We start from the raw sequence: 72,089 nt of genomic DNA on the forward strand, positions 1-72,089 counted from the left end.
CATTTGGTTGATGAGTGGCAAGGAAATTGAACACGGTGCCCCTGTAAAGGACGTTCCATTTGCGTTCTAGCTTGGAGAGGACAGAAAGTCATTTGATCTCATGCAGTGAGAGTGCGAGTGAATCGTAGACATGTGTTTTACATCATTGATATGAGAAGTATGTGAAAATTGTGCCTTTAATATGAGTACAGTTTTAAGTTTTCCTCAAATTGTTGGTTTGTGAGAATAATTAAAAGAGGTTGTCAAAACTATCAAGAAGATAAATAAAATTGTATAACAATGTAACAAAGGTAAATTTTATCTGTTTTTCTTAAAATGAAATAACCTGCATACACTCATGATTATCCGCGAAAGGATGTCTCAGAAAAGCATTATTCAATCCGCCCGGGAGATACGACATGGGCCCGCGTCAAATCCGGTGCAAAACAAAGCGGAAAAGGAAAAACGTACGAAAACCTTTCGTCAGGCAAGCTCCTTCAAAAATTGCAAGATCCCGCGCGTCCCAGGCACGAAACTCGCGCTAGGCGATGAATATTTGATGCATTCATTTCGGTTTGACGGTGCGCTCGGAATTCACATGGCTTTGATGGGGTTTCGGAGTTTTCCTCCGACACAAGAAGTGCCCCCAGATGCTGCTGCTGCCTCTGGGTAGCTTTGGTCCTTCTTTTGGCGGCTGGCGTACGCCGTACCGTTATGTTCGCTTGTTTTGTGGACGCGGCCAACTATCGACATTCTTTCCACCTTGTGAGTACAGTGTGATGATGAAAAATGGCGGAATGGATTGGAGTTGACATAGTTTTATCATAGTGATGTGTTAATATTGGCTACTTTTAATTCTATAAAATATACATGTTATTTGTCATCACCTTTTTATGAGGATTAAAGCGTCCAAAGTAGACAGAAAGATCAGTTTTGACTGCTAACAGATGCCTAGAAATGATTCCACCTGTTGGTCGCTTGCTAAACTGGTCTACTTTACTATTTTTCAACTGTATTTTCTTATCTATTTTACCAAAGAATATAACCAACGCATGGAATTAACTTTCTTCTATCCATGCATTTATCCATCCATTTTTTATGTTACTTAAACTCAACTTCCAAACTTCCAAAATGTACTATTTGATGGAAATATCTATCTCTAGCTGATTGATTTCAGCTCAGAATAACTTCTTTCCTTTAATATATTATTTTGCAGATATTTTCAACTGTCTTCGCAAACATTTCTATTTTTGAATGAGCACTTTCCCATTGTGCATCAATTTTGGTAGGCTCTTGTGCGGATGGAATTCAGATCACGCGGCCAGGTACTCCGCCGGGAGCGTCGCCGGGAGTCGGTTGCAAAAATTGTCCTTTGTTTCCGCCATCTCGGAAGGAGGACAGCGATATTCATCTTCTTCCAGCGCCGCCGTGCGCTATATTTCAAGGAAGGTGTGCTGGTATGTGTCCGCGCCTTGAAGACCGGGCGGAGGGACTCGCCCGCGAACAGCGGGCCAAGGAAATAAATCAGCTGGCCGGGAATTTCCTGCATCGGCCTCGGTGTGTCTCGTGAGGCGCGCAAGACGACCCGTCGACGTTAATGCTTGCGTTTTGCGTTTCGAATGTGTTTCACCTCCACCATCGCCACCACCCGGCAACAATGGCCATCCATTGTGCGCTCGCTTGACAGAAATGATGGCGATATACATTTATATTAGCACGGCATGAATCCACCCCGGTGCATCGGCATGGGCCGCTGCACTGCGGACTGAACGGGCTACACATGCCCACGTCTCGTCGATGCCGGTGTGGGTTTTCCAGTAGCCAGTTTTCTGGTCACCCGAACCCAAGCCCCGTTGCTCCCCTTCCTCCCTCGAGTCCGACCGGTGGGATGTTTTGCATAATGAAATAAATTAAAATAATTTATAAGCCAGCGTGATACCTTCTCTGCAGTTACACAGCCATACACACACACACATACGCACATGGGTGGGATCCGAGTGGCCTGTTTACTGTTTGCATAATAGTAAATTATCATTATCGTGTTTCGGGTTCTTAATTTGACATGGCGTAAAATTTCGCCAGCACTTTGCGCACTCGTCGATGCAGCGTGACGATTTATAAGTTGTAATTAATTAACACGCGCTCGCCGACGACCCTTAATCATCGAAGGATGTGCATGGGCCAAGGCAAAAGGACGACACTCTTCCCGAAGGTGCAAAGTGTTGCAAAGAGCAAGCGACAGGTTTACCACGGAATCGAGCGGAGCTTTTAAAAGTGTCGGCCAATCGCGAGCTTTTAATCAGCAGTAACTTACACGATGCGATTAACGGATGGGTCTTAAGCTGAACATAAGGGCTTTAAATAAGGATTACAGACTCGTAACTAGTAATTTTTCGAATCTTTTTCAATAGTTATTTTGATTGTCTTCCAAAGGTTTTAAGTTAGCTTTTGGAAATATTCCTGGACGCTAAAAATGTTCGTTCATAGTTTTTTGTTAATCAAGGATCTCATCTCTCAAGTTTGATTTGATTATTTTTCTTTGATCAACTGAATAGTATTAAATACACTAACAAATTTCATTCCGCGGATAACAAGGACAATCGATTGTTGTGGTGTTGGAATTCGCAACTGCATTCTCTGCTTCTGGAACGATTGCTTTTTCCCGAGTTTTTCTTCGCACACATTCCACTCTTCCACCTCTCAACCGCTGACTGATTGCATCGAGGCCACTCCTGCTCCGATGGTAAATAATAACAGCTTTTGCTAACCATTCAGGCTAAATAATTCCGAAACAATTGACCCCGATGGAATTGGAACTTTTTCAATTCCGGGCGTGTTCAGTTGGGCGAGGGCCGAACCGCGGACCTCGCCACGAGAATTGGAAGCTGCGGAGCCGAGTGTTGGACGAGTGAAATTGGAAGCTTGAGGGACTGGTTCTATCGAAGAGGAAATTTAATACCAAAACCCCGCACTAGCTGTGCAGTGTTTGTCAGCGAAAAGTCCGCGCGAAGCAATAGCCAAAAGGCGGAGGACTCAAGCGCCACCGAGTGGAACAATTGGAAGCGGGAAAAAAGCGCAAAATTGGGCGAAAGTTTCGTATCGAAAATATGAAAAATTGCATTCACTGCAGCAGTTGCATTATGGTTCGAGGTTTTTTTTTTCCTCACACGGGGCTTCCACAAACCATATCGAACATTTGTGGATGAAAAGATGGTGCCACATTTTTCTCCTTCCAACTTCATCAATTCGATATTGTTTCGAAGGGCGCAGCGGGACTGCTGTGTGCTGAAAAGTCGTTGTGAGAAAAACAAAAACTGAACATCGTTTCCATCCAAGGAAAAACAGGAGAGAAAATTTCGATGCGGGATGAAACAGGGAAAATGTGTGCAGCAACTATTGTTTAATACCATCCGGTTTCGAGTATGTGGCATAGGAAGCCAGTTGTGCCGTGGAAAAGCAAAGGAAAAGTTGCGCCGAAAAGTGAAAAAGCAGCGAATGTGAAGAATGTTGCACAAAAGTTGACACGTGAAAGCACGCAAAAGTATGTGGAAAGACTGGGTGTTGTACGAGGCAGAACTCGTACACACGTCACCATGTAAGCCGTGGATGTGAGAATCCTGGAAAGGTTTTCCCGGTTCGACACACTTCTCACGGTGGTTCTACTATCTTCCGCTCGTAAAGTTGTCGAGAACGGATACAGTAGGAATTTTTGTTTAGCTGCTTTCGGTTCAACCGTGTCGAGTTCGTATTTTTCTATCACGGCTTCCCTATTTCCCTTTATTCGCTCGTCTCGAGGGCGCTAGGAAAATGTACAAATTGAAAATAGAGTCGACGGTTGTAAGAAGTACTCTCATGCCGTCGACTTTGCACGGTTTCTCTTCCAATGAGCACAGGGTAGAAACAAGATAACAAAACGCTGGGAAAAGTTTCCATTGAACTTCGCTTCTTACATTTTTGAAATTCTACGTATTCTCCCCAAACGTGGCGTTTCACTCCCCTTCCTCGTTCACTTTACCTTCAAAAAACCCTTTCGCTTGGCACACCAAGATTGTCTCGGATGTACTTAAGTTACTTTTGCCAACACTCCACCAAGTGATCCTTTTCCTTCATCCACCGTTTTGCCCCCCTGACCTATCCCCAACAGTTCCATTCGCCGGCAAACCCCTTTTTCCTTGAAGTGAGTGGCGAAAATCCGGAAAATGTAAAAGTGATACTCGCTTAGGGAGGGCAAGGAAAAAAATAAATAAATAACCTTACGACGCCAACCCTGGAGAATGTATTGGGAAAAGTTTTCTTCTCAAACTCATCCTTGATTGTTTAATAAACAATAAATCATTATTGTGCAACTTTTCGCGTTATTATCTCGTCCAAGGGGATGGGGATTGTCTTTTTTTTTATTTTGTTCAACCACTCGTTCGTTGGAAAGTCTTTATTATATCTTTCTCCGATATTGGGTGAAGTTTTTCCACTTGATGTGCCCCCTCCGGTTCGTTCATTACAGCATTCATTACATTGTTTGCTCGAGTGTGCGAAGTGAAACTTGTAACGTGGAAAGTGCGTCTAATTGGATCGTCACATTATCCAAATGAATAATCCCTTTTGGAGGGAAAAACTTGTCAAATGGAAATCGAACAACTTTTTTTTACTCTTTTAAACCGAAAGAAAATGTTACAAAGAAATGAGATTTGAAACTATGAAACATTATTTGAAACACTTTCAAATGAAAATTGGCCAGTTTCAGTTTCTTATTTGATTCTTGTTAGTAGTCTATATGAATAATTGTTTATTCTAGGCCTTTCATTTCGTTACCTACACACATGTTGTACAGAATTGACAAAATAATGAATCCATAGAAAGTCAGTTCAGGTGGAATATTAAACATTGCTGTATCAAACCATTCCAAAATACAACATTACACATTGTCAAACGAAATTCCAATCAGAAATAGAGTCTACATTGTGCAACAATGATGAAAATAATCATAGAACAAATACGTGCTGCTGGCAAAGGTATTGATTGACTTTGGCTTCAATGTTCCCACTGCGAGAAGAGAAAATTCCAGTGGGCTACGGTAATGCTCCGATGCGAACGAATGTATGCTAATGTGCCCTCCGGAGCACGGTCTATTGCATGTGCGATGGTGTTGCATGCGTGGCGAGGGCATCCGAGCTAATTAGGGACGCAATTTCGCAGTCGATATCATTCGCAAAGCGGATGAATGAGTGGGATTCTTTTTTCTTCTGTTTTGGTCCGCCCTCCAGATTGTCCCGGTGGACACGATGCACCGGAGGTATTTATAGGGCTTGGCAGATTTGAAATTCCCGTTCCGAATATGACCTCACTCGTACCAGCGTTGTAGAACACGGTGCGAATGTGGGGAAACACTGCGGGGTAAATCATCTTTCGAGACTTAATTAACTTATGAGCAGTGACTGTTATGATGAAAGCTGCTCTTGCTCCGTTCGAAGGCCATTTTGTAAAAGGACGGTGGTGCCGCGGCTGCGAGCTGCGATGGCCCATCGACAGCGGATGCACTCGATCATAATGACGCACTAAATAGCGCACAGTGCTGCTCCGTGCGTTCTGGGCACGCATCGAGATCGTCCGAAGGGGTTTCGCCTGGAGTGATAATTGTCAGGCGCCGGCAGAATGAACATTCACTTCGCATCGATTGCACAGATGTGGCTCTCCGGAGCACGGCCGGGCGGAAATAATTTCGCGCCCCATCGGCACGCCATGTGTTGTGTGACCCCGGGTTTTTCACGGGAAAGCGTTGCCATTTCATTTGGGTTTTTTATTCGCTGCCTACGCGTGGCCCTTCGCGATGTTGAGGATGTGAAAAATGGCAGCATTCGTGAGCGATAAAAAGAGGGAAAATATGACGACTGCCAACTGCCGGTTTCTTGCGGGCTGTGCTGCTGCTAATTGAGAGCAGTAAATTTTCATGTAAATTATTTTAACCCCAAATTGAAAATTACGGAATTACGGCTGATGACTCTGACGAGCAGAACCCGGGGGTCGATAATTTCCGAGAAAGCCCTATATAATAACATCTAATCCAATTATGAGTTCAAGGCTTTAGGACTAGGGTGTTGATTAGGGTTGGCCCAAAAAAATGAAGACAGTTGCTAAGTGAGTTTCCTTTTGCAGTAGGGCACGTTGCCTATAATTTTTTCGTTATGATAAACTCGTAAACTCATGTGTTTGAGTATCGTTTGGTTTTTGTAAAAGGTCTCTTCCATTTTATTGGAGAAATCCACTTAACATTACCGTTGGAAACAGGCATGATGAAAAAGGCTACGCTAAATACTTGATAGGCATTTATTACGAATCACGCATAAGAAAAATCTATACTTTATACCGTTGACGCCTTGGTCGCCGGGAGATTCCATCCAACTTGGCAGAACATTCTAGTAGAGCTTACAAAATAGTAACAAATGTTTATAAAAAACTTAATGATCCAAAATCATTACTATCAAACGAGAAATCTCCGAGTGAAAGCTATCGTTTCTTCTATACGATATCTGTACGGATAAGTTTCTGTAAAAGTTTAGGAGGAAGTTCAAAATTTAGCTGTAGATTCCTACCATTAAAAATTTGCATTGTTCAAATCATAAGTTGCAGCAAATATTTTTCAAAAAGAAGTATAGCAACCTCAAATCATTTTTCAACGGTTTTAAATTAACAAATTGTGAACAAACATGATGATATGGAAAATAACATAAACATTTGCAATCGGTTTTGACTACTCGATGAACATGAAAACAATATCTTTATTATAAAATAATTTCAAACAATAGGGAAATTGGCTGTAAACACTACAAAGAGAAGAACAAGGTTTAACAATTACAAATTCAAATCTAATAGGCAAAAGAACTATTGGCAGTTGTAATGTAGTTTACGAATTAAAACACTTGCAACTTCGTTTAGGGTATCTGGTTGGTATTTCTCAAATCAATTTAACTCCTTTTGGATAACTTGTTATGTTATGTTTTGTTCCAGGTATGTGTTTTAATCGCAAGAGTAGACCTTTTTTCAAGTCTATCTTGCGTCACTTCTTCATTTCGCATGTTGCTGACCAATGACCAACGACTTTTTCCAACAAGCCCAACATTAGACCAAAATCCAATTATTTAGATGATCCAACGTCTGCTACCTCTTGCTTGCTTGCGAGTTTTCTGAACTTTTTTTAGTATTCCACCCATCCCAGCGGTAAACAAGCAATTGACTGTGTCGGGCAACATCGTGCAGCCGTTGTGGTCCGCCCCCAAAGCCAAGCCAATAAATTCCAATCAAATAAACTAGTCTACACACTCCCCGAGTGCATTTCCCTGTGCATTGATTGATCATCAGCAGCTCTACCGGCGCCTTTTTCACCCCGTATCAACTCACTTTCGATGCACTCTCGGAGGCTGCTGGATGCACATTTCCCTTCTTTTGCCGTATGGAACTTGTTGCACCTTGTTGTCTGCACCGGACGAGCGAAAACCTGGGTGTTGGAGAACATCTGCTTTACATCATCTCACTCACGCACACACATACACTACCGGTTCGCACCTGCTGCTGCGAAGGATTTTACTCTTACAACGTTACGCCCTGGGCACATCAATCCGGAACCGGATAGACTTGGGGACCGTTCGAGCGTAAACGTTTCATGCAACGATTTCGTGCACGTGACGATCGATCGAGTCTTTTGCCACGATTCCGCCAGAGCCGTTGGGTCGGTCGCAACAATAAAAAAAAAACCCAGGGTGTGAAGAAATTCTTCAAGCCATCAGACACGTCGGAAGATAGCGCATGGGCATGTTTCGAATAGCATGTTCAGTACTCCCACCCCATGCCTGGGGGTTTATGAGAGAAACGTTTCGGAATGAAAAGAGGAAAAAATTGAAAAATGTCACCGATTCGGCGCCGGAAACAAAAGGCCACCCCGAAAGCGATCATCGTCAATTAGCATAAAGTTATTAAACCATAACACGGCCAAATGGGGAAAACCTTACGGCAACACATGTTCGCCGAAGTGTTATCGCCATTGTGCTGAGCGCGCGCGAAGTGCTCCGGATCCGTGCCGAAAAGTGCCGGACAAAAAGGCAACCGGAGGAGAAACAAAAGAGGACAGTCACAATAAAAAGCGCGAGCTCGAGAAAACAAAAAAAAAAAACTGAAACGAACGGAATTTAATGTAGACGCTCACACTCTGGCGGCAGTAAAATGTTATGTACCCCTGGGCAGGATGGAAACAAAATGGGAGCCGGTCTGTTCGGTGCAGACGATAAGATGGAGCTTGCAATAAACATAATAACAAATTTTGCGCTGCGTTGTATTTATTATTTTTATAGCATTTTTATAAACCATCACATGCCCGGGCCCGTTTAACAAGCATTTTTCCCGCTTTCCAACGGGAGCATGCCTAACGGCGCACGGAAAAGAGTCCGGTCCTGGTGGAAAATGGTCTCGCAAATGTCTCCACAATGGCATGAGGATGTTGCGAAAAATGAGTGAATGTGAATGGATGGTGCACATTATGGAAGCGTTGATAAAACTTTGGAACATCGGCAGATTGTTAGCTGAAGTTGAAATGTACGCAAAGCTCTGAGATGTGCCCACTATCATAAAGTAATATTTATCTTATTTATCTCAAATTTTTAAATTTGCGTTGTCATATAATGCAACATTAATGATGGAATTTAAGAAAGGTCAGAATAGTCAAACAGTGGCAAATAGCTATGAAATTGATTTATTGGAAGGAAATTATATTTATCTGAAACCAAAAACATTCTAATTTTTTTATTAGAACACCTCGGAATGCAGGAAAATATGGAATAATATTTTCCCAAACGAGAACACTTAAAAAGGCGTTAAGGCTGTTCTTTAATTTTTAGCTTGGATTAAAAAACAGTCTGCCGAATTATACAACCCTTCGCAGAGGTTTCAGTATTTCTAAACGGCGCATACTCCCATACCATACTATGAGTAAAAAAGAATTATGAGGATATGCATATGATGGTCATTATTTTATGTCTGCTGGCCCTCTCTCTTTGCTTTCTAGGACTTTCTCCTCGAACAGATTTTATCCTCAACCTCTTGGGAAGGACGATTCTCCAGTGAAGTGTTTCGTTAATGGTTATTTTGAAAGGAAGCTTTTGGGGTGTATTTTATACTAATTTGATTATTGCGGTAGATAAAGGACACAAGGCAAAATGGAGGTGTGCGTGAGAAATGGAATAAAACGGTCCGTTTGTTGTCTTGCTATCCTCTATTGCTCGATTTGGCGACATGGGGTGAAGTTATGACTTCATCGCTCCATTAAACACCAGAATCACACCAGCAACCGACCGAACAGAGGCTCGTTTGTGTGTTGATGATAGTTTTACGTTTGTTTTTTTTTGGCGGTGCACATAATGCCCTTTTGAACCATGTTAGAATGGTAAGCATTGCATAACCGCTACGCCGCTTCGCACCGGAAAACCGTTGCCGGCTCCGAGTCGTTTCACGCTAAATCTAACGCGCGGTGAAAGTGTTTCGAAATTTTGTGGGTGGAATTTCGGCGCAAGAAAACCACATTAAAGGCCATTTCCGTTCCGGTGGAATTTAGCCACTTTTCCGCGGCCAATGGGATTGTTTTTCAGCGTTTGATTTTGGTTTGGGTGGTAACTGGCTTTTACCCAGTTTACACTCTGTTGTTTTTGCACCCCCCGCGACCAAACCTACCCTTTCGTAGAACGGTTGGTCAAATGGAAACGGACCTACCTTTGGATTGCGTAAATCAAACCGAATCGGTGCCCCGGCTGGAGATGAAATTGATAAACGAACCTCGGGCGAGGTGGTTTTTCCCACCTTCCGCGCGCGATAAAAGGTAACACCCATGTAGTACCCTTTAACGCTTTAATTGTAATTAATTTGATTTTTATTATTAATGCCGAAACACGTACGCACGATTAAGCATAAATGACCGGCCGAATGGTCCCTGTTGCCGGAAATTATATTAATCGTCATGCATTCTGCCACTCCGAGCAAGTATTTGCATCCTTTTGTCGTCGGCATTCTTTCACCAGTTTTGTGCATTCAACTGGCTTCTGGCGATACGCGCGGAAAATTCGACAGACTTGATGACAAACCAAATGATGACTTCCTTAAGCCTCATTGCCAGTTTCCTGGAACCGTCGTCTAATTCGCAGCATTTGAACGCGTTTGTGCGTGACGTTCCGAATGAATTGCATTTTGAGTGCATTTGATTCAATGCACAATTTGCCTGGCCAAAGCCAACCCACCCGGAATGGAGAGATGGAAAGTCGATCGAGGGAACACACGCGCGTTTGGGGCGATTAGTACGCTCGATGAGGCCGAATGGCGTAAAATGGACGCATTACTTACGCCTACCAACGTGTTGTAACATGAATGGTGGCTTTCACTTGCACTTGAGCGGAGATAAACAAAGGCCAGCGCTGTCCAGCGTATGTCATGTCGATTGAAGAAAGCGATGCACGATTGCTGGAAATATCGTTAGGCTTTCTTTTCTATAGCCGGGCGGAATTTGCTTCGAATTTGTCGGTGTAAAAGTGTAACATACTAATTTGAATTTATATACCAGAAAAACACGATTTGTATTTTCATTCAAATGTCAAATGTCCTTCGCTCCTATTGTGTAGCGTTAAAAATATATATGAAAACACGAAATACTTCTCGTCTTTCGATTGAGTCACTTGAATTGAACCGCCAAGGGTGTTGTTGTTACAAATGATGTGATTTTGACGAAATAAATTATGTTAAAAATGTATCACTACAAAGGGGAACTGCTCAACTTACTGCGACATTTTTCTAGCGCACACATTTAATGGAACCATCGTTATCTCTAGACATTCTTCTCGTCGCGCACGTTGGGACACAACGATAGTGCAACAACGATAAATCAAAATCGTCTTCAAAGATATGTAAATGGCGGCTTGTTTGTATGCATAAATGGAACACTTTATGCGATTGCGAAGAAAAAGGGGCCGGGTTCCGGCTAGTTCCGGTGTGGGAAGAAGGACGAAGGGATGCCTAAATGCCGGAAAATCGGAAGGGCAGTGTGAATTCTCCCCTCCTCGGCCCCTGCAGTTGAGGACTCCATTAGGTAAATGATACATGCTTTTGAATAGTAATAATGCATGATACATTAGTGTCACCCCAAAAGAGGATATGGTTTTGGTAACTTAATTGCATTCGTGTGTCGAAAAGATGTGAATAAAGAAAAGTCCTTGTGACATTTTTTTGTAACAGCTAGCAAATATTCGAATTGCATTTAGTTTCAACCCGTCAAATGTTTTCAACCCGCTTGAAACGAAGGTCCAATTCAGCAGAAAAGAGTGTGATAAGAAAAAAAAACAAGACATTGAACGGTGAGGGAGCATTCGAAACTTTTGCTGATTCCAGTATCAAGATTCTGTAGTGGTTTTCGTGCTGTTCCCTTTTCTCGTTTAACCCAACCCGCGGCAACCCCTACGAACCGCAGCAATCGTCACCGGAAACAGTTTCGTAAAGAAAGTTGTTCGCACAACGGATGATGTACAAACCGATAAGACTTATGCAAAGTTCTTTTCCGACCAAAAGGAGGAGAGAAAAAAAGGCGAAGCAAGCGGACATCTTACCATTTGTGTTCGAAAGGGGAAAAGTTGCATCGTTGGCACCGGGTAGTTATTAGAATGTCAGTGGAAATCTTACTGCCATCTTCCAGTTCCGATGGTCCGGAAATTGAAGAGTTTCTGAAATGTAGACATGTTATGTCAGTTGCAGGATGTTCCTTTTTTATATTAATTTCCTACCTAAGACTTTTGGAGCGTTTATTAGATTGTATTTATATTTAAGCTAAATTTTGAAATTGGAGAGAATGTATTAGAAAAGCTATCTTTCTGATTTTTAGAAACGCACATGGCACATACTTTGTTCAATACTATTGTACTGCTCTTTAAATCCATGCTGTTAAACTTTTTGTTATTTGAAAAATAGGTATTAGGCGTAATATAAAATCAATCATAGAATTGCACTTTCTTTTCGTTTTTATTTTTTATTTTTACTTTAATTTAATTGCGACGTTAGGTATGGATTTCTTGATGTTCTTCTCATATTGTTATTCGCCCAAGATACCCATTGCTACATCTGTCAAGGAAATATTTTTCGTCCGTCCGCACCAGTTTGCCAAACCCCGTCCCAAGAGTTCGCATGTCATTTGGGCGGGCGAATGATTCATGTGACAGGTTATTTTTTTCTTTAATTTTCTCTAATGCAAGCATCAAAATTGCGTTTATGGTTCGCCCAGTGTGGACCCCTTCCCTTAATACCGGGTCGGGAGTAATATGTCGAAATTATGTTGTTCGGTTGCTCAAATATGAGCAAACAATACGCACCCAAGACACAAGTGCACCCTCCGTATGCCATGTTTACGTCAATCTCGATTCGTTCCTAGTTCACCCCAAGAGATGCCCGATTTTTCCGGGGTCGAGAAAGCAACGCGTCAGAAAGACACTTGCAACGATGGAGATAGCTATGCTTTGGGTTGCTTCCTTCGCATTTTCCCAGCTTGCCTCCATCCGGAACGATCGATTCCGCCGACTGACTCCCGCTGTTCGGGCCGTCACTTTTGACACGGTGACATCCGCACTCCGGTGCGCAAAAGAACCACATGGAAGGCCACACGGCATCGCGTCGGATGCTGCTCCGTGCAAGCATGCTTCGGAAAAGGATTTCTGGCTCACTTTTTAAACGATGGTTGTCGTTTTGCAACAGGAAATCATGTCCTGTAAGCTGGCAAACAACGAAATCCGAGTCTAAATCCTACCTAGCACCTCTTTACCCGCCCCAAAGAGCGACGGTTTACTGTTGTATAAAATGATATCAGCAAACCGATTACATGACAACGGTAACTCTGCAAAGTCTCGGTACATGCGAATTTTTCTATCCACTGTTCCATCCCTTATCCTCTCCCTTTTATTCCCGTAATCTGGCAAACGTTTGCTTACAAATAGACTGAAATGATATTCTTGTATGCGAGCAAATTGCTAGAGATTGTGCCATGTGTTACGGTGAAATATTTATTTAGCCGAGCAACGGTCACGAGTTGTCAATCAGTGTATGGTTTTTTCGAATGGTTGATATACATATGTAAAAAAATCAGATCAAAACTTTTCTTGAGAGAAATCTAGCTCAAGCCCTCTTTTCATAAGTTGTAAGGTAAATGGTAGATTACCATAGTTGTAGTATGATGATGGAAAAGTTCTTAATACAGATATTTACATTTTGTGAAACGAAATAAAAAACTTACCGTAGATACGAGCAAATTTGTATAACTTATTCAGTGAACTTTCTAATAAACGTGCGTAGTTGGAATAAAAATGTTCAGAAAGTTAGAGCTTTTCTCCTTATCCTTGAGTTAAACAAAAACCGCTCAGGAAAAAGTTTACCCTTTGATATTATCTTAAAAAACGAAAAAGATACTTAAATTAAAAACTTGCTACAAGATATGGAGAGAAACTTGAAGTAGAGAAAGAATCCCTTTTACAATTACCAAAGTTACTTACGTTTCAGATCAACGCACTTCAGGCTCCTTGCGTTCGTTGGACTGTTCATCAGAGCAAGGCTGCGCTTTTCCACTTTCCAAAGGACTTTCCACGCCCTATCAGTATCCTTCCATGTCACACACTAACTAGTTCGGTTATCGTTTTCCGGCGCCAAGCAAGCCAAATGCACACCGGGCACCAGTTATCGGTCGGGTTTTCCCGAGCGCAAGAATGCACTTTAGTTTGCTAAACCACTCGCAATCATCTGCCCCGGGAACTCCCTGTAAAGCGGGGAGCGGGCAAGCGAGCGGATGGGCGCGATATGAAGCGAGAAACCCAGAAGCTTTCCTCCCGTTTCGATCACAAAAGGATCCCTAGAGGACCTGACCACCGGGAACAAACACGCAGTCGAGCATCGGTTTCGGTTGGCTGGCTGCATTCAGAGGGTGCTTCAACCCGAAACGATAAGTTGGTCACATCTGACGTTCGCCGTTGGGTGGACGGATGCCGGGGATGCGTCCCCGATGGAAAGACTAGGAGAGGAAAAACCACGCAAGGGCCGGAGGGTTTGCCAAATCAAAAAACTTTCTCCATCTGTCCGCTGTGGCGACGTTTACCATTTGTCCGGAATATCTGTTTGTTCCATATCCGGTTTGTAATTGAAAATTCCATCCACTCCCGGGTTCCACTTCCCGTTTGTCTTCTCCGATGCGCCGTACCACGCGACCGAAGATACGTCGATTACGATAGTTGGAGTAACTTTTCTGCGGCAGGTTTTTCCTGGACCAAAACCGACGAATCCTTTCAACGACGGCTGTGCCTACTATGGTTTGAAAGAGGGAAGGATTCTTTTTGCTTCGATCGGTACCATTTTTAGCCTATGTTATTTGCTGGAGGTAAATTAATTCACTCCTTTGTTCACTACCGATAGAAAAGTGAGTAAATGCAATGAGTGAATCAATTTCCTAGAAGTTCTTTTTTATTTCGCATGAATTAGGTAAGGTAGACTTTTCTAATTAATTTATCTTAGAATAATAAATTGGTTGAGCTTGTTGATAAAAATAGTCGTGTTTATTGAAATCCAAAAAGTTTTACTGTTCAGTACAAATTTTTTTCACTCTCTGGAAGTCCAAACCATGGAAGAACATCTTCGAAAGACGTTGCTTGATTCTCAAATATTACCATTCGCAGAAACGTAAGCGAAAAAACTGCGAACAACAAGATTGCGTTCGGTCTGCATGACGCGAATCAATTAATCATGCTCAAGATAAAATGTAGACCACCGGTTTATCCTTTATCAACCGTCCGGGGCACCGGAACCGGAAATGATATCCGCTTTAAAGTCGCTTCAAATGTTTCAGTCCCTGGCAAAATGTCTATGCCGTGTTATCGTTAAGCAAAAAGTTGTTTTCTCCTCCATCCAAGTTTACAAATAGCTTGACTGTAAAAACACGACTTGTTAAGTATAATCAACTTTCTCGGGAATAATTTTATTAACTGCTTGTAGTAATTAAGTGGAGCAGAAAAGGGAAACAAAATCAAGAAACATAATTGTGGTATCAGAACTTGATATTGCTAATGACATTCCATGAGTCGTGGATAGAATATCCTTGGAAGGATTATTCAAGAAGGAAACTCGTTTCCCTTCGAAGAAGAAAACTCGAAATAGATCAGATATAGTTCACCGACTGGCCCCTTTCACTCCACTCTTCTGCCGCTCGAAGTGGTAATATCTCGATGATTAATATTTATCCTGAATGATTATGTTTCTTCAGCCTTTCTGCATCTTTTTTTTTGTCCTCTCCATGCTCTTTGAAATACTGTGAAGAAAACTTCTTCGGCCACTCTTTTGGGCAGCACGTTTTGCTTCGTCGTGCAAGTTTCCTGCTGCTGCTAGAGAGCTGGGGTAGAAAACGCGTGCCCAACGAAAAGAAAAACTACAATCGAGGCCAGGAAGTTCACCGTCTTATCTCGTGGTTGGACTTTCCTCGGACTGACTGGCAAGCTGATCAGCATCCAGCGCGATAAACGGCGACCGAAAGGCAAGCAAAACCGGATGCCGTTGGATTATCTTTCCCGAGCTAGACACTCACTCAGGCGGGAAGGAGAAACTGATTTTTCTGAAAGAATGAAAAAAAAACCTACTAGACTTACGAGAAAAACCTCACTTAGCTAAGAAACCGGGACAACCGAGGGGCGAAGACGGATGGAAAACCCTGTCGCAACCGACCTGCGGAGGAGAGTTCGAAGTGTTGTGCTGATTCATTTTCTATACGTCGCCGATAAAGTTGTTTGAATTTTCCTTTCGGTGTGTTTCCCAAGCATCCGCCCGTTGCCTCTCCTGGCTGCCCCATCGTTTCCTTTCAAAGGATTCAATGGTTGTTGGCCAAGTGCTTCCACTATTGTGTGTCACGGGCCACAAAACGCCATTCTGCGTTCTGCTTTTCACTTCCACTTTTTTCCTCCGGCCGCTTTCTCCACTCGTCGATGGAAGGATCGTGAGCAAAAGGGACATTCGACGGCGTCGCAAAGTGAAATGGATGCTGCCGGGAAAATTCAATGACGTGTGTGTATGTGTGGTTATGGGGGGCGCGTGGAAGAGAAGGGCCCCGTCCTGGTTTGCGGTAAGACACCATCTCCGGGTGGGGCCGAGGTTGGTGTGTTGGTTTGATGGAATAGGAGGATGGAAAAAAACAAACCAGGAAAAACCCCGAGGGCGAAGCATCGTGTCGGAAAGGATAATTTATCATTCGACGATGAGCCAAACGGAACGCGTAAGTGCATGTGTGTAGGTGTGTAAATGGGCACGATTTTCCGATTTTCGTATGGAAAATTGGTGGGGTGACCCAACCACCCCACCAACGGAATGGGATGGGGCTCGTGAAAAGCCGGTGCCAATGCGAATGGTCGGCCCTGGAAGCACAATGGCGCTGGCACTCCACGGAATTGCTGAAGCGACTGATAAAAGCGTGCAAATGTCTCCGTGCCGTGCTGCGGGAGGAAAATTTCCGCTTTTCCCTCTGTTTCACTATCATGTGCAATCGATTCAAACCGGTGAGATGCCCTGGTCACGAAAACCGGCGCTTCTGAAGTCTGTCGTCATTTCGTCTCTGTTCTTTCTCGGGAAAAGATGCAGCCCAAAAGTAAGTGAAAACTGTCACGGGGCCTGCGATCGTAAAATAAATCAATTGAAAATGGGTTTCGACTGCCAACCAGGCACGGGAGGTAAAGTGGAAAATGACGAAAAACAATCAGCTAATTGAATCTGACAGAAGAACCGCATCGAATTAGAGAGGAACTTTTCAAAAAATAGGGCATCCCATGTAATTTGGATGGAGATTTGAAAGCTTGCATGCCACAAATGGTGATATATTGAATTGGAAAAGCATGGAATCTACACTTACAACCTGTGAGTGTATAGGAGGCAAGCAAAAAGGAAATGAAAATCGAACGTTCGTAAAAGTCATTTCATGGTGTGTTTTAGTGGAGGCTATTTAGTTGAACAAAAAAATGAAACAAGATCACTTCCAATTTATTATTTATTTTTACTCTGATTTTAATTAACTGACGTTCCTCGTTAAGAATGTAAACACATTAACTGCACTCGAATCACCTCGCACTAAAAATGATTAATACTATTGAACATGATAAAAAAACATAAGAGGTCAGTGTTTCAAATTACTTTTGCTAAGAAAATCAACCGTAATCCTCGATAAAGATGCTCGCGTGTGTTGGCGGAATCTCGTTCGAGGCAAGCTCTGCTTCCATCAGCGGATCACCTGGCCAACAGCGACGGCGTATCGTAAATCATCAGTTCTCGTACTTTGCCATTCCGCTCTTCGAATGCGGGTGGAAGTATGTATTGGTCCCGTGCCGTGCAAGACATGAGTCACAATGTATTCTGCAATCAGCAGCTCCTCGAGCGTTTGGCCCGTTTGACGTACAAAGTTGTTAAAACGGGGGCATTTTGACGTCACCGTTTATCGGAATGCTTGCAGGCGGTAACGGATCCTGTAAATAAAAGGCCTCAAGATGGAATTTCCGCTTTTTATTCACATTTTCTGAACATGTTTATAGGTTGGGAACAATGGGCTTTGTGCTTGTTATTTTTGGGTAAATAATAATAATAGAAGTAGCACGATAAAATAGGCTTGCGCGACCATCTAACTTAAGAAACAAAGAATTGTTATTTTACACTATGATGTATGTAAGATTGTTGGATCCATTTTTCAATTCAAAGAACTGTTTTTCAACAATTTTGACCATCATTTCCTTCCGAAGTCCAACAAAGTCCTGCGTGATCTTTTTATAAACTCACCCACTGACGTCCACGAGGTGTTGTAAGGTTTCGGATGGATGACTTTGTACACGTGCTTCGAGCCCCAATTCGGCGAACAAGAAAACAAACCCCGCTCTGATGTAGCGGAAACTAATCTCGCCCGTCGGTTAGGGCCGTCGATTCGCAAATATTTGCATGCATAATTTTCAGCGTGGTAGCGCTGGCCACCGGTACTCATGCCAGTAGCAGAAGAAGAGCGGCAAGAAGTTGATGGGAAGGAAAAGAAAAACAAATATCTCATTGCGCTGAAATGGCGCCCACATTTCATCACTTGCCGCCGTTCCGCAGGATCCGACGTTGCAGAGTCTGATCGAGCAGCTTCCGCGTGGGCCTCGGGCCTGTCCGCTTCAGGTGATTTGTTGTGCAGGAAAGGAAGGCAGAAGGCACAAAAATGCACCAACAGTATAAATAATAAAATTATAGGCACATAATCATAAATCGTTCCGCCGACTGGCAGATTGATAGTTGAAAATCAGGTCGTCCGCAGAGGTCCCGGGCGGTCCGGCATGGTCGGTGCGTTTGAGGGATTTATTTTCCTGCATTTTTCTTTCCTGCTGGTCTCTTGTTCGTTTCAGAAAACGGTTAATGTTCCGTACTCAGTAAGCAAGCAAACCAATGGAATGTTCGGTTCATCAGATGTAGTTTGCAAGTGGGAGCTGACTTAGTTGGCGAAGCAATTTGGGCCGAAGGTACTGCAGGGATCTGTCCGATGTTTGAAACCATATACCATTTTGCATTAAATGCTTCAAGATGCCAAATGACGAGTAAAAAGAAATAAATAAAAGCAATTAAGATGAGTAAAACATTATGAACCAACCAAGGAGTCCGCGACAGCCGAGCGGTAGCGCCGGTTAGAAAATCGGCCCATGAGCGCCGGGGCTCACCACCTCGACGGCGTGGGTTCGAATCCCAACCGAGACCGGACCCTCCCCTGTACGAGAGGACTGACTATCCACGTACAACAGGGAAACAAGTCTCGTAAGCCCTTAACGGGCAGGCATGACCAAGAGGTCGTTACGCCAAGAAGAAGAAGAAGAAGAAGAAGAACCAAGTTCATTTACATTTTACAACTCAATGCAAAAGAACAATCGAAGAAGCCATCATCGAAAGCAACCACTGCATACTTGCTGCCCTGATTTTAAGTGACTTTAAAACCTTCCGTTAGGACAAATTGTATCTTATGCAAGTTTATTTTATTATGACAGTCATTTAAATGTTAGCAATTTCCATTTTTCGAGATTTTGTTTTTAGAGTTTTGTTAAACTTTGCGATTTTGACAGTTTCACTTCACATTTCATTGTTTTTCTATCTTTTTTAACTGTATTGTATTGTTACGATTTTTACTATCTTCCTGTTAAGCATTAGTTCACAATTTTTGTTTCGGTTTCTAGGAGATTCTTCATTATCGTATTTGTAACTTTCGTCTATGTTAGGTTTGATTACGATTTTTTATATTTTCACTGGTTGTGTTTTTTAATATTTTTAATTTTAGTATTCAAGAGCTTGGTGACAATAAATTTAACATATTTTGTACAGTTTAGTTAAAAGTATATAGCTAATTGTAGTGTCCTTTGCAATATGATACGTTTTCATCGTAACACATACATGAACAAAAACCGCACTAGCTTCGGTTTAATTGTGTCTTCTGTGGGTCGTTGATTAAAGAGTAGTAGTGATGCAACGTCTGCGAATGTCACCTTAAAATTATCCTACATTCACGACCTACAACTACTGAGGCTCGTGGCGTGCAGCCTCGCCCACAAACGGGCCGGGGCAGGTTTTGTGAACACAAAAGTTTTCCAACGCACTCTTCCGGTCCCCTTTCGCCGGTTCGTTGGCAGCCATCATTCAAGGATGGTGTGCCGAGCCCGTCCATCGTTCCGCTTGACATCGCAATTTATCATTTCATGTCGAAATCTGCTTATGACTGGCATTGTTCCTCCTGACGAAGTAATGTTTTACAGCGCGCACGTCGACACCACACTCGGCCGCCGGCACGACGCGAACGGTGTCATCCGAGTGGCCATTTGGGCAGCGAGTTTCAATTTTCCCATTTCGAGCTCACATTTTCCCCCCCCTTCCCTGCGCTTCCATTGTGAAAGTGATCAAGCTTCGTGGCTGTCGGCGTTGTCGTCGTCGTCGTTGTCGTTGGTCATTTCCTTTTCGACGTCCGTCTGTCTGGCAGACGCCCGAAGGATGGACTTTTGGGCGCGATGACGAATCTATCGCACCGAGTTCTGTCATTTGCAGTCCGGCTGGGATGGCGTTTTTCCATCCCGCCCACCCAAGGGCGGTGTTTGATGGAGAGGTTTGGTGGGTCGGAATTTCACACTCGGATGCGTGAATGAACCATTAATTATTCATGTGAAAACATCGGACCACCAGCCGGACCAACGCACGCCTCCAACTACCCTTCCCACCCTCGCAGCCACGGAGTATTCGTCGTTAAAAGGACTCTTGTTTCGTGAGGTTCGGGGCTTTTGTCCTTTTTAACACCCAGTCACGTGTCGTACTTGTCGGATTCAGGACGTATGACACAGTTTTAAGGCCGAACCAGTGCTACCTGTCCTTCGCTTCGCTTGCACACCTCGTGGCTGGGAAATGGAATCCGACGTTACGTGAGACACCGGTGCTTACGAGGATGGAATTAAAAGAACACATTTTGAAACTTGCCCATCGCTCTCGAGCGTTGCTAGGGTGTAATTTTGCCACACTTGTGATCCTTCCTCAATTTAAAACTGGTTCAGATTAGTGTCGCTGTAAGAATATCTCGGAAAAATTAGATTCCAGTAGGATTCGAGTTTCGAGTGTAAATTTATCTAGCGTTGCATCTGACAAAAGATTTGTTGTTAAATGTTGCTTATAGAATCATTTATAGTGTTGTGTTTGTAGAATTGTTTTACCATTCCATCTGGATACTTCCTCGAATTGTTTGGTTAAATATCATATCCTTTATTTTAAAATGCATAATTTTGACGTTTTGGTCTCTTCCAATCTTAGAGGACGGTAGATAATATGAATTCAAAATCGTGAAAACATCTGTTAATATGTTTCGGCCTATCGTTGATTTCAAAAGATGTAACTTACGACTGGCTTCTTTCAGTGTTTACGCATACGATTAGGTTAAACGCCCTTACACGTGTCTTCTTTTCAATCTCATTTAGCAAATGGTTTAAACAATTTTGAATTGCTCATTTGCAGTGTAAACATACACATACTTTTTGGGAGTTATCTTTATCGCACGCGCGGTCGGGTGAGGGAAATATTCTCGCGAATCCGTAAAATTGGTGAAACAAATCGATGATCACCGGAACGCACTCATCACACCCGACATCGTGCCGTGTGCCCAATTTTCCGCACGTCCGGTAAGTACCCAATCGTGGGAAAACGGAAATTTTGTCCAGTAATCGGATTTTCATCTCAAACCCCCGCTTTGGCATGCTGTGGTTTAATTAGTTTAAACCGAAAATGAGTGTACACAACTGGGGAGACAAAAAGAAAAGCTATTTTCGCCGCATTTCCGACGGTGGTCCGGCGGACGGTAGGGAAAGTTGTGCAGCAGGAGCCGAGGGAGCAGGCTGGTGGCTTAATCGATGAGATCGTTGTAATGGCATGTGTGAAATCGATAACTGCGTGACTGCAGTGGGGTGAATTTTATAATGTTCCGAAAGAAAAATGCAAGTTTCACACGAGTGTAAATCACACTCGCAGCAACGATAAGAGCATGAGGGCAAAAGTCTGTGCACAGTCAAGGAATAATGTGTATTATCGTTCATGTCATGGGAGTAAAATAAATGATATTAATGAAATCGATTTTACTCATGAAAAGACATTATGAAGAAAATTTATAAACTTTAATCAACATAATTTTCATTGAGTCATCAAAATAAATTGTGGCGTTTGAAGAAAATGCATTTGACGAACGGAGGGAGAGTAAAGAAATGTTAATATAAGTTAAACGCATCGAACATGGCTTATAATTCAAATTAACCTCTTTCCATGTCTTTTGGTGTTTTTTAAGCAAGTGTGTACGAGAACACGGGTTGCCTGATATTTTCCATGTTCGAGCGGATGGTGTGCACTGTCCGTCCCATAATTAAAACGCTATGATCAATAACCAATTTTGCGAGCGTTAATTTCTGTAGTGACCATATTGAGCTGTGATGCAGTTTACGCATTCACCGGAAGGTGCATGTCACACGGTTGTTAACCAATCGGAGGTCATTGTGATGTCGGGATGGCAAAGGGAAATTGGAGCTTTGATCACAAAGGGTATGACAAAAGGAAGAACAAAAAAACGGAAGAACGAACAAACAAGCGAAGCAATACAGCATCACCCGCGACCGATACTTTCACAGTGATGTAAATTGCATTTACATTTTCAATTTTGTACGGTAATTAATTTATACTTAATTCACCGTTGTACCGCAGCCAAACAAACGCTATAGCGATCGGATATGTGGGTTTTTATTTTTACTGCAGGAATTGCAGGAATGTTTCGGTAGGTTGCAGTTCGGAACTGCAGCAGGTTAATGTAATTGGATTATGATACCATAATTCTATGCCCACGGGTGATTGGCGGCAAGCTGTTGGATTGTTTTGCGGTTGTGGCAGTTGCAAGTTGCGCTAAATAGCAAGAGGTAAGTGTCAGAATAATGCTATCAAAATCTAGGCATCAAACAGATTAATTATAATCGTTAGTTTATCGATTTGGTGGCTGGCAATGATTTTGTTTATCACACATGGTTATGAATCATCCGGACGTTGGTAGACAATCGGATCATAATCCCGTGAGTAAATTTATTAATATTGACATCTTTGAAAAGGTACGTTTAGGTAATATGGAGTGGAATTGTTTGAAAAATATTTAAATTTAAATTTTGAAAATACAATAAAATGGGTTATCGGTATTCAAACTTTATCGTTGAGTATACTAAGAATTCAACAATTACCAAACATGTTAAAACAAATTATTTGATGCAATGAAAGGAAAAAGAGTCCGGAAATGGATGCATCAGCTTGAAACTAAAATCTCTACCAAAATGGAGATAAATGGGACGTTTTGGAACATATTTGAGCTTGTTTATTATGCCGCCATTCTGTTAAAGTTGGCGTACAGCGAAAACAAAAAATCTTCTCCGACAGTAACCGATTGTTGCCAAGAAACTCTGGGACGATGCCATTTCCCCTGGCTTCCGTGACATTTCCCGCCGCTTCAGCTGCATCGGCAACAAAGTTTTTCCTGGCCCAGCTCCAAACGACTTTACCACAAACGATTTTCAGCAATCGTTCTGGCTTTCGGCACTGACCGCACCGGATAGCAACAAATTGCAGCCCATGGCAGTTGGCCGGTGCATTTTACTGTCATTGATTTAACATTAAAAGGCATGCGATAAAGGAAAAAAAGTGGAGGGGTGGATGCAGTTGGCAAGGCAAGGAACCACAGAAGAGAATAGCGAGAGGTGGAGAGAAGACCAATTTGAGATCCTTTTTTAAGAGCTAGACAGTGGCTTCTCGTATCTTCTTTGGCAGTGATTCCTATGGAATGGGAGGCTGAGATTTAAAAAAAAAGATTTTACTTTTAGTTTTGGCAAAAACTGCTTTAGAAGCTGGTCTGCATCAGACGGAAAAAACTATGCATTAAATTATAATTATTATTGTGTTGATTGTTATCATCAGCTGTGCTGATTTGAAGGGCGGTTATGGGAGCTGTTTATTGGTGGGATGGGGATTCTTGTGAGAGCGGTTTCCTTTTTGGCACTGAGTTCGATCGTAAAATTTGTTGTGGCTTCTTTTTGCTGCAATCAAATTTGTTCTAGAGAATGCTTGTGAGTAGTTTATAAAGCCATTTATTTCAACTTTTCTGGCAAAAATGTTTAAATTACAACATGTTAACTTGTTAACTTTTCATGAACTTCTTCTTCTTCTTCTTGGCGTAACGACCTTGTTGGTCATGCCTGCCCTGTAAAGGGCTTACGAGACTTTTTACCCTATGTGTACGTGGATAGTCAGTCCTCTCGTACAGGGGAGGGTCCGGTCTCGGTTGGGATTCGAACCCACGCCGTCGAGGTGGTGAGCCCCGGCGCTCATGGGCCGATTTTCTAACCGGCGCTACCGCTCGGCTGTCGCGGACCCGTTCGTTCATGAACCCGGGTTTTCATGAACGTTCAAGTTAAATTATGTACCCGCCAAAATGTGTCAATATTGTAAATCCAAATTCAAAACGACTTTGTATGATTCGAAAGTAATTTAGTCTTATCACCATGTTTTATAAATGTTTTTTGATCTGTTAATGAGAATGATTCTGATTTCTTCAATACATAAAAATGGACCACAAAATTAAAAACACCAATCTGACGTAGGATCAGAATGTGTTTAATTCGTTCTAGTAATGAAGGCTTTTTCAACTCGGTCTTAGGGTGAGAACGCATTTCGAGTTTAGTGACAAATCATGTGACCGAGCAAGGCTGGAAGGAAAATGTGTGAGAAAGCCCATTAAACCAAGCTCTAAATCGGCAATCAAACGAGGCTGCTAGTTAATTTTATAGCTCCACGATATCGGCGTACAAAGTTGGCGCAACAGGTCACGGCAAGTTTTCAACATGCAGCCTGCAAACTGGAAGCGCTCGGAAAATGTGGACCAAGCTGGGTAGGAAAGTAGATTAGAACGGATGAGAAAAACCGCCCCGCTAACAAGCGTTTCACCTGAAACTGGAGTGAATTTTACTATCGGTTTTTTTTTCTGTGTGTAACTTTTCCGTAATTAGCTCAGATGATTAATAGTGATTTACGAGCGGCAGAACCGCAGCCGCACACCGCAGCGCGATGTCCGTTTTGACTGTTTGTTTCTTGACGGCTTCCTGACCGATCTCAAGGCGTCTACGTTTTCGAGGAAAAGCGAAACTAGAGAATCTTCCTAATGAAAAGCATCAAAACCGCAGACCGGCGACCTCCGTCGGCCGGACGGGTGCAGTTAACGATCTTCGGAAAGCCACGATCGACATTCCGACCGAAGGGTCTTCCGGGTAGAATGAAACGATTCCTTTCTGCCAGCCGGAGGGGGAGGATCGAACGGCGGATGAGGACGTGCCGACGCCTCAGAAAACAAGCAACTAATCTAAATGTAAATCATGATTTTGGAATTATTATAATTTTCGGCTTCTTTCAGGATGTCGGCGCAGGCCATCAGGCCGTTCGGTAAAACAAACTCTCCCGCCACCAGCCGTGCCCTTTCCTTCGACGTTCGCCATCTTGAAGCCCTTGTTTTATCATTCTTATTTTTGTTTGTTGTCTTTCCTGAAGCACACACACATACACTCTCGTCCTACCGATCGACCCGGCCCCCGGGGGCTTGGAAAGACATTAAAACAAATGAAAAGGCAGACGAGTCGAAGGATGCTCGGAAGAAAAAGTGTCAGTTGGTTCGCTGAACCATTAATTTCGGTCCAAAAACAAAAAAAAAAGGGAAAAACGCGATCCATTCCCATTCCGGTCCGATTTTCGGTCCGTGTCTTGTCATTCAATTGCTGCTTCCTTTTCCTGCCGCTTGTTTGTTTTGCTCCGGTACCGCAGGTATTTTCTGCCGCCCGGCAGGACCTTCCCGCCATCCCTTCTCTGGAACGGGCGTATCCTTTTGACGGGACGCGGTTTGTTTTCCTGCTGCTCTCTGGCAGCCCAGGCCGATCTTTCTCGGTCTCCGGCGAGGAGCATCAGCTTAATCAATTACCGAACGCCCCTCGGGCCATGGGTTCGCGATGCGATGCAGTTTGGCTACACGGTGCGCTGCCCTCGAGGGCCCTAATTTTCTTGTCCATTCGCATCGGCAGCGGATCCTTGGACGCGGACAGCTGTCGTCCGAAAACGGACCCTAAGATGGGTTAACGCGCACGTCCGGGACTTGCGTGCGGCGTTTCGGGATGTGGAATGTGATTTAATTTCGCTGAACACCGGCGCAAAAACGTTAAACAAACAAACAAACGATCGTAACGACGCGCGGTTGCACGCGATGGCGAATGGGGAAGATCTTGGGAAGCAATTGTAGCTTTCTGAATGACCTGCAATTTCCATTAAAGTTAGTTGGCTTGAATCTTGTTTTACAAATCAGCTTAAATTTATTAACATTCATCACAGAGAAGCGATGAAAATTTAAAATAAAAAGTTTCATTTACTATTTAGTAAATCATTTTTACAGGAATTTGCGATTTTTAAATTCTGGATTCTTGTATCTGAAATATTTTTAAACTGAACCGTAAAATAATCTGTTGCTTTGAATCAGAGACTTTCTATATTTACGATGCTTTTTCGAATCTTTCATTTCTTATTGAGCGATAAGATTCTGGTTTCTTTGGTGATTCATAAGTATCTAACAAATGATACAGATATTTATAGATCCGTCAATCTTTGAAGGATTAATCAACAAAGGTTCACGAATCAAGTCGAGTACATCTTGAATGAAAGATTCATAATAATGAAACTCGTCGAAGATCAATCAATACTATGAAACATTTCTTAAACTTCGATAAATAAAATTTGAAAAAATTAAAACTGATGACAAATAAGCGCGAATAAATGTTTAATGCTTTTAATAAGGAATGAGTCGTTTTTAGAATTGGAGGAGACGATTCACATGATGTATCGATACTTTTAGGCTGAAATCTGAAATTTAAGACAAATCACGCCTCGCTACTGTCCAACAGCGAGATGAAAATGATTGTTATTGCAGTCATCGACACTTTCCACTCCGGGTATTCCCACCGGCTCAAATCAAAACAACGGTTTGTTTGGCTTGGGAAATGCGCTCTCAGGCGATACTTTTCCGCGTGTTCTCGCGCCTGCTGTCTCGCCCCCGGACCGGATGGTGGTGTTCCATTACACAACGCCAGCACCGCCAGCATTCACCAGCGGTTCTTGAATCATCAAAAATTCAAATGACTTTCGAACGGAAACTCCGCTTCCCCTGGCGGATGGCGTTTAGGAGGTCCCCGGAGTGTGCATTACCACCAACTGTCTATAATGAGGTTGGGTGACTTGAGTGGCGTTGTGGCTTTTTTTTCTCTTCCAGTACAACCCATATAGCGCCGTTGTAACCGAGCTGGACCGAAGCTGTCATTCGATCGATCGTTATGACACTTTGGATGCCGCTCTCGCTGAACGCAGACGATAATGATGATGATAATTAGAAAGCCAGCTGTTTGGAATTTTTCCGTGCCTCGGTGTGTGTGATTTTCTCCGTTTCTTGTGACTGTTGAGAAATGTTTTATTTTGTTTTCGTAACATTGCGAGATTTTTCCCCCATGTTTTGTTTCCTTCCCGGGCATCCGGGAGGGAAAATTGTCGAGAGGAAACTGTTAACGGTAATTTCAGAAATGTCCCATGTGTCTCTCAAAGAAACATAAGGGATGATTTAACGTTTCTTTTTTCATTTTGTTTTGGTTGGTTTTATTTGGAATTCATGCACATTGCACTACGCCCGATTCGGTTATTTTTCTTGGGAAATTGATGATCTTATGGCGACGTTTTGAGATTTGTTTTGATTTTTTAACTTCGTTCTTTTGTTTACCGTCATAGGACAACGATCTGCACTCTTAAACATTTAATTATGTGTCCGGGAGATCTCAGCAGATAGTTAAGGTTTTGGGGGCTTAGCTCTTGGATATATTTTATGCAGTAAGAAACTTCTAAAAGTGATATAACTACAGGAACATGTGGCGATCAGGTTCGACAGTTACACTTCATGATTTAAATCGACCACTTTCGGCATTGAATGTTTTATAAATTCAAATTTGAATGGAATCAAAATATGTTTCTAAACAATTTTGAATATAACAATATGCACGGAAATTTATTCGAATACATTTGATTGATATAGTAGTATTTTCCCTTCTCAGTTAGGTTTCTTTTGTTATCAAATTATGTTTATTTGACTGTGAATAGTCAACCTTAGAAGTAGAAACAGAAAATCAAAAAGGGATGCTAAACCACTTAAAAATACATTCAATTACGAAAATTAGAATTTCCTTGGTTCTACGAAGCCCTACGGTTATGGAATGAACAAATGAACGGCCTGTAAACTCGCTGCGTTCTAAAACTGTCCTAGCTTGTGACCACCGCTCAGGGGAGCACGAATATGATTTACTTATTCATGAAAGAAATGAAATCTAAAAAGAAAGAAAAATACCCACCTCCTCCCACTCATTGTCCGACAGGGGCAGAAGTTTCAATTGAACTTTCTGCGAGTAATATAAATACACTTTTTTCTTCTTTTTCTATTTTGCCCGTACTTTTTTCGGTCCGTTTTAGCCGGCGTTTGTGTGCTTTTCCGTTTTTAATTTCGCCGTTGGAAAAGTTTGTCCATTAAGCGAAATAAAAGCGTGAAAACACCTGCAGGAGCGTACGGGCGCACCCCGGCGTCGGGAATGCGCACGGAACGTGTCCGTGTCGTCGCGTGATTTAATTTGAGGCTTAATTTAATCAAACTTACCTCCCCAGCCACGCTGTGGGGATAGCGAGATGGTGGTTGCATTTTTTTTCCTTCGTTGAGTGGGAGGGCGAAGTAACTGACGACAAGGTGTGCTTTGGAGAATCGTTAGGAAAATTCGGAAATAGAGGGAACGATTTTCTTTTGGTATACGCAAGAATTGGACCACTCCTAAGTATCCAAACATTCAAACGCCGCTGAAGTTCAAGGCGTTCTCTTTACGTTGCGATTAAGTGATTTTTTTTTGTTGTTCAGCTTGTTTCTGGAAATTTTCGATTTCATTTTCACAATTTCTATTGAATTAGTATATTTAAAACCCCTACGGAAAGCAGCTGATTCGAGTCTGACTCAACTCCTTCCATAATCCTGTTCGTTATGCATCGTAACGTTCACGCCATGATGGCAGATTCGATTTTAAAGCTTTCGCTCTTTACCGGCTAGCAAATGTTCTCTAGGAAAAACTCACGAAAACATGAAAAACATAGCAAAATGTCCCTGATGCGGGTCCAGGCGGATGATGGAATTGCCGCGGGGTGGACGCCACCACACCAGCAGACTACGGGTAGAGCAATCGGCGAGTTGATAATACATTTAATTTATTTTTATGTTCGACTTTAGCTACCTTCGGGCCCGTGTCCGCCGGTCCCAGGAGGAGAACTGCCTCAGGGGTAGCGTAGGTACGAAATCCCGCGAGCCACTTCATCGTCGGTTCGGGTCTGGTTCCGAACGTGGCCACCCCATTTGCCAGCATCCCATAAAGCGATGAGTTTTATAGCAGTATACACATTGCGGTTTTTTTTCTCCATCTCCCTTCCGTATTTCTTCTTTCTGCTCGGTCCAATCTCCGTTTCTGCAGCGCGAATGTTCGATCAGATTATTCGTCTAATCGTTTATTTATTCAATAAGAATAACTTTTGGTTTTACGGTTGTTTATGAGAAAATCGGTTTTCGATGTTCGCCGGCAGGTACGGTGGCCAGCGTTTGGAGAGGTTTAATGAACTCTGGAACTGTGTTAACTGGTGTAGTTATTGCTCAAAATATGCCATCTCGGTACGATTATTGTTGGTCATCCTAAATCGTTGTGCCTCCAATAACGTTTGCAAATGTCTCCTCCTGTGTCTTTGATGCCATGTTTTAAATTAACAGTGACCTTTAATCGAACCGGTAGTACTCTTATATACCGTTTCCTCTTTTTTTTACAAGCGTTATCCATTTTCTAAAAAATGAAAAATAATATTCTTGCCCTGGTTTGTTGAGTAATTGGAAATAAAATAAGTTTGGAGCTATATTTTACCGAATCCTGAAACGAAGTTGCGAACATTGGTCAACTCCTAGCCTACAAACTCCATTTTAGTATGCGGATTTGGCATCGAACAGTAAAAAACAAACCCATTTCCATGCAGCGGTAAACTTGCTTTGCCCATTTATTATTCATCGATACTGCAGAGGCCCGGGACGCTTCCGAAAGCCAAGTTGGTGCAGCCAACTGTATTACGTTCCCCCTCTACCACAGTGCGAAATGGTCTTCCTCGAGTCAAAATGTCACGGAAGTAAAGCTGCAAAATGCGGCTCTTTACGATATGTTGTTCATAAAAGCTCGCAGCTTTGTTGTTATTAAATCGCAACCCCGTTGGTTGTGACTGCACGGGAATGATGGATTGGAGCGAGCGGCTGCTTACGATGCATATCGGAAAACGGGACGGTAAAATCAACACTCCGTGGTCGATGCGGCAATATTAGGGTGCATTTTATGAGCTTAAGCTTAAGTGGGGGAAGATTTATGGTGGTCTTTGGCGTTCGATCCTCTGTAGATGCCTTGTCTGGCATGTTGTGCCAGGAACGAAGCGAATAATTTTGAACTTTAATCCACTTGACGACAAGGTAGTTGTACCGAATCTTACCGTGTTTCTTTTGTGATTAAAGTGGTTGTTCTAAAACACTATGGATGCTTGCAAGGAATCTTCCTGAAGTGTGAGTTAATGGTTTGAAATGGTAGTTTACTTGATTGCTGTTAAAACTTTCAAATCAACTAGAAAATGGCAATATATTTCTTTATTTATTGAAATCAGTCAAACGTCAAAATACTGACCTGTAGATACCTATCAAATCGGCTGTTATGAATGATTTATCATTTGCTAATAAAAACGGATAGTCTGTAACGCTTTACACTTTGATCGACTCCTAGACGGTTTTGGCCAGAGTTCCTGGAAATGCTATGCTTCGGACGCTTCTAATTGACAAGGAAAAGCTCTTCTCACTTTACTTTTATTAGCACAATTTGCCCCGAAAGGAATAGAACCCATCCACCCACATATCGTTGGGATCTTACTTCGGAATCTGTCGGATCTATCTTCGGAAGCGTCCAAGGCAAGGATGTAACGGAATCGAACGCAGTACGTAACGCCTTCTGCCCGTCGGGAAGTTATTTAAAATGAGACGAGCAATGGTGACCCGTTTCTTACAAACGATCTTTCAATTAAATGAATTAATTTAATCCTTTTCAAGTTCCCACTCCGCTTTTCCCTGTGTCGCAACGAATTCCGTCCCGTGCGTTGCTCGCAGGCGCACGTTTGGAAACGCTGGAAAACGATAAGGTTTAATAAGCTTATCGTCCTGGCGGGGTTTTCTATCCAGCAGCCATTGCTGCGTTCCGGAATGTAATGGATCCGTCCGGATCGGACAGACCCGGATGGTCCTGGCGAGAGTAAAACTTCCTTGCTGCGCCCGGGGCTTATCAGCAATAATTGAGATAGGGAACGGGGCCGAGCAATGGTGACAGTACTTCGCATTCGCAGGACTTTATGAAGCTCCCCCGTTAAGCAAATGATGTCATCTTTCGCGTCCTGTGATCGGACAAAAGTACTTCCCCATAAGGGAAGCGGAGGCAAAACCACCGGGACACACAAGTATCGGATTTGTGGTGGTCGGGTTTTACCGAGCGGTTGAGATGACTTGCTTCTTCCAGGACTCCCTGATGCGCCACTTGAAGGAAATTCGCTGGAAAAGTCCACCACCGCAGTGGATGGACTTCGGTTTCGAACAGTTTGTTCGCTGGTGGCCTAGTTTCGTTCAACCGCTTCGCAACCGGGCACAGCCAACACTTTGGCCCAGATGAAAACCGAACCCGTCCGTCTGGCCACCTCGTCGATGAGTGGGTTGATGGAAATTTAATATCACTTTCAGTTTAATGAAATTGTGTTAATGGGTTTCTCTGTTCGTAACGATCGAGAGACGTCTATAACTATAACTTAAATTTCTTCCTGGGACACAGTGATACTTTGCGGGTGAAACTTTCCACCCCAAACCCCACTTCCGGATCGGGTTTACATGTCAGCGTGAACGACGAAAGAATGTCGAAGGATGGGAGCGACAGGGTGCGAGAAAAGGGCGTCAAAGTTTTCCTTGAGACACAGAAGCACTGGCGTTGATTATGATGGCACTGGAGAAAGATATTTGCACTTGAAGGGACGCCACACTTCTCGGGCTCGAGAGGCGGGCTTACGGATCCCACCCGAGATGCTCGGATCGCACGATATTGTTGCGAACGCAGGATGACGACATCGGACACACGATGTAACCGTAAACAAGATTAAACCAACGAGCAGGAAAAGGACTGGATTCGAGAATGTTTATGCGAGGTCTTAATTGCGTTATCACAATTATAGGCACCTTTGGGGCCGTTACCGGCAGATAAAGAGTTTATAGCGGTAAATTGTTTTAAATGGAAGGGAAATTGGACAGATTTCCGATGCTACCGTTTGATATTCATATCGAAACGTGACTTTGCTTTAGTTCGTGATGAACGCGTTTGGTTTTGGCTGAGAGGAGAGTGAAGGCAGCAATATATAGATAGATTTGGTCAATCGAAGAACCTCCTCGTTTGAAGCCTCAAACCAAAGATTTGCACTAACATGCTTCTCGGGTTTATTTTATTTAATTGTATGTTTTGTATAATGTGGGAAACAATTGTGAACATAAAATGGAACAGTTAAAAAAGTATTTTTACGACGTATTTTTTTGTAGGACGTTTTCATGGATTGGATGAGTTTCAAAACTATTCGAATGCACAAATGTGCTGTATATAACATAGTATATAGGTATAGTATTAAGTGTTATTTGAGTTATTGAGCTATAATAAAGCTTGAATCATTGAAATTGGACAAAACTATCCCTAACAAACTTGAATAACATGCTTTGTTGTCTCCTGAAGGGCCTTGATTGTAATGCTTATTTAAAATGTTTGTTTTTGGTGGACTGTGCAATTCTGTGTATTGAACTTGTTTATTATTCGTTTTGTTCATGCTATTTGAACGTTATCTATGCAGTTAGGTGCGAAGTTTGTGTGTTAGCCTCTTTGTTCAAAATGATATTTACCTTCTTTGCAAATAATAAATGATAGTTGAGTATGAATTCTACACGGGGAACATGTGCGGCATAGTTTAGATTCAATACAAAGTGTTACAGTTTCAGCAAACCACCATCAACGGATTCAATGCTAAACGCAGACTGTCTTTTTTTCTACACCTTTTACATTCCACGTATCAGCTAACAAATTTGACGCACGTCTTCATAAAGTTGTTCATGGAAAATAGCAATACGTGTACACAAAACTCGTCAATCCAGCGGTACCTTCCAGTCAATCCAGAGGCAGGGCTACAGAGTTCGCTGGAACGCGAAATACTTACTTATACGTTGCCCTCCGTCGGTATGTTGATGCAGGTGCCCGTAGGGGGAAGCTCATCAAATGTCACTAGGAATGTACCGAGTTGCTTTGAAATAACACACAGTTCGCAAACAGCATTCTCGTAAGTGGGTACCACATGAGAGTAGAAAGCTACATGGAAAATGTTACCGATGGTATTTTTGTAAAAACACATTTCACAAAAGAAAAGTTTCTCGATCGATATGGTAGACGCAAGTCATCACGTATGGGAGTTAAGATGTAAATCATGTGATGAAAAATGCTGGATAATAATTGAATTGATGTAAATATGAGATTTGGGAAATGCTTAGTGCCACGAAAGACTGTTATTACATTATAATTCTTTTAAAAAACCCTAATTTAAATGATTGAAAGTACGAAACCAACTTTATCATACGCACCCCAGAAGAGCTCTTAAAAAGGCAACAAAAAAAGGAATAATGAGCCTTTCATTGGTGCACGGACAGGCGAAGATGGTTGTCTAATTTATTCCCCATTTTCGGCCATTCCTGGAAGCTTGGGCCCTGGATCCCGGCCATCAACCACGTCAACAACAACACGTTGCTCGCGTAGGATTTTTCCATTTTCGTCCGAGATGCCAGCTGGGTGTCACTCGCCAGGCAAACCGTCGGAGAGTGCTCGCAATCGTTTGTCTCGTAGTTCTGCCCGAAAAATTAGCCGTTGAATATTTTCACCATTCATCATAATTTTTTCCCTCTCGCGGTCACTTGTTATTTTTTTGTCGCTTCCACAGTTTTCTTCCAGTCCCGCTCTTGTTGCGTTTGTTCCTGCAAAGTCATGACAGTGGTGTGAATTCATTCAAGCTGGGACACGTGGAGCACCCCTACCCGGGGAGGGGAACGTGATAAGGTGAGAAGAGGGGCGCCAAAGGAAACGGTGCCGAAGGTTGGCTTTAATTAAAATGTCACTCCAAGAGACAGGAAATGAAACGGTTCGGCAAACGGAACGCCATTCGGTCAGTTCCGGAGCTGATGGCAGGCTGGAGGGCGGGCGGAGGCCACAATCCGTGGCGCTCGGTTCCGAAACGGGGCAAATTAATTCTAAACCGAAGAAATAATTTTTGTATTCCCTTCGTTCTGCGCCTCCTTAAGCGGCGGGAGGATGATTGTTTAACTTTATCTTCTCCTTCGCGCGCTCCGGATTGCAACACTTACGTGTAACACGCCGCGCGGAAAGTGAACACATCGTTTAAGGTTCGTTTTCAATATTTCCATCGCATTTTCCTATTGCTGCCCAAGCACTTTTCGTTCGTTTTCGCTTTCGGACTCTGGAGAAGGGAGGAAAAAACGCCCAAACGGGTGCGAAAGGTTGTTCCTCCGCCTTTCGCGGATTGTCCGGCGGAATTGAAAATGAAAAACGATGCTCCCCAAATTGATGAGCATTTTTTATGGCCTTTTCTATGCGTAACGAAGAGAGAAAAAACAACAGCCCGAACGACACATAAGACCGGCCGAAAAATTACCTTCAGATGAGCGCGCAGAAATGTAAGCCAAGCCAAGTTCGAATGGGTTTAGTTATTTTTTCGGTGTCGCGGTCCGCGGTCATAAATAAGAAAGTAGCCCCGGCGCTTTAATTATTTGTTCACGCTGTGAACCCAGGCCTCACAGGGGTGTTCGCTTTTCATTCCGATTCTTGACGGATGGGTGCTGCGTTTTCTTCCCGTCGTTCGTAAGGGGTTTGGTTTTTTCGTATGCTTCCACGTCCTTGGCTTTTCGTTGCATACATAAAAGGGCACTAAGGTCCGCACTGGGCGCGGATTAACATCGCGATTGGCCATTGATGCCATTCCAATAATTTCGTTTCCAAATTTCCAAATCGCTCTGGGGGTGTTCTGTAGAGTTATTTTCTTCTCTCTCTCTCTTTCTCTCTCTCTCCTTCTCTCTCTCTCTCTCTCTCTCTTTCTCTCTCTTGCTTCAACTCGGTATCCTTTAAGGCGAATCGTTTGAAAAGGGTTTTGAAAGCCCAGCGCAGTGAGCGCAGACGGCTTCCTCGCGGGGGGTTTGGGCTGTTTGATTGTTTTCGTTCCGTTTCGATTCATATTTCATCCATTGGCACTGGAGTGGTCAAGGTGAGCGTAAGATGCCGCCAACCGACGTTCCGTTGATGACTTAATTCTGTGTTCAACTATGGATCTTGCGTTTGATGCATTGTATGTATTTACCAGTAGTTGGTAGGATTTTGAAATTGTTTTGTTGCTAAGTATGTAACTCTATGGCATGAAAAAAATTTCAACCTATTTTTCAATTTTCTTTATTTTTAAACTTACTTTTTCACATTATATTGGTTCATATTTACGTTACATTGATTACTTGTTACATATTGTACAATGTTTTTATGCGTTCAATTTTGTTGTCACATTTCTATATCCTTCTACAGCTTGGATTATCTTTTTCCTGCTAGTTTGAATGGTTTTTATTTTGCTCTTTCATTTTTAACAGTTCCTAAGTTAATTGTATCTGCAGAGAACTGCTTTCAAAGATAAGTAAATTAAGTCAAAAAGAATAAAATTCAGAAGCTTCCATTTTATCAAAGCGAATAGAACGATAGTACTTTTATTCTGTGGGTATTTGTCAGATAAACATTGGTAAATCTTCATGTATTATCGACTTGAATACAATTTTAGCTACTTTATTCACCTGTATGGGGGTGCCCATGGCGCACCGGTAGTGCGGGGGGCACCCTCCGGTATTCCGAACGGTTGATCACCGATGTATAATATTACCGTCTTTCGGTCACATAACACTTTCTTCGGCATGGAATTTCGTGTGGATGCCATCAGGAACAGACAGACATAAGTTGTCGTTTTTGAGTTAAATGCCAAACTAATCAAAATTATGTTAAGAATCGAGTTAATTTATTTAGATGTTTATTCAGGCTATAAGATAATGCGAAAAACATGTTTTATAGAACAATGAACCAACTTTTTTACTGTCGTTTACATTTTGTAAATTGTAGTTTATAATTTTCTGAAAATTTAACATTTGACGATTTAAAACAATATTTTTCACTTACTTTGGATGAGTTTAACAGATCCTGAATAAGAGTTCAGGCTCTCTTCATTTAATATTGACCACTAACAAATCAACTACAACTGCCCTGACGTTCAGTCATCGAGTGGGTGGAAAGGGTCCACAACATAGTACCAACTGCAGGATGAGGCGAAATTGGTACCAGCCGGTGCCAAAAGGCCCCTCCTCTTCCCTCCATTGGCATTCAATATGAGTCGAGTCCGTCTCGGACTCGGTCTGCACAACGCAGGTATCATAAATCTATCACACATTTCAAGAAACACCGCATATTGATCGATGACTCCCGTCGGCCATTAATTTCCGGCCACTTTCGATGATAGGCGGACGGGCGGCCAACGGTGGGTTGGCCCCGGGTGAAAAGGGACGATTCTCACGGAAAGGTCACTCGCCACACACACACACACACGAACAACGCCACATACACACACACACACGGTGATCGAGAAACGAGAGGCAACTGTCACCAAAGTCAGCCCCCAGAGGACGTTCCGGTTCAGGTCGATTTTCGAAAACGGTTTCTCGCTGAGCTCAGCGACTAAATTTTGCGAGAAGGAAGACAAATAGAAACATTATTGTTTACGTAAACACTTTTGCGGAAGCACTGGACGCGGGCGAGAGGAGAACGGTTCCAGCAGGTCTCGGTCATTTTCCGAACGCGAAGGCATTTTACGGACGGATCTCATCCGTTCCGGAGGCGTACGATGCGATTCGGATACACATTTTTAGCTAAACACTTGCTACTTTGTGGCCGGTATCTCTCACCGCACAACGAGGTTTGTTTCCGCATTAGAGGTTATAATTGTACGGCAAACGTTGGTTCTCGGTATTGGGGAAGTTCACTAAATTGTTTAATTTATCTGTTTTATCCTTACAAGGATCGGTTGGGTTTGTTTTTCGGTTACATTATGTGTAAAAGGAATTAACATAATTTACAAATAATTAAACTCTCTTTTAGGCCAACGTCCGCACGAATCTTTCCACTGTTTGCAAAGGATGGGCCATACCCGCCGTAATTGGCTGCCATGGGTTTGGCTTGTATGCAAACCGAACTTTACGGTTGCTGGTATTAATTTACTGTGCGGTTTTACGAGCCCGAGGATATGCCGAGTAGAAGTATTCCAGAGTGCAGCAGTGGCACGTTATGCACTTGCTCCCGTCGAAGACCTCGGACCGAATCCTCGTTCTACCCTCTCTCCTTCCCCCCTGCACTTCATGGCACTGTAGTGATGTGTTTATGGCCGTTGTGTAATTGTAAGCTCTCCACCGCAACATGTTTTATGATTATTTGGCCCCGTTTTTCCGGCTTGAATCTCGGTACGATGCCTAATGCACTTGGCGAAAAGTATCACAACCATCATCGTCATCATCATCTGCAGGCCACCGGCTGTGGCCGAGTGGTCGTCTTCTTGGGCAGGACTCTCGAGGGCTCAGACTCGACGACGACTCAGTTTGCACCGGCCTATCCGTCCCACCTCATCGCCCGGTGCATCGATTTTCCACCCGAGCAACGCCGGACGAACTGACCACCGGCCGGCCGTGCAAGTGGCAAACTTGAACCGAGGTAATTTATGCCGGTGCTGAGTTTTTCGGATGCGATAAATTAAATGAAATTTATTACAATAAAATGTTCTCCGGCGCTGGACACCCGACACCGACGCACCGGTTTTGCCGACATTAAACTGCACATTTATATCGGTTTCGGGTGCGAAGGGGGCGTAAAAGTTTGGCGCACGGTTTTTGGGTTTGTCACATCGGACCCGAAGCGTTTGTGAAATGTGGCGTCATTCTGGAACTCCAATGCAGATGCACATCTTGCTCCATACGCATGTGATCTGAAGAGAGTGTCATTTGACAGGGTGCCGTTTGGAATCGAGATAATTATTACTATAGTCATTAGATTAGAATGTACGATCCATTTGAATCGTAACTTGTCTTCGTGACATGTATCGAGTATTTTGAAGCTCAGTCCATAATTTGTAATTTTATTGATGGCAAAATTAATTGATCAACAGTGATCTGGTTTGGAAGAACAAAATAACAAAAAACTGTTAGTTAAACGAAAACGAATTTGTTTGATTAACTTTACATTAAAATGTCACAGACGAAAATTAGGTAGAGCAAATATGATCTGGATTTATATACAATTTAGCTATCTGTTTTTTTTTTACCAAGGGATGCATATTTCATCATCTTTCCTTAACAATATTTGCGATCACTGTGGATCGAAATAATCAAAGAATTCCACAAAACTGTGACAGAGAAGCGATTCTTGGTCAGAGTACCTCGCCGCAAAGTGTACTTTAGAACTGAGTAATTGATCATTGTGGATTTAAAATAATATTAAACATGATGGGGGTCCGCGACAGCCCAGCACTATCGCCGATTAGACCCTCCCCTATACGAGACTGACTGACTATCCACTTACGCAAAGGGAATAAGTCTAGTATGCTCCTCATAAGGCAGGCATGACCAAAGACGATCGTTACACCATGTAAGAAGAAGAAGAAGAAGAAGAAGATAAAATATGATGAGATACGTCTAAGATGATGTGTATATAGTAGCGTTTTAATATTATTTCAGTTCCGGCTACAATATCTTATTTTACATAATCCATAAGGCAAATAATGTTTCCTTTGTGATTAGTTTTATCAAAATCGTGATGATTAGACGGCATAAAGTTATGCAAATATGTATAGCCAAACCCTGCACCCTGACCAATACGGTTTCATCAAGCAAAACCATAATCTTGCTTTAAATTGTTTAATTTCCGAAAAGCGGTTTTACGGCATAACAAAATCGATTAAAAAACCGTCGAAACCCCGATATGTGGCAGCTAAGACTCAACTTTGGTGCTTTGTTCTCTTCTGAATAATGGTAGGAATAAATCATTATAATAGCATTTCACCATACCGCACCTGTGCAAACATCCTTTTGAGTTTGTGTTTCACTTTGGTATTGATTATCTTCACAAGGGGTTAAAATTGATCGTTCCGTCGACGGTGGAGCCAACCGGCTAACCAACGCCCGTTCCGACAGGGAGCGCTCCGTAGAAGCGTAAGATTTTATCGACAATTTCCTCCCATCGGAAGTGAACCGCATGCCCCTCGACTGCAGTTAATTTCATTTCCCGCAACTTAATCTTGGAAAAAGTCACTATCTTTATGAATCATCGCTCTTCATGTGTGCCAGGTTGAAGCAGACACAACTCCCGGTGGCGGCTTGTTTCGGGCGGGAGCTATCGGGTCGGAAGAATCTGACCTACAAAAAGCACCTACGAGCTGAACTCTGGAACTCTCGACAGAGACGAGTTCAATTTTGCCCAAAAGCGCCACCATACGGCGGTACGGCTTCGGGCGATCGGAAGTGAAGTAATGGCTGCTCGAAAGTTACGAGTTTCCCCGTCTTTCCCTCCTGCCGCAAGCCACTCCGGAGGTTCCGTATCAAAAAATTGGCACAACTAGACCGCCGGGGCAGGGCACCAACCGCTCCGGGCTCCACTTGTTGACTAACTTTTTGATTTATACCCCTGCTCGCCCATGGACGACAGCGAACTCGTGTTTCATCGCATGATGTAATCGATCGATAATTTATTCCCGCATCGAAAGCCCATATGCAAATATATAAATATGCGAGGAAGGCCGTGTACCGGTCTGCCGTTTTCCCGGGCGGTTTTCCGGGCAGCGGGGCCAATTTTATAGTCCATGAAAACGGAACAAAGCGGAACCAACGTGCCCTCGGGCGGCCGCCAGGCCAATGGATCAAGTGGATAGAGTTTTTCTTTTTTAACTCCCAACCGTGCTTTAACCCCGGCGCTTCAGACCGGGTTTGAGGCCACTTTTGTGAGGACATTCGGCAAAGTTGCCTTTCGCTTTGTCGGAAGTAGAAAGCAATTTCTAAAGAGAAAAAAGTTATGTTTTAAATGAAGAAACGCTTCGCTTCCATTTTCTACCGCTTTGTGTTAGGAGAACTTCAGTTTAAGGAGTCCCTTTCTTCTACTCAGAACATCCTCTCCCTTGTCCCTTTCCTCTACTCAAGCAAGGCAATTACGAAAACTGTGGTAGGAAAACCGCTGCCAGCTTGTTGATCATGTGCTGCAGAATTCTTAAGGTTAACAAAGATCTATGATGACACTAGGCATGTCGCAAAATTTCATCAAATGGATGGTAGGAAAAACATTAAAGTTTTTTTCAATAGTGAACAACGGTTTTGCATATCAACCAAATTTAGATTGAGCTAAATACTTTATTCACTTTTAAGTTTCTTATTGTGATATAGCTGTTTAATTATTAGATATTTCAGTCATAACAACCAGATAACCGTTTAACAGCTCTATTTGTGTTTACAGTTTATTTATTTGTAAACACATATTCACCAGTTTTGGCTCAACATGTCCGAATATGTACGCGGTACCGTTTTATAAGCCGTGCACACAGTTTATCAACGTATTTGAATCGTTTCTTACAAACAAATCAGCATCTGAAAAAATATGATCATCTAGAAAAGAGTTTATAAAGTTAACAAAACTCAAATGAGTTCGTGCTTCATGAACTGAAGCGGAGCAGCGGCTCTGTTGAGCAATGTTTTGCTTGCATTGACCATTTGCTTAACAAACGGGTGTCGTTGGAAAACCCTGACAGATAAAAGACGCTGTGAGATGTGTCTCGGTCTGATAGCGCATTCGATGTAAAATGGACTCGCGCGAACACAACCAACTCTAAATTTGGCATTGTGTAGGAGCTCTGCTTGTCGCGTTATCAATATCGTTGCTATTGTATGTTCTCATAAGCATTCGTCAGGGGTGTAGAATCTGCTTTCAAGCACAAATTTCATCAATCGCTCTCTTTGAAAAATCAAAACTGATTACATGAACAAAAATTTTATGATTAATTTTGCACAACTAAATAATGAGTATGAGCATGAGTACGAATAATAAGCTAAATCGAGTCAATCCTATTTTCTACAGTGTTTGAAACTTTCTTGTCGGCAGAGTTCTCCATCCCTGCATTCCTTCATATAAAAGCAACTCCAAATCATGAGGCCAGCTATAGTTTCATTGAATTCTTGAGCATTCTACAACAAGATAGTTTCACAACCAACCATGTTCATCAACGTGCGCCTTTTCAGTCTATTTTGTGGACTAGTGTTATTCTGTTATTCTCCTATAAGTTCAGCAACTATTTCGGTTACGAATTCCTCGGATGCCTCGGTCGCTGGATATGGATTCGAAGTTATGATGGCCAAGCTGGACTTTCTTCAGTACAAGTTGTACGAGATCGAGCTCGGGTTGAAGGAGCGTGATGAAGAGGTGAAGGAAAAACTGACGAAACTGGAGGACTCGATCGACGGCATTCAGTGGGAGATCCATCGGCACGATCGAGATGCTGGACACAACTTAACGGTGCTGAAGGCACACTCCCAGCAGATCCTCGCTCAGCAAACAGCGTGTGCTAGCCACGAACAAATGCGGAAGGATATCGCACAACTCAGTGCAAATACAACTCAGTTTAAGCAGAGTCCGCTGTGGTACGTACAGAAAAGCTCATCAATCTCGCGGACCACCGGACCATTCAAATCGTGCAAGGAGGCACCGGCAAACGTATCAGGTGTCTACTTGATCCAGCTGAGTGACAACGAATCTCCTTTCGATGCGTTTTGTGAGCAGAATAGCTTCGGCGGCGGATGGTTGGTGATTCAGTATCGCTACGACGGATCCCTCGACTTCTATCGAAACTGGACGGAGTACCAAAAAGGATTCGGAATCTTAGATCGAGAGCACTGGCTTGGATTAGAACGAATTCATCAGGTGACATCGCGACGACAGCACGAGTTACTGATAGAACTGAAGGATTTCAAGGGAACTTACAAATTTGCCCATTATACAAACTTTTTAATTGGGAATGAATACGGACAATACGCTTTGAAAAACCTAGGAGTACATAATGGTACCGCGGGAGACTCACTAACGTATCATGAAGGTATGAAATTTTCTACAATCGATAGAGATTATGATCAATTCAGTGGAAATTGTGTTAGCCTCTTGAAAGGACCTTGGTGGCATAAAGAATGCCATAAATCCAATTTGAATGGCCAATACTTGAACGAAGCGAAAAGTACATCAATGCATTGGGATACATTCAAAAATGCTTGTCAAGGCTTGGCGTTCTCGAGGATGATGGTTCGTGAAGTTTAAAGATACTGTTGATGATAGTAGGAAAATATCGATGGTTTTCGGAAAATGCTGCGTTGAACAAGAAGCAGTTTAGATTCCTTTTTAGTATTTTAAAAATGATTCTGTATTTGTTTTGAGGAAAAATTTCTTCAATGTTCCGCTTCAACGTTGAAACAATTATTCGTCTAAGTGTTAGTTCCTAGCATTTAGTATTATACTCGCTTATTAAATTTTTTATTGCAAATAAATGTTTAATAAAAAAATACATGATTTGTGTTGATTTTTTTTCTTTTTAATTTCGATAAGCATTGTAGTTTATTCTTTGTAAACTATATGTTACTTTCAATTGTGTAGGCCTATTGCTTCTCCGTCATTTTGCTGTTAACATTTGACTTCGAAACGCACCAATTTGCAATTTAGAAGAATAAGTAACCAAAAGTTTTGATTTTACTTATTGTCATAAAACCATCCAAACCTGTCAGGTGCTTTCAAATTATGCTTCAGTCGGCATTTTTAATCGCCAAGTGGCTTTGGTGTGGCTTACCCGGCATGCCCTGCGGAAAAACGCGTCAACAAGCAACGACATCGTCGACGACAACTACGTCGCCATCGGTGGCGTAATGAAAGGTTCGTGTTCATTTTTCAATTAACAAGGGAAAAGCCTCTTAGAGCTTGCCAAGGTTCCTAGCGTTGGCAGGGACGGACTGGTAGTGCATGAAAAAGGCACTCAAACAGCAGGCAAGCAGAAGGCGAAAAAAGAACGTGCCGGGCGATTGGGTGGAAAATTGTCGGAAAATTTGATTGAGGCTTCTTGGTCGGCGCTATTTTTTGCGACAGCAGAGGAATCGGAATCTCCACTCTCCGGAAAGGGAGGGAAAACTTACAAATAAGGTGAAAAGTAAACAATAATTCGACTGTTATTGTGATTGTATGTTTATGAATGCAGACATATTTTCATAACGTGACGGTAGATTTATGGCAACTTGGCACGACACCCGTTTAGGCGTTTGGGAGGAAAAGGAAGCTTTTCGTTTGCCACGTGACGGGCTCGGCGTTCCACTTACCGGGATTGCCCACCCAACAGGTGCGTTGGTAGGAAATTGCTTCTTTGTCGCAGCCGCAGGTGAAGCCGAAGGAAAAGCGCTTTCTTAATGGAAAGAACGGCTAGGGCCTGCTCCTGTGCCAAAGTACTACAATTCATTACGGAAGCAATTGGGCCCACGCGGAGCGTAGGTGTTGTGCCGGTTTTAATTGCTTCTTTTGTTCGCAACGATGTAAATGGAAAGTTTAAACGAAACTCACTTTGCGCCATTTGGTTTCTTCTGGTTACTACTAACAATTGCGTGAAAATTATAATTGATCATTAGAAGGAGAAGAAGAGAGAGAGGAAAAAAACTCATCCGTCACTGAAAAGCAATCGATTGGCTGCCGAATATTTTCAACTTAGCTACAAATGCCGCTTCAATATAGGAACTATGTTTTATAGAAAAAAATCGTAGGAATTTCATCATGGAAGCAGTCATTAGATAGTCTATAGATAGAAAATAGACACAGTAGCAAACATCTAATATTGCTCACGTAAATTAAATTCATCTGCTACGCTGCTTAAAATCATTCAGTCCAATGAACGGGAAAAGTGCCTAAAGGTGGTTGGTAGAACAATTTTACAAAGCGTAAGGTATTAAACACAATTCATCGCTGCACCTTCTTCCAATGGATAAAAGCAATAAAACTTTTGCAATCTAATAGTCATGACTTATAAATGTTCGTACTCGCCAAGGGGAATAAACGAACGACGTCGAAGAAAAGATACCAACTGTTAAACTGAGGTAGTGTCGGTATTTGTTGGAAAAGCGGTCATGGCTTCGAGTGGCTTTCGCACAAAGTAACGTATCATCGGGGAATGAGAGAAGATATGATACGGATGCATCGTGAAGTGAAGCTCATCCTCGGTAGAATTTGCATAATTGAATTAGTCATGCTACATTAGCCATTTCTGCGTAAAGTGAGGAAATCAATAAAATATTTTTTGTTGCAATATTCCTTTCCGGAAACCTCCTCTCAGATCGTCCCAGATTTACCATTTACAGGTTTCAGGATTTTCCCGAGGCAAAACTGTTGCAATGATCACCGTTCGTAAGGATTTTCCATTCATTCCTCTTACGTGTGGAGCTTTTTCCAATGTAATGGAGCTAACGTGGCGCGGACGGTGTAGAATTAGTTTTTCACCCATTTCCCGCCACGGTCTCGGGGCGGCGGGCTGATCTGGGACGTTCGCACAAGTCCGCCAAGCCGACATCTGCCGCCCTCACCTGCATGGGCACTTAAAATCTGCCAGACGCATTAAAAAGGATCGCTTTTGGAACGTTCTCTCGAGAGTGGTCTCGACTTTCACGGCGATGGTCACCAGCCAGCCATAAGGACCTTACCGTTCGGCATCCCCGTTACAATGGCTTCCGAAAACGACGCCGAAGGAAGTCAGTGTAGGGGAATTTAACACCTACCTACAACTCTGCCTGTATCCTTCATATCCTTTTTACGAGACTAAAGTTTTTCCATCGACAACTTTTACACTTGGTCAGCTGTAGGTTCAAGCCATTTTTCCGGATTCTTTCTTTCGGGCGGCGCATATTTTTTTCATGAGTTTGTTTCGCCGGGCGCTCGTGGTATGTGTGTGCAGTTACTTTTTATTGATCTAACCATTTATACTAATTGACTCGTCGGAAGGTTAGCGGTGTTGCTAAGCAGTAAAAAAGAACTTATTATATTGAACTTAGTTGATGTATTAGGTATTTTGTACAAGAATAAAGATACTTTCTATATTAAAGGGTATTTTATTGTTACTAGCAAAACCTTATTAACCTACACTACATTATCTAAAATAGAATAACAAATTTTATTAAATTAATCGATCTATAACTAATTTTACCAATCTGTTCGAAATATATTCCAAAAAATATTATAGTCGAAATATATTCACTGTTTTTCCCGGTTCGGGGAATACATACACCGAAATAATCGGTTTTTTGTGTATTTTAAATTATGCGTTCCAATCTTTCTTCGTAAAATTGACCACAATAATTTATCTCTAAAATACATACAGATACATAAAATCGGACCAAACTAAAAGGCTATATACAATATGTTTCCAACTTCACGTACGTATTTTACGAAGCCAGCAAATTTTGTTTGAAGATTCTTCACACTATATTTGACTGTTTTTCGGGCGAAAGGAAAAAAACACTCAAGAACAACAGAAACCAAACGGACTTGTTTCGTCTTAGCAACAAATGTTTCAATCCACCTAATCCGCGGCTAAGTGTGGATTCTTCCGTCGTAGTGCACCGGTGGAAACCCATACAGATGTGAATTAAACAGGAAAAAAGGACTTCTCACCAGCTGGGGGAGTTTTTCTGTTTGCGCCCATCAATTGCGGGCCACTTCGTTAAGCAACACGGAAGCGACAAATATCCCGACGTTGGCATAAATCTGGTCGGACTAATTTTTGTTTGTCCCTTTGGCGAAATGTTTTTCCCAAACAGATTTTCCCGGTTCCCGGCAAAAGCGGTCGTGCCAAAGGTCGCCTGCATCGACCCATTAGAGGGGAGTGCGGTGTGGGTTTGAAACATGCCGTTTGGCTGGATCGGTGCGGGCCCGGTGAGGGTACTTGAGATTAGTGATAATCTTTTAAATGACCGTCAACAGTTGTTTGCCGGATTTTTCCGGCCACCGGGCAGTTGCTTTTGTGCGATCCAGTCCAAACGGCCGTTCGGGTGCCGCAGATAGGGCGCCTCAGATAGGAGCATATAATTTATGACCCGATCGGTCGAGGTCCTGAGAGTCATAAGACTCTCGGTCGGCGTGTTCACCTCCCCTTTTTTTGCGCTCTCCCTCCTTTGACCTATTTCATTCAAATCTGCTCAATTTTCCATTCCCTTTAACGCCTCATCGGACGTTGGACATCGGGTACCGGGGTTTCCGGGTGCACCAACCACAAAAGGGGCCTAGAAAATGTTACATCTTGCGGGTTTAGCGCCCAGTACCAGTTTTGGTCGGAGCGTTTCTCAAGGACTCAACGAATTATAGTGCCTTTATTAGCAGATTTACGGGACAACCAGCGCTTCGGGGCACGAAAGTTGATAAATAATCAGGAGAAACTCCAAAAACCTTCGGCGTTGAATCGCTGGGAAAGTGGCCGTCAGGAGGGATGAAAGTTAATCAAGGAAGGCAATTCCGTGGGCTGATTGCCACCAGGAAAAGGCATTTAATTTCGATCGCCGATAAACTGACTGCAAATATGGTCGCAGTTTGATTTGGTAAGCATATAGAACCTTTTTTGTGCGGGTTTGGAATTGCTTTTAACTCACGCAGTTTCGATGAATGTCGGCTTTCGATAGAACAAAAGATGATAGGAACAAACTGCAATAGAATAATACGCATATGGTGGAGTTTCTCATTGCACGCAAATTTATTAATTTAGAATGGGCAAATGAACCTAAGACGATATAATATATTTGAGTATGAATTGCCTAAAACCACGTTAACAATGAAAAAGATGAGAAGACAACGGAACGAAACAAAATGAATTTGTGCTGCTTGCACAGAAGCGATTGCATTGCGGTACTGTATTTCATATCAAGGAAGAAGTAAATTTTTGCTTTAGTTGAACACTTGCAAATAGCCAAGTTGGGAATCCCTTGCCATGAGATGATAAAAGTCTTGAACTTGCCCTTGGCCGACACATTTGATGCTTAGTTTATGCAGTTCGTCAACACCACCAAAGTTTCTCGACATTAGCGCAATGGTGACCGTGTTATCAAAGTTAAGAGCAGCTGTGCGGATGCCGCTATCAATATCGTTCCTTCTGCGTACGACTAGTTCTGTTCCTATGCAATAATTCAGGGGTGAAGAACCTACTCACAGTTCAAAACATTTTACATAAATTACCTTCCTACAAGATTGTATGATGCGCGAATATTAAGCACTAATTGTCTACTTTAAAGCTGTTTCAAGCGACTTCTTAATTATTTTATATGTTTATACAAAAATATGTTTCCATTTTATTTTACATTGTTTTTGCGATGAGTTCAAAACACAGGGTTTTCCATCCCTGCATTCCTTCATATAAAAGCAACTCCAAATCATGAGGCCAGCTATAGTTTCAGTGAAGTCTTGAGCATTCTACAACAAGATAGTTTCACAACCAACCATGTTTATCAACGTGCGCCTTTTCAGTCTATTTTGTGGAATAGTGTTATTCTGTCATTCTCCTATAAGTTCAGCAACTATTTCGGTGACGAATTCCTCGGATAACTCGGTCGCTGGATATGGATTCGAAGTTATGATGGCCAAGCTGGACTTTCTTCAGTACAAGTTGTACGAGATCGAGCTCGGATTGAACGAGCGTGATGAAGCGGTGAAGGAAAAACTGACGAAACTGAAGGACTCGATCGACGGCATTCAGTGGGAGATGCATCGGCACGATCGGGATGCTGGACACAACTTAACGGTGCTGAAGGCACACTCTCAGAAGATCCTCGCTCAGCAAACAGCGTGTGCTAGCCACGAACAAATGCGGAAGGAGATCGCACAACTCAGTGCAAATACAACTCAGTTTAAGCAGAGTCCGCTGTGGTACGTACAGAAAAGCTCATCAATCTCGCGGACCACCGGACCATTCAAATCGTGCAAGGAGGCACCGGCAAACGTATCAGGTGTCTATTCGATCCAGCTGAGTGACAACGAATCTCCTTTCGGTGCGTTTTGTGAGCAGAATAGCTTCGGCGGCGGATGGTTGGTGATTCAGTATCGCTACGACGGATCCCTCGACTTCTATCGAAACTGGACGGAGTACCAAAAAGGATTCGGAAGCGTTGATCGAGAGCACTGGCTTGGGTTAGAACGGATTCACCAGGTGACATCGCGACGACAGCACGAGCTACTGATAGAACTGAAGGATTTCAATGGAACATATAAATTTGCCCATTATACAAACTTTACGGTTGGCACCGAATACGAGCAATACGCTTTAAATAATTTGGGAACTTATACTGGTACAGCGGGAGATTCGCTAGACTATCATAAAGGTATGAAATTTTCTACATTTGATAGAGATAATGACGCGAACAGTAACAATTGTGCGAACGTGCACACAGGGGCGTGGTGGTACAACTCATGTCATTATTCCAACTTAAATGGCCCATACTTGAACAAAGCTGAAAGTAAAACAATGTATTGGTATCATTTCAACGATAAAACTCAGGGATTGGCATACTCAAAAATGATGATCCGTGAAGTTTGAAGATACCAACCTACTTTCTTTCTTCCAAACCCTAGAAAGCAGTTTGCATGACATTCATGAACCGTAAAGCCATTTGTAAAACAAGAGACAATTGATTTGAGGCAGAAAACAGACAACAGGTTGCAATATTATCTCCAAAGGTTAGCACAATGTTTAATCTGGCCGATGACTGACGTATCTGCACGGAGTTATACGAGTAAACTTCGTAGAAGAAGTTAGATCGATGTTGCAGCCAAACTGTATATAATGAGTACTGTTTTATTTTGATTATATCTTCAATGATGTTTTCTGATGTTTGTGTAATTTGCATTTTTTTTAGATTTTATAACAAATTCGATTTTAAGCGAAGATCAAATATTGAATTATTTCCCTTACAACTTGTGAACTCAGTTCAAGTATTGCTCCGTTAATTTGACATCCATTGAAGAAATTTATTGAAACACAGCTTTACTTTGCAAGTAGTATTCATTAGATTTTTAAGAATTGTAAAATTAATTTTCATACCCTTTGTCAACTGAAAGTTCAGGTTGCTTGTCGAGTTACAGGTTTTATTACATGGAAACAAAAATCTCCTTGATAAACAATCCCAAATACAGGTCAAAATGTTTGTCAAACGCCAGGTCAAAATGATAATAAGTAAAACTCCACAATACATACAGGGGGAAAAATCAATCCATTTTTACAATTTTTCCCCAAAAATAAAAACAACTGTAACCGTTACTTACAACACACAGATTAAATTTCCTCCCCCTCCGCCATACCGGACCAGCATTTGAGTTATGCTGCACCGATTCTCTGTTTTCCAATCAAACCACTAATCCCGGTCACGCCCCCCGATCCTTTCCTTCCGGGCATCAACCACCGGGCGGCCATCGAACGCGAAGTCGAAAATAAAATTGATTGGAATTACTCTTCCGCAAGGCATTTCGCCGTAAATTGTTTCGGAAAACAAAACCGTTCCCGGTGCCGGGCAAAAGGTAGTCGTGAAATGCACTAAATAAAAGCAGATACCACCATGCAGTCGACAACGTCGATCGATCCCGAACCTCCTCCGAATCGCTGAAGGCTGTTTTGATTGTGCTGGCCGCAGAAAATTAATCATTCCATTTCGGTTTCCCCGGTTGCCCCGGTCAGTGCAATGCGAAATGCCGGACCGACACGACGCTGCAGCGCTGTGCGACAATGCCGTTTTTCCTCGCGCAACCCATGCTTGTGTTCTTCCTTGCTCTCCCGTGTCCTTTATATCGCATATAAAACTGTCGTTACGAATCCATCAAGCGGGCCGGAAAAGTCGTGCACGAATCGCGCTCCGCTCCGCCCAACTCGCACGAACATAATTTGCGCGTGCTGCCCACGATTTCGCCGGAAAAGATACGGCCATCGATGGGCCGCTTATCGAGCTTACGGTCTTGTCCGTCGTCGAAGGATTAATACGCAAGGCTACGAGGCCCGATTATAATTGACCGCTTGATAGGTAATAAAATCATCCTTGCTCCATAAATTCACCTAGAGCGCGTTTTGTGCAGTATTATCGAGAAATTTAAAGACAATTTGGTCAACCAATGAATCAGCTTTCGGACCGATCGGGTCGCTTGCGATAATGTTCATTTCCATACTCTACCTGCTAATGCCATTAGCTTGTGTGTGGGGATTGCATATTTAATGGCATATATTTTCGCCGAGCGGATTAAGTTCTTTCGCCGATGGATAGCGTTCGATGCTGCAGCGGCATGTTTCAGCATGCCCTGCTACATTTTCTTCTCCGCCGTTTGCTCATCTTTAGATAAGGATCGACAGGAGACGATGAGTGCTGGGACGGGCAGGAATAACATAAACCGAGCCCGGACCCGGATCGGACACACCGTGCCGGCTCCCGGGCTCGGATGCGGCGGGGAATCGACGTGATCAGTAAAACAATATAAATAATAACGAACGCGGATCGGACGCGGGAATATTCAATTTTATTGCCCTCCACCAAGTGTGAAGCCTGAGGAGGAGCGTTCGTCGACGCGCTTTCGAGTATTAAAAATGATAAACCCCGCCGAACCGGGCGAAGGCAAAGTTGAGAAATGAAAAACGAAATTAATTTTTATTAATCGCTTTTTTAGAGCATCCAGCAAGCCCGTGATCGTGATCGCGGCCGATCGGTGCGATCGTTCGTCGGAACGTTGATGATTCACGACTCCGGCGTCATCGGTACGTGGATCTCGACATCGCCGGTGGTAATAACAAAGCGGGCGAGCTGAACTTTTCCACCGACGAACCGGCAGGTCCAGCCGGTCGGACTGGACGATCGAGCGCGGCTTAGGGGCCATTTGTCGCCGATCAAAAGTTCCCGCGCCATCCAACCGGAGCATCGCATTAACGCGCATTCTCGGAAGTCCCCATGGCACCCGGTCCATTTGGCTAATGCGGAGCCCGTAATGACAGAAATTAATTGAATGCAATAAAGTTCAGGAAATTGTTCGTGAAACGCTGGCGGACATCAAACGGCGGACACCCTCCCGAGCTGTCTCCCTGCCGCCACGGGCAATGTGTCATGATTTTTTTGAGCTTGCTAATTGGAGGCTCCACAACCGCGGTGCTGGTGCTGGTGGACAACCGCTACGGATTCGAACTTTTTGGTGTCTCATAAATGCTTCATTGTGGAGCAACGCGATGTGGTGTGATTAATGCGTGGGGTTTCTAAAAAAGCATTTCTTTTCGGCTTCCTAATGGGAGTAGGAAATGTCTGGCCGGTAAGTCATCGGTGGAATGCACGGTTGCGGCGCGCTAAACAAATAAGGCATGATTAACATTTGTTTAGGTGAAACATATTTGCGAGCTTTTTTATTTTCAAACAAACGTCACCGCATTTATTCTGGTTGTTCATTTTCATAATTGTTTTAATAGTTCTATTTCATCACAGCAATTGGTTTTCTGTTTCATAAAAGTAGAAGGTTTTGCTGGAAAATCTGAAGATGACTATTCCTGGCTTAAAATATTTTGGTAGTTTTACTACTTGTTCTATGTTGAATTTTTTTAAACTTGAATAACTCATACATAATTTTCATTTCCTTTTCTGGTCCGTCTTAACACGTTGACTGCCATGCCACCCAAAAGTGGATGACAGCGAAACTCAGTTCTAAAAAGTGTTTTGACCATAAATAAATAAAAATGCAATATAAAAATTAAAGTTATATTTTATATGAATTATTTTGGAAGCTAAGTTTTTATTTAGCGTTCAAGACTCGTTGGTTAGATAAATGTTATAAACAAATTATATTAAAAAATATTGTACTAAAAAAGTGTGCCAAAAACCGCTTGGCAGTCAACGTGTTAAATGACAACTTTAATAAATTGAAATTGTATGTCTGCTCTACCTTATTAAAAGCTTATAACTGATTCTCAAATCTCTCAAATACATCGAGCAGGTATTACGTTTCAATGTGTCTGCAGTAAAAGTATCGAGAAAAAACCCAATATATTTTCATTAACTTTCATATATCAGGTATTTAACAGCAAACAGAGTAGTCCAATAATAATTTTGTTTCTGAATGATCAATACCAAAACGGTCATAAAATCTTCAATAATTTTAGGTTTATAGCGTTTTGAAAAAGCGCGGTAAAATAGATTACCCCAAAACATTCAGGTATGATGTAATGTAATGTAATGTATTCTAGTATTAGGATTGCTAGAGAGGAGAGAAAAGTGCAATCCGTGTTCTGAGCTAGTATCAGCAAGGCGACAGTAAAATACGATATCGATACAGTAAAATTATCGAAGCATATGAGAATACACAAGCCAACAGATATTTTTGTAGTTTTCACTTAGCTTATTATACAACAAATCCTCAAATTATATTTTAATTTTAAAATTTTAACATGCTTTTCATTTTTTTCCAAATTAATCAATTTGACATATGTTTCCTAGAAATGCCGTTTAAAATCAGTTTAATTTTATTGCTTGAAATGACATATAGTGTATTTCAATCGCAGACACTTTAACAGTTTCACTTCAAAAAACTTTTGCGCGACTGAACTTTTTATTTAACGCCGTGCAGAAAAGCTCCCGCGTCCTACATACCGGATTTCACAACGTTCTGAGATTTGTAAATAATATTGTTACATGTATTCTATTACCAAATTTCTATTGTTTTACAATAGGCATAACGGTTCATGAAGCTTCATGTTGTCATGCGTACCGCCATTCATAGGGTTTAGATGAAAGAAAGTAGGTTGATACCTTCAAACTTCTCGGATCATCATTTTAGAGTAAGCTAATGCATGTGAACCGGATTTGAAATAATACCAATACATTGTTTTACTTTCAACTTCGTTCAAGTATAGTCCATTTAGATTGGAATAATCACAGGCATTGAACCACCACGCCCCTGTGTTCTTGTTCGCACAATTGTCACTGCTCGCGTCATTATCTCTATCAAATGTTGAAAATTTCATACCGCTATGATAGCTCAGCGAATCTCCCGCTGTACCAGTATAAGTTCCCAAATTATGTAAAACGTATTGCTCGCATTCGGTACCAACCGTGAAGTTTGTATAACGGGCAAATTTACAAGTTCCATTGAAATCCTTCAGTTCTATCAGTAACTCGTGCTGTTGTCGCGATGTCACCTGGTGAAGCCGTTCTAATCCAAGCCAGTGCTCTCGATCTACGCTTCCGAATCCTTTTTGGTACTCCGTCCAGTTTCGATAGAAGTCGAGGGATCCGTCGTAGCGATACTGAATCACCAACCATCCGCCGCCGAAGCTATTCTGCTCACAAAACGCATCGAAAGGAGATTCGTTGTCACTCAGCTGGATCAAGTAGACACCTGATACGTTTGCCGGTGCCTCCTTGCACGATTTGAATGGTCCGGTGGTCCGCGAGATTGATGAGCTTTTCTGTACGTACCACAGCGGACTCTGCTTAAACTGAGTTGTATTTGCACTGAGTTGTGCGATCTCCTTCCGCATTTGTTCGTGGCTAGCACACGCTGTTTGCTGAGCGAGGATCTGCTGGGAGTGTGCCTTCAGCACCGTTAAGTTGTGTCCAGCATCTCGATCGTGCCGATGTATCTCCCACTGAATGCCGTCGATCGAGTCCTCCAGTTTCGTCAGTTTTTCCTTCACCGCTTCATCACGCTCCTTCAATCCGAGCTCGATCTCGTACAACTTGTACTGAAGAAAGTCCAGCTTGGCCATCATCACTTCGAATCCATATCCAGCGACCGAGTTATCCGAGGAATTCGTCACCGAAGTAGTTGCTGAACTTCCAGAAGAATTACACAATAGCACTATTCCACAAAATAGACTGAAGGGGCGCACGGTTATAAACATGGTTGGCAGCGAAACTATTCTGTTGTAGAATGCTCAAGACTTCACCGAAACTATAGTCGTCTTTATGATTTTCTCCCGCTTTTATATGAAGGAATGCAGGGGTGAACATCTCAAAAGAAATGGAAGATAATTAGAATGTGGAAGATTGCAATCAGTCAATTGAATTAAGCATTTAAACTCCTCGATATATTTTCGCTGTATTGTTGTACAAATTATTTTTAATTTTGAAATCGGTCAAAATAACTTTTTTTTCTTAAAAAAAGCCCGTTGCTGAGATTTTTTATATCAAAAAGGTTCCTCTTCCCTGACATTTACTCCCGTTAACATTAACACAATACGGACGCAGAAGGAACGATAGTGATAGCGACTTCCGCGCAGCTGCACTTAATGTTTGATAACACTACTCTACTCAAAGGCGCCAAATTTAAAGGCGGTGGTGTTTGCAAGTAGAATGTGCTAGTGTTTTGCTTGTTCCCAACGTTTACTATCGGCTAGGGCTATCTCACTTGTCTTAATCGGTGCTTAGCCAGCCTCATTATCCATCTTTTTTACACACGATTTCCGTGATTTCTATTTCTTACTCACCATAACCTACTTTCTTTTCAATTGAGTGTTTTTTCCGTGAAGTACCCCTTTTAGGCACTTGGGCAGTATTAATTTCATGTGTCAATCAATCAGCAATCTGCAAATTGATGTTCCATCGTCCAACACACAGTATAATGTGCGTTGTGCAACAACTGCTAAAAGCAAACTCACAGCCTTAGATATTGAGCAATTATTTTTGAATATTCCAAAACCAAAGTAGTGAAAACATTTCTTTAGTTTTCATTTAATGATTTGATTTGAGAGAAAGCGAATCCAAGTTAAAAAAATTGTTTCATTGCATCAACTAAACGATATTTTTAAAAGGTAATTCGTCAGATTACAAAGTGTCACGTCTCTCATTCCAACCTTTTTTGGATTAGACATTTCTTTGGAGGAAAAACAGTGCGACGAAAAGAAAAAAGTTATTCGAGGTAAAATTCAAAACGTGTACTCCTGATTCCTCCAAAAAAAAATGCTGTAATGATTTCAACGGATTTTTAGTCCTTACCTCATAACGGCGTAGAGCATAATGCAAAAGCCCAGGACAATCAGGCAACCCCGTTGGGCAGATGTTTCTGACGCAAGCGCAACCATTAATTTGCATACACAGACAGACGCCAGTGAAACCCTCTTAGAACCTTATTCTGGTCTATTATAATGTGATACATTTGGCTGTCATTGAATTTGATTTTCTTTTTTCCCTCGCCGCTATGGCTACATTTTCTCTTACTCCTGGCCTTAGGGAAATCCTTTCACTGCGAGTTGGGCACGTACTGCTGGGTGCACCCCCGGAGGGCAACGCATGTGCGCCCGCCTCAGAGGTCAATTGAATCTGGCGGGCCTGAATAAATATCGTGCCAATTTACCGTACCACCAAATGTTGCACGCGAACGGCCCACAGCCGGCGCATCTTCAGCCGCCGGGCCTCGCTTAATCGTCGGGTAAATGATCTCTAACCTTCCGGAACGACGCGGCGTTTGAACGTGCATACATTAGGCAGCTTATGGTCTGTGCTGCCACCGGCGGAACGCATGGGAAACCGACCAGCCAGCCAAACGCATGCCAGCTTGACACGACACCCAACCCGAGAGCCCTCCTCCGGGGGCGTGCGTTGAAGAGCGTTCGCCTTTCGGGAGCCAGTGCGCGTCGAGATGTTAATGTATGTGCATAAATTGCGCGCCGCAATTATTAATATTACCAATTTATTAATTTCCATCCACCCTCGACCTTCGGCCAGGCGCAGCGAACCGCCCGGGAACCGTCCCGGATGGAAGTGTTTTCTTTGCGTGAGCGCTTCCCGGGAGTCTCTTAGAAAAACACATGCACTGGCCACCGGCGTTTCGAGTGGCGATGCCGAATTTTCCCATCGCCCCGTGACGGACGGTCTCACCCACGGTTCGGATGCGCTGCCGGGATTGTTTCTCCAACAAATATTGTGATTGATTGATAGACAAACAGATCGGATCGGTGCTTCCGACGAGTCGATATGCAGCACGGTAGTACACGGCTGGGCGGATCATCGGCTGCTTCCCAGAGAGGCAGTGTTATGTTCTCAGGAACACGCTTCCCATGCTGCTCCATTTAACCTCTTATGCATCGGATAAAAATAACTAATACAGGAAATGTGAGTATAGTCGTAGGGAATGGGAAATTTGCTTCACCAAGAGAAACTGGAAGAAGTAGTTTATGGTTCATTTACATTTCCGGCTGTTTAATTGTTTGCTGAAAGCAAATGAACCGTAAGAGTTGTAATAGTTTATTTTAATTAAAGCGTTAAATCCATTTATACACTCGTCGAGCATTGTATATTTTTAAATATTTTATTTAAACAACTCAATTTAAATCTCTTTTCCTTCCACGGTACGAAGTGCTTCGTTTTAAAATTTCTTCAAATTAGTTGTTGACAATCTTCCGGCATATGCGAATGTATCTTCACCAATATTCCATGCTGTTCGCATATGTCCTGTGAGCTTGGTAAACGTCTTCAAGGCATGGTACACGATCGACGCCCAATCTTTCCATCAACCGCTACATGAGGCCATGTTCAGGTCGTGCCCATCCCGTTCGTCATCCCGATGCGTATCGGTGGCGCACACGACACCGGAATGGATTTGTTATTTTTGACGATCCCAACACGGACCGCTGTCTGAGGGAAGAAAAACGAAAAGACCACGGCTGCCTGGTGTCATCGCTGCATCCGTCACCACCTCCGGACGGGTGAATCTTGACTGCCTACTTCGTCGCAAATCTTGCACCGGGTGATTTATTAAGTAGATTGTGCGTAACAGATACATCCCTCGCGATGAGTGGTTTACTGTCAGCCGAGGGCTCGAGATAAACATTCCTGGTGTTTGGATAATGCACACGACCGACCGAAGGCTCGGGCTGCTGTTGCAGTTCTCTTGCTCGTTTTTTTTGTTTTGTTTGGCTTTGATTCGACGACAACCAAATGAGAAGATAGAAGGGGGACCCCAGAAGGGTCCTGTGTTTGCAAACTAGAGGCCCAGACATGTGCAGTCGAAATGAAACTAACTGATTTATGAACCCGAATGGCAACGGGTACCATGTTTATGAATATTTGATTGTTTTGAATATATTAATCGGAAATTTTGAATGCAAAAAACGATGTTTCTGTTTGAAGATACTGTTGTAAATTTATTATGAACGTAGACATTATGATTTTAAAATGTTTGTTATGCTGATTTGATTTTAGGAACTTTCTTTTTTAATCATGCCCTACTTGCTTTTTATTCAAACTTTTGATGACGATTTCCGTTTATCGATTTTGTTTTACAGGTAGCCCATTTTCAATGACTTACTCTGTTGATATATTCTGTTAGAGCTTTGCGTCAGATGTTCTACCATGTGTCATTCAATTCTATTCAGCTCAATCGAGCACGAAAAACAGGTCTTTGCCAAATTTATCCAGCCAAAGGTGACGCATAAATTCAATCCTCGAACCGCCTTCCCCTTTGGTGTACAAAAACACATGTTGTAACGACATTCATAAATTACATTTGCGTAGGAAATAAGTTTCTACTCCCATTGCTTGTGCGAGCCTCTTTCCGAATGCCTTCCATTTGAAGGATTGTCCCATGTTTATCTCCGTTTTTGTCGGTTTTCCCAAATCAAGCGCCCGCTCGTCCAAACCACTTGCATATGTGATGCAAATTTGTTCCCGGGGCTGTGGAATATCAATCGGGCCATTATCGTGATTTTTGCCCGTTCGGTGTTTTGCCTTTCTTCAAATTTCTCACATTTCCAGAAGGCCCCATTTTGTTCGCTCGAACCCCCCTCCAAAAAAAGCCTACCTCCAACCCCTTTGGAATAAAAGGGCTGGCCCAGATGGGAGATGCGAGAGGGGAGGAAAGGCTGGGTTTTTCAGTGCACATACACATCTCGGACATCACTCGGTGATGGAATGGCAAGTCAAAGTCAATAAATTAACGTCATCGCCCCGTTTCGCATCCAGAATTGCCCTCGTTCTGGGTGACGCTTTTTTCCACCTTCCTGATGTCGGACACTGGAATGGGGACCACAGGGAGGCTGTGGGTGTGTTTCTGTGTGTGTGTGTATGTGTGTGTTTGGGTATGGCAGTTTTTATCACTCACGTTCCCGCTGTTGGAAGTTAATTTATAGGATGGTCCCGCCAGCGTCAACATTGACGGCAACAAAATGCTGCATAATGGCGATTTAGTCGGGACTTATTTAACTAATTGAATTCCGCAGCTATATTGTGGCTAACGTGTGGTGGGCGCGATGAGACGGTTCGGTTAATTTCCTCACGAGTTCGGAATCAGAGGTCCCGAGATGTAGAAGAGAAAGAATGTGCACCTTCCCTTGGGTTAAACTCGCCGGCGTCGATGATGACGCTCACTCGTGCTGCGTTCTGTTCGGCCTAACCTTTCGAGAACACCAACTACGCTCAATTAAGGCGAGGAAAAACAATAAGAGAACCGTCGACTGGAAGATCCGCGATTAAACCGCATCGATTAAACCGATGCCTTTCGAAAAGGTGACATCCCGAAGACAGTCTGAAGCTGTACCCCAACGAGGCATTTTGCGAGAGATCTTAGTCCACTGCGACAAACACCACTTGGTGGTGCCCTCTACCAGGATGGGTCGCTTGGGTCACGTGAACCCGCTCGTCGCTTAATCGTCGCAGTGTCAAGATGAGGAGCCCCGTGCTTTCGGAATCTGTTCCGGATCGGATGGCGTATGAAAATAAAAGTAAGAAGTGCAAAAATTGTCACCAAACCGATTACGGGCAGCCCGTTTTCTTCAAGGCAACACGTGATTCACCTCCCATATGCCACGCCTGTGCTGATAGGGAAGTGTCGGACAACTAATCCATCCACCCAAGGGGACAATGTTATGTTTTATAGATATTTTTTTACTCATTTTGCTTCATTACGGGAATAAACTGTGGAGAAAGGGCAAATTATAAGATTGGATGTTATTTTTGACATTGAAATAAATTACGAATTTGATCTTATTATTTGAATTTTATTCAATATACAATTTAAAAATTCAAGAAAATAACAACAATTCAGAGAGGTAATCTAGTCTCGTTTCATAGCAATTTAAATATGAGTGAATATCACTTGAAATAAAGCTATTTAACCGTAAGTACCGTATTTTGACGTGTATAACGAACCCTTTTTAGATCTTAAATGACCTAAGATAGTAATGTTGGTAACTGGAGTAGTATGATGAGTTCTAATTTTTAATTAAGAATTTTATCATTGAAATTATTAAAATTGAATAGCATTACAAATAAAATTATTAAAATTGAATAGCCTCTTTTTAATAACATTTTTTTGATTCTTTTTTATTGCTTTATTTATCTATGGGATTTTTATACACGAGGGATTTTTATATTCGCTAAATTACGGTCCATTACACAGTTTTTTAAAAAAAGTTTTTAATTTCATTTTTAGCTCGGTTGATTTTTCATATAATCTTTACAAGGTTCTTCACTTGTTTCTTTAAAAAGATCCACAACTATACAAAAGCTTCCTATTTCAAAGAACAAAACAACGAAAACTGTCACATAAACAACAACATAAATATTTGTTTGTTACGTTTTTCTATAAGTTAACGTGCTTTCAATTTTTTGAAGTTATCTGAAGCCGTTGTATGACTAGTTATAAATTAATCAATTAAACATATTTGACAATGTTATCAATATATTTAGAAAAGGTTTTGATCATTTAGCTCTTTTTTCTGAAAGTCCTATGGTTGAGATCGTTCTAAGAAAAACATCTAGACATGTGTATTATAAAAGTTCTGCTTTGTAATTCTATAACTTTTCTTGCAGATTATGCGACTTTTCCCGTTTTGTGCAGAAAAATCTACCGTTTCTTCGCAACTTATCCAGAACATTACCTCTGTGTACCGTGTTACGCGAATTTCGCCGATCGACAATGTGCGATTGGCCGGCTCGAGCGCGGGGCGAGATAATTAAACATGTTTAGGTATTTCACTTATTGCCACCGTCTCGGAGTTCTGGAAATCGCGCTGCGACACGAACGATGCGCCGCCTTGGAACATGCTCCGCGGAAGAACCGTCCTCGGCGCAAGAACGGAACATCATGTTGCTAACAAAACGCAAAACCGCGCAAAACGGAACACGGGTAGTCGCGCGGTGTTGCTTGTAAATGGTGTAATGGTGTAGGACGCCCGCGATACCGACCGCCCGTGACACTCGCGTCTGGCACATTTCAACGTTCCCGGATGCCTGGACGTTCCTGAATCCATGTCCGAAAGGGGCAAGCCGGGCCAAACATACGACATTCCGATTGGACGGTCTTATGTCGACGTGTGCGAAGAATTCTTCCCCACACGCCCCGTGCCGGGCCCTTCATGGTCCGTTCCCTGCGGCGCTTTTGGTGTCTTGAAATAATTTCACGGCTGTTAAAATAACGTAATGATGAATTCGACGACTTTTCCCTTTTCGCAGTTTTGGTCGATCGTTGCAGACGAGCTGGTTGTGTGGTATTCGTGGCCCGAGGTTCCTTTCAAGGGCCTCCCAGTTCCAGTTTGTGTGTGTCTGTATAGATACTTCCAAACCACTTGAGCACTGACAATGCGCTGACATGAGCCGTCTTACAAGCCGAGGAAGTTGGATGGAGGAGGAAACCCAAAGGACGGCCGGATGACTTGAGTTGCTCGATGGGCTCCTCGTAGGAGACAGATGTAGTAGCAATCCACTTCGTTGGATAAACATTTACATTTAAATTAGCAGCAAATACTCACGGATGCCGGTACCGGAACGCCACACACGGCGTATGCTTCTTCGTTCGATCGGCGAAAGACAATGGGAAGTGGGTTTGGATGGAGGAAGGGATGAATGCTACCCTGACCACAAATTGGTTTCCGGTGGAGGCCCAAAGCAAGGAATGATTAGTCGGGAAGGTGAACAAAAGGGTAGAGCAGTAGAGGGTGGTTGTCAAATTAATTTGCACATTTATGAGATTTCAATTTGTCAAAATATGCTGTAACGTATGGTCGGAAATAGCGAAAAGGAAACATAAAAGTTTTGAATTTCATACCAGCGAGCAATGAACAATCGATTATGCTAATAATATTTCTTTCGGCGATCTATTATATATTATAGATTGGTTTCTTTTGGAAGGTAATTTAAAATTTAATTTTAAAATGTCTTGTGATGTTATTGCTTACCTTGGAAAATGTAATGAACAAATGTAAATGTCCGTTGAGCAAGAATAAAAAGCATAACCAATTTAAATAAGTCTCATATAGTTAAACATCTTTCATGAAAAGCATTGAAGAACTTTTGAAATTAGCATGTTTTGTTGAACGAAAAAATATTCATCCATCAAAATGGCACTTATCCTTGAAAAGGCTCATCCTACGGTAAAACGTCCCAAACAACATAAATCCACCATTCTGCGAACAAAAATTCTAACGCCGGTACTCATCAGTTGATAAAAAAAAGTTCTTACAAGCCGTGGACCGTCTGTGGAGAACATTTACGTTTCATTTTACGCATGATAGACGACCGGATGAAAACCATCCATTGGCCGTGGCTCTGAATCCGAAGCACTGAAGACGTCCGTGTCCGTCGACTAGAAGTTCTGTCCGCCAACGATCATTAGAAGTGAAACGCTCGGCACAATCTCGCCCCACAGGCCGGATTTGCTGCCGGATTCTCCCTGGTGGTCTTCCGAGGAAATGAAGGGCAAGCCGGTAAACGGCAGCGGAAGGTTGAACGAACGGAAAACGGAAATGTTTAATCTGGCTGGAAAACACACCGGTGAGGAATGTTTGGATCCGGGTCCGGGGCTCGAGTCAAAACGCAAACCGTACGGCCCGCGGCGAAATAATGGCTGATAAGGGCGATTGTGTCTCCCGTCTTGTTATGATACAAAAACACGAAACTTACTCCTCCCGGAAAAGTGGGGGACGCGCGAAAGGTCTTTGTCTCAAGTGAAGTCAACCTTTGAAATTTAATGCTATTTGAAATTGTTCTTTAATTTGACGGTAAAATTCATTGAACATGACAGACGTCTGCCGTTGCCGGGGCTGGCTTATGGTTTCCTCCAGCGATTCGGGGGTGCCTGAAAATGCTTGGACGATAGAAGGGACGATTTTGATAGAGCTAAACAAGGCTTTCCCGTTTGCAGCGTGCGCCCCCTCATCAGAACTCCATCGAAGTCGGTGTCATTGTTGTGAAGGATGGGCTTAAGAATTTCTTGTACACAAATTATTATAATTCCCGCGCCTGGTTGGGTTGGTGATAAACAAAGTCCCTCCTAAACAAGCGCCCGCCGTCGGTAGCTGGGAGAGTTCAAAAGTTGCCAGGTGAAAGTGGAAAACTTCGTCCGTATCAGATTTGATTTTCGGAACGCACAGTGCGGAACGTTGCCTCACATCATTAGAAGGAGTTTCGTTTGGAATGTTGCGGGCCCTCGTTGCTTTTGGCCTAAACTGTGGCCGCAGGAAAGAGTTTCGTAGCACTCGAAGAGAAAAAGAGAAAAAACATTGTTAGGCAAACTGTTTTGGAAAATCCCTTCGTGTTTGATGCACACTTGTGGCCGGTCTTTTTCCTCTAGCCACTGCAACCGACCGGGCATTGTTTTGACACAACGAAAGCCCAGTTGTTACCGTCATAAAACAGTGGAACCCTCCTCCGAAAGGTTTTGGGAAAATAAACGGGGAACGTTTTACGCCTTTACGAGTTCCCCGCGCGCGCCCGCTCAGAAATTTCCCGACCCTCCAGACGGCGTGCGGTTTCATTTCCTGTATCGATTTGTCGAGTAAACCGGGAAGAACCGTTCGAAAACGAGTGCACGCCGAAGGCGAAGGGGTTGGAAACTCCTTTTGGCACCCCGTTTTCATTTTACACCGCAAAGCGAGGACCCTTCGACATTCCCTCGAGAGCATTCGAATGCACGGCGGGACAACGAGCGTTAAACAGACACTTTACACATATGCCGCGCGTACGGTCGATGGGGGGGGGGGTAAAAAGGATCAGTGGGAGGGGGATGGCGGGAAAATCAAATTCAAAAATTTACACGCTCAAGGGGTAGCATGTCCTTCACGGTTACTTAGGGTTGAGCTAGAAAAAAATACCGACGAAATGAGCGACACTCTTTGCGAAGCATTTTAAGAATGCACAATGGAAAGATTGATGGATATAACTGCTATCAAAAAAAAAAAAAAAAAATTATAATGAAAAAGATAAAAGTTTTCTTTTCTGTGTTGGATAGTTATGGCGGAAATTGTTAATACTCTACTTTATGTTCTGTATTTATTGCTTGCATTTTTTCATATGTTTGAATGCTATTGTCCTGTTGAGTGTCGTGTGACCTGGTCATTTCTGAGACAGAAATACGTCCTTTTTATAGGCGTTAATATTTTAGACCGATATTAAGCAGTTTTATCAGGCTACGTTACATTTCTATATCCCTAAACTCAAGTGAAATTAAATGAAATTATATGCTGGCTGGTATTTGTCAACTTCGGGTTTCGTCGGTTGACAAATCGTTCGAAACTTGTTTATAGTAACGTGCTTTGTTTTTTACTCATTAAAATTACCCGATTAAATACTGTTTGGATGATAGAAAATTCAAACAAGGACAAATTAACAACTAGCTGCAGGTTTCTCGCTTCAGAATACTTTACTGAATCAACTTATGGGCGCCTCGGTTTACATCGTCGTAAGTCTCGTTTGGTGACCAAAATTGGGGCCGACCTGTATTTATTATTTCTGGAAAACTTGTTTACGACTCGGCTCTTTATTTTTTTTTATATAAATCTCTCATAATAACGATTTAGAAAAATCCCACAGTTTTATAAAAGCATTTTCAAACATATTCAATGTTATCCCGTTTACCACTACCACAACATGATGAATAAAGACGCTATCAAACTCAAATTCCATCGAGTAAAATATTACTTAAATGTCATATCGCAGATCTTGCACAAATAAAAAATACATAGACTTGGAAATATTAAAAAAAAAATAGCATAGCATGAAATTCACCATTCAAAAGGAGATTTTAAAAAATGCCGCCTTATTCCTTTAGAACTGTTCACTGTGCGCAACCATGAAAGGATGCAGTTAGTTGGAAGGCTGGTATCGAACATAACCTAAAACATTCACCGCACACACGCACTGAGATAGACATCTGCCTTTTCGCAGCCTAGAACGGAACAGTCACCGAAATCGATCGCGTCAGGACTTAAAAAAAAAAACGGCACCCCTATGCACCTCTTTCCAGGGGGTCGAACTCGATTCGATTAGGGACCATATTACAGCGTCCCTCTCTAACCCTACCCCGTCACGAAAAGTGGTGACGCATTGAACCTGCATCACACGACTGGTTCCGTTTCATAGTTCGCATATTTCTCTGCAGCCAATCATCATTCGGACGCAGTTTGGCCGCCTCTCTCCAGTGCACTCCCACCCTTCGCTTTGATTCGATTTAATTTCGCCATAAAAGAAACCTAATGAGATCAAAAATGTTAAATTCGATGATGCCCCATACAATTGTAACCCCGTATGCGCCGGGCAAGGGTTCGCAGCTCGAGTCGCAGATGAAAGCAACACATTACGCAACCGGTGCCTCGGGATCAGCAATGCGTCGTTTGGTGAAACAATTTGCTTTGTAATGGTTTTTATCTTGTATGTGTTTACTCTTCCATACGCTCCGAGGACTAATTATGGCGCATGGTGTTCGATTTTGTTGATAAAAGTAATTTATTTTCAAATATACTTCAAAGGATTCCTTTGAAGCGCGGTGTTGAAAAAATCAAGGAAACAAAATGGAAAACATTCCTGTTTTTTGATAAATATACTGCTGAAAATCAATTTATAGTTTGCATGAAGTTGTCTGTTTATTTGTTCATTTAATTTATACAGAACTTGAGTCAATGTAATAGTATTACATTTATTATTACATTCCCATATAAACGATTGTTGTTCGAAGAAATGAACTCTATACTGAGATCATAATGTATAGTGTTTGGTTTAATTTTCGTTTCATTTCGCCCTAAATTTTGCCATTTGGTAATTGATTATTTAAAATTAAATCGGCTTCATAATTTCTGATGTTTCATGCTTTTGATTAGCTTATCACTATCTCGTTTGGCATGTAATTTTTAGTATGTAATTATTAAAACACAAATTGCTGTACATATGGTTTCTGAGCAGTCTACGAGACTGTACAGTGGAGTTTGCAATTCTTTATTGCAACGAAAGCCATCCCGGTACTGTTTGTTTAAGAGGCCGACTGAAATGCAACCGTAGGGAAAAGGCATGCAAACGAAGCCCGGGTAAGGAAGGGCCTATTATTAGGAAACAAACAACCGAGGACATTTGTTTTTATCATCCGTGGGCTCGGTGCGCGTGCATTATTTATGGTTTTCCACGTTTAATATCAACCACACCGTTAGCGGTCTCTAAAGAACATGAAAAGAAGAAAAAATAAACAGAGAAAGGAACAAACCCTCCGAGACCCTTCGAAAGGGAAGCGTAAAGGTAGGGGAGGGTTTGCTGGGCGTAAAAAGAGTTATATATGTATGCTCATGCCCTTCCCCTACAATAGGACTCGTTTGTATGTTTTTTTGCCCTTGTTTTTGTTGGTTCGCTCGCTACCAGCCCGGCCACTTATGCGCGGCGCTATCTCCCGAAAGTTTCGGCGGCCTTATGGTTTGATTTATGACGGGCTCATGCTTTGATCATGATGATCGGGTCCCTACCAACCGCCCAAGGCGTAACTGAGGCCACCTTTTGTCGTTTCGTATGTGGTCTTTTAATGGAACCGTACTTCGTAAGCGGACGGTTTTTGCGCCACCGGCTTCCGAGATTGCTGCCACCCGGTCTGGAGCATGGCGCACGACGGCACTCTTATGACCGTGGCCTGGCGTCCGAAGCAACAGAAACACAACCCTCACGCCAGTAGTAAAATGCTGCCACCGCTTCTTCTATTGCTCCCGGGGCGATGGAGCGCCGCCTTCGCCGGCAAGCATCGGTCGCGACCGCAAAAGCCACATAATAAACCAGACCAGTTTTTACGCCACCGCCAGCCCAACTGCCGTGCCCCCCGCTCCACCGGGGGTCAACATACAGCTGCCACATGCAGATGAAATAGAATTGTCCTGGCGCGGGAAGGGATTCGGTGGCTGCAGCTGAGGTAGGAGCGGTGCGAGGAAAATGCGTTTTCGCGTATCGAGATGATAATTCCTCGGCCCCGGTTCAACTGGCTACCGTGCGACGCCGAGACCGCTCGGGGGGGAAGCTTGGTGTGTGATCGTTTTTTGCGAATCCCACGAACCAGCAACGAAAGAACAGGAAAGTGGTTTAATTCGATTTGATTTACTTGCGTTTAAAGTGCTCTTTGTGGGTTTGCTCGTTTGAAGGCCCGATAATGGTTCGGGAAAGGCTGAGCGAAAAGCTATAATTCGGTTTCTCACGTTTTTACACACTCTATCTCACCTTTTTGTTTTATAATATGATGTTTATTTTGTAAATAATGGAAGCGAGCTGAAACATGGAAAACCTAGCGTTGAAAAAGATTAAATATTTACGCTTATGTGTACTTATAAGCTGGTTTGATTTAATATATCAAAAGCTGGTACAACATTAATTGTAATTGCTGCACCTTTTATATTTATTTCACTTAAAGCTTAATGCTACAATCCAATGAATTGTTTGATAAACGTGCAATATATCCAGCTGTCGAAAATAAACAAATTCTCAAACCAAAAAATTAATATTTAATTACTTGTTTGTTCTTCGCAATTTGCTTCAAAGGATTGCATAATTCATACAAAAACAAAATTAAAGAGCTTTGTTTGGGTTACACCATTACAAAATGGATATGAATAGTTTTACCATTCAAATTTGTAATTCAAAATGATATAAGAACAACTTTTCCACAAAACAAAACAACTACAAAAATTTAATATATAACAAAAGATATAAACAAGCGATTTACAAGACTATCATGTTAAACAAGACTATCATTTACATTTTAAATTCAAATATTCTATGGTTATATTTTGCTTCAGAATAGAGACTAAATAACACAATCTTCAGTTGGGTTCTTCTACTGAAAATATTTCATAATTAATGGAGCCATTTGAATGAAAGACTTGCCTGCTTCTAGAACCATTCTGCTTAGTCACTGGATTTATTTGTTGTTAATTTACTTTTAGTGGAATAGTTTTCCACGCACGGTGGGATCCGTAAGGTCCAACGGAAACCGGCGTAGGGATGTGAACGGAAGCCTGTTCTCTTTCCTTACAGCAAACTCTCGGAAAGCCTGAGTCAAGTCGTCTACTGTCTATATGTTTATCATTAAGATTAACAAGATAGCAGCAGTGGCAGCATCACCAACAGTAGCGGAAAGCTAAGATAACTATTTGTCACACTATTGTTCCACCCTGAGGAATCCGGCAGAATAGTTTCAACTTTGTTTCCTCTCGTTGTCTCTCTCTCTACCGCTGACTCTTCCGGAAGGGGTTATAACGTTTTTGACATTTATTCATTTCTGGGCTCCTCGGATGGAATGTTTACACAGCCCTTCACGCTGCGAAAAGAAAGATGAAGCAATAAAAGGGTCTCTGGCAGCTTCTTCAAAAAAACGGCAAAGAAGAACACGAAACGGGAAGAAAAAACTGCACTGGTCCTGGAAGTTCTGAAGTGGGCGATTCCTGGGAAGCCACCCAACGGCCGGTGCCGGGTGTCGGTGCACCGAGCGAAACCACTTTGGCGCGACACAATCCGTTGACTCGCAGGTCCTGGCGGGGCTAGGGAAAAACACAGCGTCCGGAGTTGGGTGCGGGGCTAGCTTGGAGCAGCACGTTCACTTCATCAAAAGAATAGGTTTATTATAAAACACCGAGAAATCATGACTTGCGGAACTTCTGATTTCTGGCACCACGCACACGACGCTACTCCGACGATGAAGATCTTTTCCTTCTTCGCTAGTTTCCTTCCTTTTTTTTGCCCAACTGGCCAGCGGGGAAAGAGGGCCATGTTTGCTCACCATCATCAACCGACAAAGATGACAACGGATGTCAGGCCCGCGTACAGAACCAAGGTGGGCAGACGGCGTTGTACGTGTATCTCTCGAGCCCTGCCGCTGTGTGCTTAGTCCGCGCGGTCCACACCAAATCCGCCACTCCAAGTATTTAGCCCTAAGAGCCTTCTCGTTTGGAACGACGTTGTCATTCCGGACTGCGGGTGGGGAGGGAAGAAAGCGAAACAAGTGGAAGGCGGAAAGGAATAAGCCTTCGCAAGGAAGATCGTCCGGCGTCCGGGGAGGATAAACTATGTAACTGCTCAACCATGGCTTCCCATCTGCGGCGTGTCATTAGCCGAGGCACTATCAAAATATTTTTATCTCCTTGTTAGATTTAATTTGGCACCAGAAATAATGCGCTCCACCCGCCCGCGCCTCACCCAACCCCGGTTAAGTAAACCGTTCCATGCCCTTCCACCTTTCCCGTCCCCATCGTTTCGTCTGAAACTAGCGGCAAAGGAATAACAGAAATCCTGCGACCTCTGGCACGGGCCCTCGGAAAGACAAACGATTATTTAGGGAAAATAATGGCGAGGATGAGCGCAGATAGCGGTGATGATGGCCTTTAAATTAGCATTTGATGTTTGCGTTTATCATCTTAATCGCTCTTGGTCGCGTTGCCGCCGGATGCCATCGAGCGTGTGCCGCCTTGAAATGAGTAATTTGGTGACGAGAGTACATTTGGCAAATAATTGAAGCAGGCTGAATTGTTTATTGAAACAATTCGGCCTGCTGGAGAGGTTTATTTGTATTGTAGGATATCGAGATTTCTTTGCAGTAAAACGACTGAACGAGTTTTCGATATCGTATCTGATTATATCTTATCTTGTAGTGTAACAAACTTGATTTAGATTTTTAGAACCAAATCATCCGTATAAAAATCCAACTAACAGACTAACATTTTCACCAACTGAGTCACTGGTTACAGTGGGTTTTCTTTAAATCGTCAGCTTGTCATAGTTCCTATTATTTTTTTTTATTAATACGTCATATTATTGCAAAGCCCATAAATAGTTAGAAAGTGATGTTTGATTCAAATATAAACCGTATAAAAATCTATTCATAACGATTATAATGTTGTATTTTTATGTTAATTAAATTTCACAGGTGGCTCTAAAAATGGTTTGCTTAATGCCATAAAATAATAAATAACATATTATTTATTTCCTTGCTGTTTAATTATTAATGCAAAGTTTTCAACATCATTTCACTTTTATTTTTATGTAAGATAGTTTTTATGTTGTAGTATTGCCAGAGGACATAACTAATTAGCTCAAGTAGAGCGGATTGCATATTTTTTGTTTCAATTGCTTCAAAAGTATTGTGTTAGAAATAATCTTATCAATCCAAAAGTTTTGTTTCAATCACCAATTTTTTTGGAGGTTGGCCAAATTTGATCGAATAGAAATATCATGCCCGTATTATGTTCGTTTTTGTTGAAAAAAAAAACTTCTACTTATGTTTCTTCTATGTTTGCAAAAGTGTCGCAAACGCTTCCTACAACTAGAATGGAAAACTGCATGTTCGGCAAATTGAGTAACATTTTATCCACTTCCCAGCTCTTAGTGGTAACTATTTTGCTCTCCGACGCTTCCGTGGCTCCTCGGCCCCGCTCAAGCTGCGCTATTCCGCCCTCCCGCTAGGAGGAGCAATATTGTGACAATAAATTTGTACACTCTCATCGTCGCATCCGCCATCCTTCGCTGCCATCGCCATCGAAATGCTAATGAAAGTCTACGGGTGGTCTATTGGAATGGGACACTTTTTGTGCGAGTGTGTGTGTGTGTGTGAGTGTATGTTTCTTATCATCATCTTCGCGCACGAAGAAAAGCTCCGGACGAAATGAGACATCCCACCAAGATGCCGCTCGTAATGAGCACCTTCAATGTCACTGCCTGGGCCTTCGATGTTGGGCTTCGCATGACACAGCTTCTGAATACCCGCCGGGCTCCGGGTCGGTCGTAATATCGGTAGCGTGCGACACTCCATCGACATCGTTTGGTTTCATTTTATTTTATAGTCTCTTTTCGAGTCCGTCGGTCGGTGGCGTCGAATTGGCAAGTCTCACCACCATCTTACCCACGCGGCTAGGAGACAAGAGGTGCAGAAAAAAGAATCTCCCTCCCCTCATCCCCCCTTCCCTCGACCGGAAGCCCGAAGGCCCAAAGGCAAGCTTATTAGCCGCCAATGGGTGTGGCGCGATGCAGCGAAAGGGAGCGGCTACTAAATGAAAATAAATAAAAAGGAAGATTGTTTCTTGTAAATGAAATTACTTAATATACCGTACGGGCTCACTTTCGATTAAACGGTCGCGAAACGAGACCGGTCCCGGTCGAGACCTGAGAGATCAGATTACGGAAGGAGCGAGAGAAAATGAGCTTCAACATTATTATCAGATAATGGAAATCATACCGATTCCGGTTAGAATCGGGCGACGATAGCAACCTCGGTAATGGGAGAGTATTTTCTTCTTCCCGCTAGGCATACACTGACATGAATTTCCTGGCTTTTAAAAAAGGCCGGATACACGAAAATCGGCTAACGAAATGTGATTGGTACAAGCGCTTTACAGGAGTTTCGCAGCCGAAGGTTGACTGCCAGAACCTGGTGGCGCGTGAGTGTGAACTGCTGCGGGGCGGCAACTTGATTGTGGCGTCTTGTCTGAAGTACGCAAGTGAATTAAGATGATTAGGGCTTTGTCTTATTTAATCAAGGCTTCATGTTGCTACCGACGGAGCATCATTACACCTCGGGGAAAAATAATTTTCAACGAGACAATCTGAGCGTGCAAATTAGTGCAGCTTGTGTGTGACTGTTGGCTCTTGAAGGTGGTCAGCAGAATATTTGTGAAGCAAGTAGGTTTTGTTTATTGTTGTCTATTCTATCGATTAAAATAAATATTTTTTTTGAAAATAACAACAGAATCAGTCAACTATATGGTGTCATACAAATTAAAACATCAATTATTTCATAACACTGAGTCGGCTTTTCATGACTTTTTTTAATCCACAGCTATGCTTTTATAGATCCCTTTGTGTGTGCGGATAGTTAGTCCCCTCGTACAGAAGAGGATCCGGTCTCGGTTAGGATTCGAACCCACGCCGTCAAGGAGATGAGCCCGAGCGCTCATGAGCCAATTTTCTAACCGACGCTACCGCCTGGCTGTCGCGGACCCCACTCAACTTGCATTGCTATTTTCTCGCAAATGTAAAGCATTGAACTGGGCCAACTAGTACATATTTTGCTTGATTAAATTTGATATCATATATGATCACTTAAAATCAATCATTGGTTTGAGGTCTGGTGTAATGGGACGCCAGACTTTTTGGATAAAAAATTCTGCCCGAGTCTCCCGTTATGGATTTAATAGGCTGTGTCAAAAGGCGTTTAACCACTTTTACACATCTTATCCTTTACTTATATTTTTACTATGTTTGTTTGCTCAAAATGCAACAAAAACATCCATTATAGAATGTGAAACATTGACTTTACCGTTTTTGGATAAAACCAGCTGTTTTCGACAGCTTTACATATTGCTTGGCCAATTTTTTTACTCTCGTCGAGTGCGGTCCATGACGACTTCTATCAGTCGATCAGGACAAGTTGAACGCCTTAGGCTGGATATGGAACCTTCTAGTGGTTCGATACCAAAATAACGTTAAGTTCACAGATTTTTAAAATTCATCGAAATAGTATATGGTTGCATTTTTTCTAAAAATATTTTTTTTTAAATTTCATTACGGGACTCATTTGTTATTATAGACGAAAAGTGAATATAATAACACTTTCAATGGCTTTTGTGAACAATTTTTTTGAAAAATATGTAAAAGTGAATGAACTACAGTGTCTCCACTACAACTCTATTAAAAAAAATATATATATAGAAAAATATTGGACATCGTGTTTACAAGGTATTCTACATTTGCTTGGACAGAAGGCCAATGTTATTCAATTAACATTTAAACTTAGTTTCTTCTATGATTCAAAGAGTAAGAATAAATATTAAAAACATATTGATCCTTGACTTTGGGCACTTTTTAAGTATAAAAAAAAACAAGTTCGGGTATGTGTTTCTCCATT

At 42.5% G+C, this 72,089-nt stretch overlaps 3 protein-coding genes across 3 annotated transcripts; 2 read left to right on the plus strand and 1 right to left on the minus strand.

The window, feature by feature from the left end:
* Positions 1-41,312: 41,312 nt before the first annotated feature.
* LOC131268486 (microfibril-associated glycoprotein 4-like) lies at positions 41,313-42,269 on the plus strand. Its single transcript, XM_058270819.1, has one exon. The coding sequence runs from the start codon at positions 41,313-41,315 to the stop codon at positions 42,267-42,269; it is 957 nt and encodes a 318-aa protein (XP_058126802.1).
* A 5,323-nt stretch (positions 42,270-47,592) lies between these two features.
* LOC131268502 (angiopoietin-related protein 1-like) lies at positions 47,593-48,616 on the plus strand. Its single transcript, XM_058270820.1, has 2 exons — positions 47,593-48,469; positions 48,585-48,616. Exons 1-2 carry the CDS (start codon positions 47,593-47,595, stop codon positions 48,614-48,616), a joined length of 909 nt encoding a protein of 302 aa, XP_058126803.1.
* A 4,160-nt stretch (positions 48,617-52,776) lies between these two features.
* On the minus strand, positions 52,777-53,733 carry LOC131268518 (microfibril-associated glycoprotein 4-like). Its single transcript, XM_058270821.1, has one exon. The coding sequence runs from the start codon at positions 53,731-53,733 to the stop codon at positions 52,777-52,779; it is 957 nt and encodes a 318-aa protein (XP_058126804.1).
* Between the last annotated feature and the right edge of the window lie 18,356 nt (positions 53,734-72,089).

Source organism: Anopheles coustani, chromosome 3, assembly GCF_943734705.1.
Source record: "Anopheles coustani chromosome 3, idAnoCousDA_361_x.2, whole genome shotgun sequence".
Classification (NCBI taxonomy): Eukaryota; Metazoa; Arthropoda; class Insecta; order Diptera; family Culicidae; genus Anopheles; species Anopheles coustani.

Bases quoted from the DNA above. Each gene is read 5' to 3' on its own strand.
- LOC131268502 (XM_058270820.1), top strand. From the start codon at position 47,593: ATGGCCAAGCTGGACTTTCTTCAGTACAAGTTGTACGAGATCGAGCTC. The intron at 48,470-48,584 runs GTAAAACAATGT...TCCAAACCCTAG, and splicing joins ATACTTGAACAAAGCTGAAA to AAAGCAGTTTGCATGACATT.
- LOC131268518 (XM_058270821.1), bottom strand. From the start codon at position 53,733: ATGGCCAAGCTGGACTTTCTTCAGTACAAGTTGTACGAGATCGAGCTC.
- LOC131268486 (XM_058270819.1), top strand. From the start codon at position 41,313: ATGGCCAAGCTGGACTTTCTTCAGTACAAGTTGTACGAGATCGAGCTC.